Source organism: Saccostrea cucullata, unplaced genomic scaffold (genome assembly GCF_032062105.1).
Source record: "Saccostrea cucullata isolate Sc308-1 unplaced genomic scaffold, CSIRO_AGI_Scuc_v1 ctg429, whole genome shotgun sequence".
NCBI classification, from domain to species: domain Eukaryota; kingdom Metazoa; phylum Mollusca; class Bivalvia; order Ostreida; family Ostreidae; genus Saccostrea; species Saccostrea cuccullata.
In genome coordinates, this window is record NW_026929220.1 from 49,552 (window position 1) to 121,640 (window position 72,089).

At 32.2% G+C, this 72,089-nt stretch overlaps 4 protein-coding genes and 1 pseudogene across 4 annotated transcripts; 3 read left to right on the top strand and 2 right to left on the bottom strand.

The window, feature by feature from the left end:
- The first annotated feature begins 11,575 nt into the window (after nucleotides 1-11,575).
- Nucleotides 11,576-19,377, top strand: LOC134280156 (uncharacterized). Its single transcript, XM_062762585.1, has 14 exons — nucleotides 11,576-11,621; nucleotides 11,721-11,747; nucleotides 12,031-12,187; nucleotides 13,025-13,101; nucleotides 13,520-13,676; nucleotides 14,216-14,292; nucleotides 14,692-14,848; nucleotides 15,011-15,093; nucleotides 15,583-15,736; nucleotides 15,822-15,895; nucleotides 16,144-16,297; nucleotides 16,771-16,862; nucleotides 18,491-18,644; nucleotides 19,267-19,377. The coding sequence occupies exons 1-14, from the start codon at nucleotides 11,576-11,578 to the stop codon at nucleotides 19,313-19,315; spliced, it is 1,458 nt and encodes a 485-aa protein (XP_062618569.1). The 3' UTR covers nucleotides 19,316-19,377.
- A 12,951-nt stretch (nucleotides 19,378-32,328) lies between these two features.
- Nucleotides 32,329-37,068, top strand: LOC134280155 (uncharacterized). Its single transcript, XM_062762583.1, has 10 exons — nucleotides 32,329-32,380; nucleotides 32,467-32,493; nucleotides 32,935-33,091; nucleotides 33,594-33,670; nucleotides 34,327-34,483; nucleotides 35,018-35,088; nucleotides 35,222-35,375; nucleotides 35,798-35,871; nucleotides 36,518-36,674; nucleotides 36,934-37,068. Exons 1-10 carry the CDS (start codon nucleotides 32,332-32,334, stop codon nucleotides 36,989-36,991), a joined length of 981 nt encoding a protein of 326 aa, XP_062618567.1. The 5' UTR covers nucleotides 32,329-32,331; the 3' UTR covers nucleotides 36,992-37,068.
- Nucleotides 37,069-44,420: 7,352 nt separating this feature from the next.
- On the top strand, nucleotides 44,421-50,091 carry LOC134280157 (uncharacterized; annotated as a pseudogene).
- Nucleotides 50,092-59,544: 9,453 nt separating this feature from the next.
- On the bottom strand, nucleotides 59,545-60,717 carry LOC134280147 (uncharacterized). The gene has a single exon (XM_062762575.1). The coding sequence runs from the start codon at nucleotides 60,715-60,717 to the stop codon at nucleotides 59,545-59,547; it is 1,173 nt and encodes a 390-aa protein (XP_062618559.1).
- Nucleotides 60,718-61,058: 341 nt separating this feature from the next.
- Nucleotides 61,059-67,113, bottom strand: LOC134280148 (uncharacterized). Its single transcript, XM_062762576.1, has 3 exons — nucleotides 66,498-67,113; nucleotides 64,566-64,628; nucleotides 61,059-61,573 (listed from the first exon to the last, which is right to left on the bottom strand). Exons 1-3 carry the CDS (start codon nucleotides 67,111-67,113, stop codon nucleotides 61,059-61,061), a joined length of 1,194 nt encoding a protein of 397 aa, XP_062618560.1.
- Nucleotides 67,114-72,089: the final 4,976 nt, after the last annotated feature.

The following is a 72,089-nucleotide window of genomic DNA, read 5'->3' on the forward strand; positions in this document are numbered from 1 at the left end:
TCTCAATTGATTCGATAAGCAAGACATACTCTGCTTACGAATAATTTCTAAAAACAAGACAATCTATTAACATAAATGATAAAAGAATAATATCAATCGCCTCTTTTAAAATAAATATTCTCAATTTCCGTTGTCAAAACAATGACCTTGTCAGCAAAACAGTCCTTCATATACATGTATTAAACTTCATACCGGCTATCCTTTTTTAATAATAATTATTATCTTATAAACGACCTGAATTGTCCACTTATTTTTAAATGTTATTTCCGATCATGACAAAGAGCACAAGGTGGGTGTGACCAGTCACCAGTTCACTCCAGTACACTCGTGGCGTCTTTAGTCTAGTGGTTAAGGTGCCGGACTCCAAACCGAAAAGTTGTGAGTTCGAATCCTGGCCGCGGCAAGTCGACGTTGTGTCCTTGGGAAAGGCACTTTACACGAATTTCCCTACTCCACCCAAGTGTAAAAGGGGTACTTGGCTATAGATAGCTATTCAACCTAAAAATTAAAAGAAAGATTTTAACATTAAATTTTGGTTTCTGGGCAGTAAAGTCTAAAAAATGAAAGGAATAAGCACACTTTTCATTAAATTATACGGAATAAAGTCAATACTAATGCCACAAAATATCCAAACAATGACAATTTCTACCACCTAGGAAAGCTAATCAAGAAAGACAACTACGAGATGAATCTCGAGCGTGATTGAAATAAGGGAAATGTCCAAATGACTGTTTTTCATGTTTTCAATGATATTCAATTTAAAAAATAGGAAATATATGATTATTAGTAAAAAATAAACTAAATTTACTCCCTTTTATGAACTTGTAATGCTTTATTTTACATAAATCACAACATGACAAATATGTCTCCGATCACGATGAAGACTGTTTTTAAGAAAATATCGTGGGAATTTTTGCGACTCTCTAGATAATTAGTTTATTCATTAAAAAATCATTAATTGTTTAAAAATCGTTAGAAAGTACTTAATCTTACTTTTCTCTACACCTTAAATGAATGTATGAAAACTTTCGGAAATGCTATAATATTCATTGAAATTACGTTTCCTTTAAAGTATCTTTATGAAACGATTTTTATTTACATTAATTGAAATAATATATTAAAAAAACTTCCTGTTACTTACTTAATCAGTTACTTCCAATTGACATTGCAAAGATCCAGTGTATTCACTTTCATATCAATGTTTACTTCACATAACAAATTCGAACGAAATGGTCAAAATGGCCACTGCGTGCCTTCCGTTGGTTACTTTTTTTAGATAAAATGGCGTCAACTGGAAAAGCTACTATAGACAGTGAAAGATATTGTCAGAATGTTAGTGTTCTAGCGCCTTAACGGCAGCTTGCAATGAGAAAGATTCTGGATAATTATGGTCTGCTAGGGTAATAATGTATTGTATAGCGCTTTGAGTAGCATTTATGCCAGAAAAGCGCTATATAAAAACAATCATTATTATTATCAAAGACCTATGTATATAATAAACAAATGCTACGTATTTAAGTTTAATGTTTTATTCGAGTTGGCAGGTATTGTCCACAGTGGTCTACACAACAGTGGGGCAGCCGGCAAAATGGCATACCCCCAACATCAACATAAGTTGTGCCCTCCCTGATGGGAAAAGTAGCACGCTGGGTTGACCTCATTCGTGCTACGGACACATTTCAACACAAATTATCTTTTATAATTATATTATTTTGCTTTAGCTTTAAATTGTATAAGATATAATTTTCAAAGTCAACATCACATATATCAACATCAACCATCACATATATCAACATCAACCACAAAAAGTCAACAAAATGAACAGTTCAATGGTTAAATTGAAGGTGACGATTTCGCCAATACGACCACTGTGAAGTATAGTTTACTGTCTTTCCCCGAACTCCTCGAATGGATAATTCGCCCAGTTGACCCTTGTCATGCATGGTATTCGGCCAGAGATCATTCCAAAGGTCCCAGAATACGGAAATAGCAGGCAATTCAGATCAGCATCATTAGTCTCCTTCAACGAAATCTCTAATATCTGAAAAGACAAAAACAAAAACCCACAGCAGAAAAAGATTCTCAATAACATTTGCATAACTCTAATAAATTTGGTATAGCCAAACCATGTAAAACAATGAAAAACGTTATTTAAACAAACAAAAGGAGAAAGGTTATATACTTAACACCTAGCTCAAGGGTTGAGGTGGGAGGGCATTTCATAATACAAAAACATAAATCGGATACTTTCATCACCCACCTTTCACTTTCATTGATGCATAGAAAAGGGGAGATAACCCGTAAACCTAGTGACTAAGTACCGACACTGTATGGATGGATAAATAAATTCCGGCTTATCACATTTATAAGTTTTTTCCACAAAAAGGAGGTGAATGATGACATATAATAAAAGGATAGAGCTTTGATAACGGCGCATATTGTGAGATGAACTCAAATATGCGGTATTATCAAAGACCTATGTATATAATAAACAAATGCTACGTATTTAAGTTTAATGTTTTATTCGAGTTGGCAGGTATTGTCCACAGTGGTCTACACAACAGTGGGGCAGCCGGCAAAATGGCATACCCCCAACATCAACATAAGTTGTGCCCTCCCTGATGGGAAAAGTAGCACGCTGGGTTGACCTCATTCGTGCTACGGACACATTTCAACACAAATTATCTTTTATAATTATATTATTTTGCTTTAGCTTTAAATTGTATAAGATATAATTTTCAAAGTCAACATCACATATATCAACATCAACCATCACATATATCAACATCAACCACAAAAAGTCAACAAAATGAACAGTTCAATGGTTAAATTGAAGGTGACGATTTCGCCACATGGGCACCGTAGGTGCCCACCGCCACCTGGTGGGGGTAGGCAACTTCAATTTAACCACCCACCATGGACTCCTAGCCTTCTCAAAACCCTCAGCAACCCATCCATCGTGAATATCACTCTCTCTCATTGCCAACCCACTGTAGAACTACCCCGCATTAAAATAATTCTGGTCTCCCTTCAAATTAATTGGGCCTAACGCCCCCCCCCTCCTGAATTTATATATTTCCAAGTTACTAGTATATTGCTTTGGGTCTCAGATTCCATTATTAATATCCAGCTGGCAAGAAAGAACTACTACCTGGACTAATGTAAGAAACTTATGTAGAAAATACGTTTTATTTAGATCCCCCCCTTTTTATTTATTTGTTTATAAATTTGAATTTTATTTCTTATTTATTTATTTTTTAGGTGATAAAATACTTTCATGCAGAGATTAGAAACAAGATGAATGAGCACCTTTACTCTTTAACCCCCCCCCCTTTCCCTTTCAGCATGATTATGCTATTCCTGTATTGTTGACAATAATTTTAAAAGTGTTCACATGCCCAATTTGTAATCTGCAGAACATGTTTTGTGATATTTGGTAACGTATCTTGTCAGTTCTGAGGGAATGATGTTATACATGTACCACTTATTTTGAAAGCAAACTCTTCAAAGGGCCATTTAAAATTGATTAAATCTTGTATATAATAAGTACCTTTCAAACCAAGACACACAATGGAGGACTTTGTATTTACTGCTCATTTGTAAATGTAGTTGGACTGCAGCAGACACTGAAGGCACATATGACTAAATCCTTTATTCTAAACCCCTTCCCAGCTGATGCTCTATCAAAAATGCATGATCTTTTCACACCTTAAACCCCCCCCCCCAACCCGGCAAAAATATGTTATGGAATAGGTTATTTAAATAATAGACTTCAAAATCTTTTTAAGGCTGTAGAAAATGGATATATGATTATTGATAGAGAGCATAAAAAATTAATATGCTTAGTCAGTGGAAACCTATCCTATATCTAATACCCTAAAATGCTGGAGAAGTTTATCTTATCTTAATACTATGAATCTTGTAACTCCTACACACATGTGGATTTGGATTTGTATCCCCTAGCTAACCTGAATTTATACCCACTAGCTAATGCATGGATGTAAACTGCATGTACATATATATGCACCGACTAATGCATCTTAATCCCATATGAGATAAATGTGTAAAGTAACATAAAATAATTAAGCTACATGTAACTGCTCAGATGAGGGATAAAAACCTATCATCTTACATGCAAATGGCACCTGGGTTTGAACTGATATTTTCAATGGGAAAATGCCCCCTGAGATATGCATATGTGTCTTAATTTCCAACAGTAAGCACATACTATTAAAAAGAAAATATTGTAGGAATTGGTTTGGATTGTAACCTAGCCTGTGAAACAATGGTTACCCCCCCCCCCCGCTGTTAGGTAGGTAGGTAATCTCGCCTTTAGTGCTTATTAGTGATAACGAAAACTAGTTACCTAAACAATTTACTCTTTGCGAGTTTAAAAACTGAGAATATAGAATTTTAACTAAAGCAACTTTTATCTGTGTGAAATAGCAAATCTTAACAACTTAGAGACACAGCAGAAACCAACACTGACAAAAAGCCCCAATTTGAACCTTATAAGTCTCATTATAACCCTTTCTATTTTATTTATTTATTGATTTATTTATTATTGTTGCATGACCATTCATACAGCATATGCCGTACTTGGAAAATACATAGAAAGTACCAGCACTTTGAGCTGTGTTCAAATGAGCCTGCATATGCATTGACTGTAGCACCTGAAGAACTCTGTAAATTGTCCCTCATTCCCAATGCCAAATTGAATAACGAGTAAAATTGGTAAAAGTTCAGGAAATTTGAGTTGCAATTCCTATTCTAAGGTTCACTTTTCCCAATGAGAAAGATAACTCAAAGGAATAAATGTTAATTATGTTAATTTCTGAATTCTCTTGACAATTTATTTATTTCACAGTGCTTCAATTAGCCTATAAATTATTATTATTTAACTTCTTTTTACAGTCTTTTATTTGTAGAATTGTATTTCAATACCAAAAGTTCTCTTCTTGTATAAATATTAAAAAAGTGACTAGACCCATGTTTTTAGAACATTGTCAGGAAATAAAAGCCCACGCTGAAATTAATCTCTGTGTAAATAATCAGCATTTGTGAAATAATCTATATATAATAAATTAGTAAAATAAGTTTACCTGATTTTTCATGTTAACTTAAGATGGTACAAAACTTTTCATTTACTAAACACAACTTTATAGGATACAAGGCCTTTATAATGTTAAGGGGTGAGAAGACATTAAGGAGGCCAGGGGGTCAACAATTATTAACCACCAGATATAATTTAAATTTTGGGATATGATATCTTAAGCTGTCAACTATCATTTGGCAAAGAAAAATTTCATAAATTTTAGCTTTAAAATTTGATCAGTTATATCTTTATTGAGCTCTTCTTCTAAAGGGGATCCAAATAGCCTAAAAATGGCCACAACCACCCAGCCCCTTTAAATGTATGTGTTTATATTGTGTTATCATCAAACCTTCTCAATTAAGGTAAAGGCGCTGTTAGAGAAATTCATGATTATGCTCATGACGATGTACACTGGAGACGGCTTCCAAGGAACGAACAGCATGGCCTTCTTTTATTTCCTTTATGTATAATTTTAACTACACCATTGACCAAAATGACAACAAAGAATATATGCGAAACATGCCCTTCACCCCATCTTACTTAATCTGAACCCTTTGATATATATTAACCAGCAAAATAGTAGCTAGCCTTGCTAGATATTACATGTAGTTAATTAAAATAAAATTTGGGGAATCCTATTTATATCAACTGTTACTAATGAACCATTGAGGTCCTAAATTACTATGCCCACATTGTTATTGTTCTTGTTGAATCTGAAGTTGTCCTCCCTATCAAGCCCCTTAAGAGAAGTGATATCCGAATAGGTGAGGATGCTGCTGGTCCTAATATATTATTATTATGTGGATTTGACAGACAATGTACAATGCAACTCTGGTGCATGTTACCTAAGCCGGGTATGCCTCCCAGATTTTACAGCCTGAATTGTTGATTGTAATGCTTCCATCCAACTGAATTTTTTGACTCAAAATCTATTTACTTTTTCAGTCATCATTCATATTTACTTACCTTGAGTTTTGTCATATAGCATGTGTACAACTGTAATATGTATAAACAAATACACATCTTACTTGATGTTTCATTCATATCATAAAATGAATTATTGTAATGTTACATTCAAAAGCACCAAAACTTGTTATTTATTTTACTTCAAACTATTTTATTTCACAATTGATTACTGCCTTTGTCGCAATTGCATATCTTTCATGCCTCTCTTTGGACCCTTGTTAAAGTTGAATGGCCTTGATTGAAATTTATATACTTTAATTAGAGTTCTGTCCCTTTGTGAATCTAGCTAAATAACATTTCTAAAGATTTGTCAAACTTTTATTACTTCTCAATCTGTATTTTTTTTTTTATTATTTATTCAGTTTTATGACAAAAGGTAGACTGGTATGGCACAGCTAGGGTAACCCTTGAACATTTATTTAATTTTTTTTTAAATCACTCAATATTTTAAATAAAACTGATAAATGCACCAAACCCAAAGTTACAAAGCATCCTCATACTGTAAGAATTTTAATTATGGATATTCCCATTTTTAAATCCCCTAAAGATTGGCTAAGGGACCTAAGTAACTAAATATAGGCCACCATGTGTACGGATGATTATTGGCAAATGACCTTGAATAACATGGACCGAATAAAGTTGAAGTTCATACCTACTTTTACATTATCTCATTTTGTTTATATATTATTTCACTAAATAAGTTTTTATTCATTCAAAATCTGCTGATGAAGTTGGTTATTATTACCACATTGTAATTTTGTACCATGTACCAGTGTTTAAAGCATGGACGGGTGGCAAATCGATCTGTTTCCAATCCAATAAAATACTTGCCATCGGGCAATATCAATGTTAATAAGATAATCTGTTTTACTTCTTTGACTGAAACTTAACTTTAAAAACTGGAAATTATTATAAAATATTTCATAATACAAAAACATAAATCGGATACTTTCATCACCCACCTTTCACTTTCATTGATGCATAGAAAAGGGGAGATAACCCGTAAACCTAGTGACTAAGTACCGACACTGTATGGATGGATAAATAAATTCCGGCTTATCACATTTATAAGTTTTTTCCACAAAAAGGAGGTGAATGATGACATATAATAAAAGGATAGAGCTTTGATAACGGCGCATATTGTGAGATGAACTCAAATATGCGGTATTATTATTACACTTCAACAAACTTGATCTTACCTCTGATGTTCGAACACCAGGATTCCTTTCATTATTTCTTTTAATAGCACCTGCCTCTAGTCGACATTTTGCAGATCATTTTGACACTGTGTAACAAAATATTGTCTCATTTAATTTCATTCACTGGAATAAAAGAAGAGTTGCTGATAGGAGATAGGTATCGAAAAGCGTAATAGTCGTATGGATAGACACACAGACAGACAGGCGAACTGACGGACGGATCGAGGGACGGGCGGACATCCCGATCTTTATATAGTATTCCACTGTTAAAGCAGGAAGTATAAAATTTCCAGTCTATTACACATGTATCTTTCCACCGTCGATACCTTAAAAAACACCTATAAGACCTCTTTTATTACTTTAAACTTTAAAAAATCAGTTTATTGCATAAGTAAAATTGTTACAGTACATTATTTTTTTCAGATTTAGACATCTTGCGTTGTTTGAAGCCCCGCTTATCTCAATAAAAACAACAACAACAAAAAGGAAACAAAAAGAGAAGCAAATATAAAGGAATGTAGACAAATTAACGTGACTTTCCGGAATGGTTAGGATGCCTTATCGCTTTTCGTGACGTGCGCAGAATGGACAGTCCAGGGAGGGTCACTATACGAGGTATATAAAACCATAAGTGATAGTGACCTCTATCTTCTTCAGATCGGGGTTACACTGAAAGGTACAATTATACTAAATATATATCAAGATTCATTTTATAGAAGTATGTATACAAATGTTATATTACAGTGAAAGGTAAAATTATATTAAATATATATTAACATTCATTTTATAGAATTATATATAAAAATGTTTTTTTACGCTGAAAGGTACAATTATATTAAATGTATATTAACAGTCATTGTTCAATACATACAATACAAGGAGGAATATGGTTGGTGAGCAAAAATACTACTTGCTCCTCTTATTTTACTCGAATAAAAGAACTGTTCTGTAATAAAAAAAATTTTGGAGATTAACTCAGTCAACGAATTCATTTTTTGCTCATAAATTGAAGTCTCTCATCTGCAAATTTTGACACTGTGTAACAAAATATAATTGTCTCATTTAATTTCATTCATTGGAATAAAAGAAGAGTAGCGGATAGGAGATAGGTACCCAAAAGCGTTATAGTCGTATGAACAGACGCACAGACAGACAGGCGGACTGACGGACGGATCGAAGGACGGGCGGACATCCCGATCTTTATATACTCTTTTATTTTCTTTAAGCTTGATAATGAATTATCTTTGTTCAGAAAATATGGCTCCTTTAAATTCTAACATGTTGCTCCAGTTTATCTTATATTATTTGTATTAAATGTAATTGTAAAAGAAATCAAGTTAAAATGTCAAAAACTGTTGGGGCATGGTATTATTTTTTTTTTTATCAAAAACTGAAAATTAAACTTACAGTAAATACGTAAATTCATTTTAAAGGCTTAAAGCCATCGCGCAGTAGATTTAAAAAAAGAGGGAACTAGAATTTATCATCGTAAAGAAAGATATTTTCTGAACAAAGATACAAACATTTTTTGTTTCTCAAACTAAATCACTGCTCACGGCAGCTCAGTCGGTAGAGCAACCGCTCCATGGTTGGGATTTCGTAGGTTCAAAGGTTCAAATCTCGGCCGCGACTGACTTACGTGATGACGTTAGTTTTTCTATCGTCAAATTCTCTTACTTATGCAGCAATATACACTAATCATCTGCATATGGAGTTTATATATATATATATATATATATATATATATATATATATATATATATATATATATATATATATATATATATATATATATATATATATATATATATATATATATCATATATATATATATATATATATATATATATATATATATATATATATATATATATATATATATATATATATATATATAAAGCACTGAAAAACCAACAACACTGTATATCATAAATGTCGGATCTACCAAGTAGATACAAGGTCACGGATGGAAATTTATATAAAGCACTAAAAATGACCAACGACACGAACAATAAAAATTGTCAAATTTTCGGGACGCCCTGTCCCTTCCTCAGGACAAAGAAAAAAGTTAAAAAGTCATAAGAACAAAGAAAAAAGAGAAACAAAAACAACTAGCACTACTACTAAACTACTAAACACTAGATATTTACATACTTAATTACATGTTGAATTGGAAATTTTTAAGAACACTAATAAAGAAAGAAATCCGGACCGCTATGAAATGCGTCCGGTCTATCGGGTATATATATATATATTTAAATTTCTAAAATGAGGTATATTATTGACAAACAAGTTGATAAAAAAGAATTTCAGCAGTCTCGTTTAAAGTCATCATTTCGTAAATTCTATGGTCGATACAATGACCTTGTCAGCAATGTCACAACGCGAAATGTAATAACAACGCAAAATGTAATAAACCTGGATTATTACATTTTGCGTCGAGATCAACGCAACATGTAATAACGCAAAATGTAAAAACACGATTTTTAGAGTATTACATTTTGCGTTATTACATTTTGCGTCGAGATCAACGCAAAATGTAATGACTTCCTTTTTCGTTGTTACATTTTGCGTTATTTTATTTTTGCACTGAAGACAACGCAAAATGGGATAAAAAATATGTAATAAAACAAAAAATAATTAATTTTTTTGACTGCGTTTAACACAAAAGATTATAAAATTGATTCAAATATATACATCATACATGTAACCAACATGGGAAACACGCTGTTAAAATATTTAGAACTAAAACAATGAGACCAACGTTAGGGCTTTTACGGACATAATTACATCTAAATGTATCGTTTTTCTGACTCTGATTTTAGTTATATTGAATACACTGTACTTAAATATACAGAATTAATTTGACTTTGATTGGCATATTTTTGATAGTCTTATTAAATTTCTAACCAATAACACATATTTAATTACCAAAAATTGACCTTTGGATAACAAATTAGAAGTGCATGTGTTTGTCAAGTGAGGAGGGGCAGGAATAGGGTGGGGTGTTTACTTCGTAAAGTTTTCTTCGTTTACTTCGCCACTGCACTACTGAAAATTGTACTCAATCTGGCTTACGAAAAAAAGTGTGATATTACATTTTGCGTTCCTGCCTTTTGCTTAATCTCGACGCAAAATGTAACAACGCAAAATGTAATAATCCAAAAATCGTGTTATTACATTTTGCGTTATTACATTTTGCGTTGATCTCGACGCAAAATGTAATAACGCGAAATGTTGTAACACAGCAATTACAATTTATTTTTAAGTCAAATGCTGACTGACGTTTTTCATACTCTTTGGTAGTCCATTATTTATACAATTAATTGACGACAGATTTTCCCCTTATTTCCCGATCATGTCAAGGAGCACACGTAGGGTGTGACCGGTCGGCAGGAGATGCTCACTCCTCCATGGAACATGGCCCCTCCTCCGATGATTTGGAGGTCCCCGTTTGCTCTGCTCCTATGTTGTATTGTTGAAAGACTTTTTGATCTTGAATATTGTTTGTTATCTCCATGTGTTTCATTTCAGTCATTTGCCGATTCGATTCCAGTGAACTGATATGTACACCACGATTCTAAAGCGCGCCTCTAACACCATAAACAAAAAATATATTCTTCATTATTGTTATTTCTAAAGCTTAATTATGTAAGAGATAAGTGCTCGATTAAAAAGTAGAATAAATATAAACCGATATTTTCAATTTCACAGCTTTCAACTGATGAATTTTTCATTTTCTTCAAAAGGGAGAAGAATACATTTTGAGTTCATAAAGTCCTCAAACCGTATACTTATTCATTTTGTTTTACCAGTCAAAATAGCGGAAGAACATATTGAATTTTCATTTAGACTGGAATCGTAGGTTAGGGGAACTCCTTGATTAATTTGACAAACGTCTGTGTGTTTCCCAGCTTTGGTATTTTGATTCAATTGATAAGAACAATAGTACTAAATCAAACGTCACGCTCGGCACAGATAGAGACACTCCAAGTCTACGTAACAAACTGTGTACTCCATAAACTCTGTATTAATCAGAACCATACAAAGTTCCCGAAATAAACGACATTGCACATGTTTAACCTTGAAATTCACTTGTTAAAAATTTGATATTTCTCTCTATATATTAAAAAATATGACATCGATAATGCTACAAAGTAGTTATTTTTTAATTAATCATTAATTTTGCATGACCCCCCCCCCAAAAAAAAAAAAAAAAATTACGTTAAAATAAAAAAAAAAAAAAAAAAAAAAAGAGAGCTGTATAAAAAAAGGGTCTTTATTAAAGAATTTCCGTTGTTTATTTTAGGTAACAATGAAATTCCTGTGCATCTTGTTGCTTCCAGCAGTCTTTGCAGCTGGTATGTTAGTTATATTAATTACATGTATTACATGTAAGAATATTTCTATTTTGATAAATTGGAGAAGTTTTATTACATTCGACTTATTTTCCATTTCAGTTCCAAATAGAAGAATGCTGTTTGACTGTGAGTAAATTTCAAAGTACATGTTTTAAGTAAATAAGAAAAGGAAACTGTGTTAATTAGTCACTGAAAATTATGTTATATAAAAGTTCAGAAGGGAAGAAAAAAATATTTGTGTAATTCAATCGTGCAAATTTTTTGAACAAGTAGATACAAAAGTAAAAAAAATTCGTTTCTGCCAAATTATACATACATATATATTCTATCTATACGGAATTACATGGAGAGGAAATTCATTGACTGAGCAAAAAATATTTTGACATTAAAAAGTTATTTTGTCTCTCAGCATTCTTAAATGGTCAAGAAGCAACAAATCTTATTGACCAGCTTGTGGCCACATTATCTTCTGATGATAGCGAGGCAAAATGTGAACAGGAATGCCACACTCTTATCGCTGACCAAACCTCTTTATTCCAGCATCTCTGTCCATTTATGTGCCACTCGTAAGTGTGTGTTATTTTATGGAGTTTATTGAACAAATTATGATAAATCTCGATGAAAATCAAATTGGTATCACTTTAAAAATAACAATTATTAAATATATAGCTTATATGACTTTTAATACTTAATGTTAAATAATGTTCTTAGGCAGATTTTTCTTCTGTCCCTTTCGTATTTCTAAATTTCAATCCAACTTTTTAATATGCTCATCAACAACTTTCTACCACAGTTAACAGTGCACCTAAACAAAAAGCAAAAATACATGATAGCACAAATAAAATAAGTATTCCTTTTTAAATACAAAGAAAAATCGTGTTTTTAAATCGTTTCTATAATTGTAGAAATGTTATGGCTCATTAGGGTCAAATGAAATATTGGCAGTTTAGAAAATTTTTTGAAATGCAATATAAGGATAATATTTTTTGCCATATGCAATTTTTTTGAAAATTATGCCTGAAAAGATTATTTTTATTTCAAATTTCATTTAAAATAAACCAATCAAAAGCGAAAGCCATGATATGTCTTTATTAGTGCTCAATTACGACACTCATAATACCATGCTCTCCTTTTTCGGAAAGAAAATGTCTAAAATCACATATTTTTCGAGAGGTCAAATTTTCGTGGTTTGTGGAAAATATATTGGTTTCTGAGGATTCGATTTCGTAGTAGATGAATCGTTCAGTGGTTATATAATTGATAAATTGCATTTCGCTGTAGATATGAATTCTTGGGTCTCTTTGTACCTCTTTAACCTTAAAAAAATAACCGCAGCGAAAATAAGTGACTTCACAATAATGGACGTGTTTGTTTCAATCTTAAAATAATAATTTTTAATACAGTGCCCAGCAAGCCTTGGCTGGAATTCACCACACAGATCCCGCTACTGGTGCTCCAGCAAAGAGAATGCTCTTTGACAGTAAGTGCATTATGTTTCAGAACACTGCTTGTCATTTATTCAAAAGTGAATTTTAGCAAATAGTCTATCCCATAGAAGGTTGAATATTTCATTATGGATACTTAATACTTATAACCACTGGTTTTGAATCCTTCTTTCAAAACGTTTTAAATGTATCAAAACTTCTATCATATGTTTGTATTTGAATATTATTTAATAAAATTTTATCTTTTAGAGAAATAAGAAGTCAAGATATCAACAAATCAAAATTTTGCTCAACGTCTTTTCTTATTTTAAAGTCTTTGATCTTTGTTCATCACTATTTGACGCCTTTTTATAGGTGATAAAAGATAGTAATGATTGATTCAATCTTTAGGAAAACAGTTAAAGTGATATAAATATATTTCTACAAATAATTCATATACTATTTATTATCTAGCATTCCTGAACAGCCAGGAAGCTCATCGCGTGATCGATCAGCTGGTAGAAACCTTAGCAACCGACGATAACGAGGCTAAATGTGAACAGGAATGCCACATCCTGATCGCCAGTCAGACCTCACTTGTCCAACATCTTTGCCCCTTCCTGTGTCATTCGTAAGTTGTGAAGACTTTAAGAAAGTTTTATACAAAATGTACTATGGTTATGAATTCTTAAGAAATACCTTGCATAAGGTACACGAAATATACTAAGATGAAACATGTGGAGATAACGAATAGTATTTAAGATCAAAAGTCCATAAAACAATTCAAAATAGGAGCACAGCGAGCAAGGGCATCCAAAACATCACAGATTTGATCAGGTGCCATGGAAGATTCCCAGTCGACAGGGGGAATAACTCCAGCTAAAAAATTATTTTAAAAAAATTAAACCAGGAGTAGAGCAAACATGGACCTCAAAAACATTAGAGGTGGGATTAATTACCATAGGGGGTGGATATTCCCTTTTGATAGACAGCACCCATCGTGTGCGCCTGTCATGATCGGGAAATGACGGAAAAATCCGTCGACAATTCAAAGTGGAAATAATGGTCTAGAAATAATATGAGAAACGTCAGTCAGCATTTGACTAAATGAAAGATTGTTTTTGCCGGCATGTAATTGAAAAAAAGTTGCATGATTATGTTTTCTTTCAGAGCTGTTAATGCCTTGAATAACCTTCATAGCCCCCAGACCGCTTCAACATCCCCAGCAAAGCGCATGCTCCTTGACAGTAAGAATTTCTTTACTTATTCACCTAAGAAATTTGAGATTTAAAAAAAATGCTGCAAATAAAAAACACTGATTTTTATTTGATGTGTAATCAGATTTAAAACAAAAATGAGTAAAAGTTCTCATAATGTTGATAAACGAAATTGATGAATAAATATCCACTGCAAATGGTGAAGCCGAAACTTTTCTTGGTGCCTCTTTGTATACATAAGTTGAAGAAAATTTTCCTTAGAACGCTTAGGTTAAGAGAATGTTTTGCGCTTGCTTGCATAATGTACTTATAAAAATACATGTACAAGACTTTTGTAAAGAAGAGTTAATTTCAACCCTTACAAACACTTCTGTGAAATTTAGTCTTTTTCATTATTAATTATTAATTATTCTCCTCAAATGTTGTCAGCTTTCCTGAACACAGAAGAGACCTCCAAGATCATTGACCAGCTGGTGACAACTCTTGGATCAGATGACTCCGAAATTGCCTGTGAGAAAGAATGCCACGTGCTCATCACTGACTCTACTTCCGTTTTCCAGCATATGTGTCCTTTCTTATGTCACTCGTAAGTCAACAAAGAACGCAATTTTATTATTTTTTAGTTGTTTTTCCATTGCAATACCACTGCTTTAATTTTTCTTAATGTCATTACTTATATAAGCAAAAAATAAGGAAACAAGGGAAAAAAACACTTGTTTAGTGATTTGATTTCAATTTGTGTTTAAAGAGCTCAGGCCATCATTAACAACTTTCACCATGCACCAGCACCAGCCACTTCTGGCACAGTACAAAAGAGATTTCTAGTTGACAGTAAGTGGTTATATTTGTATATATTGATAAATGTATTTTGTTTAAGATTTCCACACACACATTTATTTTAGTATTGAATTGGAAATTTCATTTTGGTTCACTTCATGCTTTGAGAGGATCCCTGTTGAGTAAAATGGTTCGTATCAGAGATATACGGAATTTAATTCAATATCAAAATTATATACACCAAACATTTTTAACGAATACAAAAATAAACTACTCTTCTCCATATTAATTTAAGAAGAAGTGATTTATTTTTTAATTTTGTCCTTTATACTTTCGAAATGTAAATTAAATAGAATTTATAAAGACACAAACTGAAAACTTTTTAATCTTGCTCTTCGTTGTTCATATTAAGAGAAAATTTAAGTACACGTATATGTCTACATAACAATTGATTTTATTCAGTTGAAATCAATTTCTGCAAAGATCTGTTTATATTCAGTGAATATTAAATTGATAATCTGACTTCATTGCTCTGTTTTAAAGCTTTCTTAGCCAACCCCGAGGTCAACGTCTTGGTAACAAGTTTGGTGGCTGTCCTCGGATCAGACCCAACAGAGCAGGCTTGTGAAAACGAATGTGTCACCATGATTCATGCTGACAACGTCCTGCACCATCTCTGTCCGTTTGTCTGTCATTCGTAAGTTTCTTTATTGACATATATTTGCACAGTTTTGAACATGTATTATTTTTGTGTAAATATTAATATGCGTTTGAATTTACAGATTCCAGCAACTTGTGTCAAAGGTTCACTTGAACCAGCCAGCTGCTAACCCATCCAAGAGGTTCCTTATCGATTGTAAGTAATTAAGACTACTTTCATTAATAAATACTTAATGAAAGATTTGCGAAACAAAGCGAACGATTATCACTGTCGTACTACAAATAATTGGTGATTATTAAACATGAGAGTGTACAAAAAATATGTGCATCTCTTTCATATTAATAAGCTGTACAATTGCTTAAAAAGACTATTAATAATTGTCTTTAAGCTTTAATGTATGGGGTAGCTTGTTTTGCATTAAGAGTTTTTTCTTTACTTTAAAGCCTTTCTGAACAACCCAGAAGTTAATGTTTTGGTCACCAGCCTCGTTGCCACTCTTGGATCTGATCCAACAGAACAAGCCTGTGAACAACAATGCGTAACAATGGTTCATGCCGATAATGTGCTGCACCATTTGTGCCCATTTGTGTGCCATTCGTAAGTGCATTATAAAAAAAGTTCAATACGTTCGTTTCTAAGCACACACAGCCTATACAAAATTAATCATTTTCTTTTGCAATGTATTGAGACTTATGTCCCATCATCTATGGATATGAGAAACTTAATGTAGCTCTCTCTGTAGCAATTAGTTGTATCTTTATCGTATTTGCACTATGTCAAATATCTGGCCATCTTATGAATGAGTGGTTGCAATCTTTAAAATGAACAATTTGACTTAAGAAAATAAATGCTATTCTATCTTGTTGAGATCAAATTGATTTCTAGAATTTTTAGAAAAGGTACACATTCCTTAGTTAGTGATGAACAAAAAAATATTCAATTCAATTACCTAGAATAAAGCTACAAATCCAAAAGATGATTGAATACGAGTTAGAAAACATAATTATGTATTTTTTTTACAAAAAAGATTCATCCTTCGTTGCATTCATAAAATTTCAATTTTACTTCAGATTCCAGCAATTAGTACAGCAGGTCCACCTTTCTCCAGCAGCTTCCAACCCAGTAGCTTCCAGCCCAGTACAGAAACGATTCCTTATTGATTGTGAGTTTCAAAAACTGTGTTGCTTTTTTAACAGTATGTCTGTCGAGATTTAAATCTGAGAACTGCTAAAACAGTATGGTAATTATTTAATATGGCTGACCATTGTCAATGTAAAGGATTTATAATTATTTAATAATGGTTGACTATTGTCATTGTAAACGATTTATGTCTTACATTGAATAAAAAATACGATCACAATATAGTGAAAAATATGGACATAGATACTACTGCTTACAATAGGGCTGTTTCCGTTACTTTTATCAATAAATACTTAATAAAAGATTTGCGAAACAAAGCGAATGATTATCACTATCGTACTACGAATAATTGTATTAATTTTTTTTTTAAACTGGTGCTTTTTTAAAATGAGGCTGTACAAAAAATATGTGCATCTCTTTCATATTAATAAGCCGTACAATTGCTTAAAAAGACTATTAATAATTGTCTTTAAGCTTTAATGTATAGGGTAGCTTGTTTTGCATTAAGAGTTTTTTCTTTACTTCAAAGCCTTTCTGAACAACCCAGAAGTCAATGTTTTGGTCACCAGCCTCGTTGCCACTCTTGGATCAGATCCAACAGAACAAGCCTGTGAACAACAATGCGTAACAATGGTTCATGCCGATAATGTGCTGCACCATTTGTGCCCATTTGTGTGCCATTCGTAAGTGCATTATGAAAAAGCTTATTACGTTCGTTTCTAAGCACACACAGCTTATACAAAATTAATCATTTTCTTTTGCAATGTATTGAGACATACGTCCCATCAACTACGGACATGAGAAACTTAATGTAGCTCTCTCTGTAGCAATTAGTTGTATCTTTATCGTATTTGCAGTATGTCAAAGAATCTGGCCATCTCATTAATGAGTGGTTGCAATCTTTAAAATGAATAACTTGCCTTAATAAATTAAATGCTATTCTATCTTGTTGAGATCAAATTGATTTCTAGACTTTTTAGAAAAGATACACAATCCTTAGTTAGTGGTGAACAAAAAATTATTCAATTCAATTTCCTAGAATAAAGCTACAAATCAAAAAGAGGCTTGAATACGAATTAGAAAACATAATTATGTATTTTTTTTTTTTTTTACAAAAAAGATTCATCCTTCTTTGCATTCATAAAATTTCAATTTTACTTCAGATTCCAGCAATTAGTACAGCAGGTCCACCTTTCTCCAGCAGCTTCCAACCCAGCAGCTTCCAGCCCAGTACAGAAACGATTCCTTATTGATTGTGAGTTTCAAAAACTGTATTTCTTTTATATTATTATGTCTGTCCAGAATTAAATATGAGAACTACTAAAACAGTATAGCAATTATTTAATAATGGCTGAGTATTGTCAATGTAAAGGATTTATAATCATTTAATAATGGTTGACTATTGTCATTGTCAACGATTTATAAGTCTCACATTGAATAAAAAATACGATCACAATATAGTGAAGAATATGGATATAGATAATACTGCTTACAATAGAGCAGTTTCTGTTATTTCCCGATCAAATCAAGGAGCATGATTGGTCGACAGGGGGTGCTCACTCCTACATGGCACCTGCTCTAATTTCGTATTGTTTCATGGAAGTTATGGCTTGAAAACTGTGCCTTATCTCCATATATTTCCTTTGATAGCTCTCCTAAACAACCCAGAAGTCAGTGTGATCGTAAATTCACTCGTCTCGACCCTGGGATCTGATCCCACTGAAGCTGCCTGCGAATCCCAGTGTACCAATATTGTCCACGCAGACAATGTCATGCATTTCTTATGTCCACTTGTCTGTCATTCGTAAGTTTCTTTCTACACTGTATACAGGGACATTTTTGCCCCCATTATTTTCACCCCTTTCACCCAATTCCTTTTGGGCGAATTTAAAAGGGACGTATTCAAAGAAAAAAAAAGGATAATTCCTTAAACAGAATTATCAGTGGGCGGGTTTAAAAAGGGGCAAAACTGTTTTCACGTGCGAAAATAACACATGGCGAAAATGCTCCTCTTTACAGTACTCACTGTGCTAGAAATTTAAAATTGAAAATGAAGCTTTTTAAAAAAAAAGAAAATAAGAGATTAGATAAGTAGCATATTCTCATGATTTGTTTTTATGTTTTAATTCTTAAACATTATATATATTCATCAAGTACAGTATCATTCATCAACAAATTTCACTAAATAAAAGACGAAATTGAATTTCCTATTTTATTTTGTCCTTTTTTCACTTTTATTCTTTATGTTCCTTTTTAAAAAAGAAATGAAAACTGAATATTTTGAATTTTGTGCAAAAAGTGTCGATCATTTGGTAGCATTCTACGTTGATATTGTATTCATGCTTTTGAACATCTTATTATTGTTGATATTTTACTCTTTGTTTTATATACTGTGTTATTGACATTCTGATTTTCTATTTCTTCAGGTTCCAGTCCTTGGTTCAAAAGGTGCATGTTAATGCCCCAGCACAATAAAACACTTGTTATGCAAAGTTATTTGTATATGCTTTATATGTTGTTTATAATAAACATTTTTTATGGGGTAATTTTTTTTTCTTTAAAGATTCTGTTCAGTACAAATGCAATGGAAACAATATTCTTGTCAAATATGCTTGAGTAATTCTGTAAAAATCATAATCACTTTAGCTTATATTATTATTTGGTATGAATGGATGCGTCCTGACCTCATTTTTGGTCGAAAAGTTAAGTTCTGTGTCATACGGGAAATAGTGAACAAAGGATAATTTGCAAACATGTAAAGGAAGAAAATGTCAAAAACTGTGTTTATGCCATAATTTTGAACTGGCCCGGCGAACAAGGATCTTCCTGATTATACGAAGCGAGTACACTAGCACAATGCTACTATGACTCGTTCCATCAAAAGAAACTAATTTTGAAAGAATTCTTTACTTTTCTAAAATTTAATAATTCTGATAACTTGCCTAAACATTGCTTCCAGATTTAAGTTTAACAGACTGAGTCTAGATCTTTTTAGAATCTTCTATCTATTGAGATTTATTGTATGTCTTATCTTTAATGTCATGCAGAATTCTTCATGACATTCCTGAAAGGTGCCCTGAACTATGATCAATTTTCGATAAGAGTTGTCAATGTCTTATACAATTATAGAAAAAGATTGCATTCAAGCCAATAATTCAATTTTAAGAGATATGGCCTGGAAGAATGCACATGATCTCCTTACAAAAACTATTTTGCCTCCTGCATTAATAAGAAACTTCTGCTTTCCAAACAACTTTTTATTCTTGTTAGACTTATTTTTAGAGGGATTCTTGTCATAATCTTGTTAATTTGCTATGTCACCATCGAAACGTTATTTCCAAACAATGACATTCTTTACAAAAACAAAATTAGAATTAAAAGTGAATACACAAGGATACTTGAACACGCTTTTCGCTGACCGACTTTTTAGTATTGATCATCAGGCCGTTATTTACATACTTCGTTGTTGACGGATTTTTCCGTTTTAACTTCCGTTGTAACTTCATGTACAAATATTTTTTGTTTGGGTGAATGAAGAGAACTTTGCCCGGTCAGCAGCGATGCTCACTCCTCCATGGCACCTAATCCCAACTTTGATGTTTTGGAGGTCCATGGTTGCTCCGCTCCTATTTTGTAATGTTTAATGAATTTTCGAGCTCGAATGCTGTTAGTTATCTCCACATATTTCATTAATTTTAACTTTCATATTTCTTTGAACTGAGTGATGGGAAGGAAGCTGAATTATAAAATGATTACCTAGGGTTAACTGTGAATGTTATGATTAGTATACTGGTAAGATAGCCATACCTCTGATACGCATTGAATAGAAATTACTTGTAAATATTAACATTATTATAATGAAGAAGCACATATAGAAAAACAATTAATTTTAAGATAATATTTGACCAAATTCAAAGGATTGCAAAATTACAAGCTGCATTTCGCTTTTCTCTTTGCAGTGCTAAAACTGCAAGATGAAAGACTTTAATGAGTCTAAAAATGAATCACCATAACAGGTAGCTACAGAACATAAGTATAATGGCTTATTGTATATATTAGGTATATTTATTTTGTCGTTAACCGTAACGCTTAAAATACCGTTATGCAAATAACGAAACGTTCAAATCCTGTACTTATCATAATCGTTATTGAAAAAAGTACATTTTAAAAGCACCAACGTGAGTCATGTAATCTGTGAATTGAATTCAAAACATTACTTTTAATGTTTTGTTTGCAAAGACAACACAATAAATTATTGATAGTCTTCTTCAATTTCAAATACTGAGCAACATGGTAGTTTCATTTTCTTAAAATAATACATCTTTATATTTCTCGCATTTTAATAAATCTTAATTTAGTACAAGCGGTTATGAATTTCACTACATCATTATTAAACTTATTTACTTTTATTGGCATGTTCTAAATGTTCCAAATGGTAGATTGTCTCTAGAAATAACATGATAAAATAGTATAAAAATGAATACAGTAATCAATTTAAACTGTGAATATAATTAGAAAAAAACATAAATATATTGATATACTATGACATAATATATGGAGATAACAAACAGTATTGAAGCTCAAAAGTCCAAAAACAATACAAAATAGGAGCAGAGCAAACAAGGACCTCCAAAATTTGGGATCAGTTGCCATGGAGTAGTGAGCATCCCCTGCCAATAATGACAATAATGACTCAATAAAAAAATAAATAACTGTATATTTCACTGTTGTATCATTCTAGTTTATGGAGGGTCAATATTCCAGGGGATGCATTATTTATAATTATTATTTATATTTATATTTATGCATAAATATGTTTGCAAAAAAAGTTATCATTACAAGGGATAAGTGTGACCCAAGAAATCTACGAACATTGATCAGACAATACCATTGATGATGTTTTTAGTACTTGTATACAATTGTAAATCTTCTTAGAAGCAAAGTCTATATTTTCTCCGTTCTAACTTTTTCTTGGAATAGTAGTATGTCTAGCAGTCGTCATTGCTAAGAGATCACTATTTAAAAAGGGGAATAAAAGTCACTTGAACACTTAAGAGGCTGTCCACCGAAAAACCAGGCAGTATTGTATTAATAGGCGGCACATGGAATGTGAGGAATATTTGATATTTTATTAAAAACAATATCAATGTAGTCCAAAAGGACTAATATAATTGAAGATTTGTTTGAAAATTGTTTATTTAGTAAAATATCCTTGTGTTTTGTGTTTTTGAATTCCCCTATATAAACCATTGAATGTAGGTCAGAAACAAAGAACTGTAATTTCTAATATATTTTTAACAGGACTATAATTCACACTTAACTAAATCTAGAAATATTTCATCTTTTTGTTTAAAAAATAAAATAGGTGGGAAAAGCACTTTTGATAGTAGTTTTCTGGCAAAATATATGGACGTTTTTATGAAATTTTGCGATGCAAGAGTTATCTCCCGTGGCATCGGTTAATCTGCTAAACACTTTTTTTTATCGGAATCCTCGTGAAATACATGTATTTAGAATCGATACACTAAAGAAAATTATTAACCAAAAAATAACTGCTTTGTTTTCAAAATAGAACTCATTTTTGCCTTCAAACGTAATATTTATATAAAAATTGGCTCTATTATTCAGGTTGAATGCACGTTTTCATTGATGTATCAGTGACGTCATATACCTGATTAATATTGCGTCACAATGAAAAAGTTACAAGTTTTCCAGAGAAGTTTGTAAATTTTTTGCGTAAAAAATGTAAAGAAAAAGATTTTTTTTTAAAAATGATTTCTTTTTTTCTGTTTAATTACTCTTCAGAGTGCATTATTCTAAATGTTAATTAATATCTTAATATCAAAATGTATTTTATACACGGGCGGCGTCTCAGCTAGATGACGTTTTGATAAGTAATTTTATACATGTCTGAGAACTAATTTTTTTAACTGATTTACTAGGATATGCGTAAAAATAATTAATGAAATGTTTATAATGAACATTTCTTATAAAATTGGGAATCACTGATGAATGTTTTCGATTTACGCAACATTTAATTCAACGAAGTTGAGATGTTTACTTCATGATATTTGTAAAAACTTAAAATAGATATATTAATCTATGCAGTCAAATTAAAATAAACGTTAATGAAACCAATTTTTAAAAATAATTGATGCCATGACCCCCCCCCCCCCTTGCTTTTTGTTTGCGATTTATCGGCTCTTGAATAATGATACTATATATGAAAGAACTTATTTTCTTATTCATTTAAAATCAAATTTTGTAAAAGAGGAAAAGGCTTTACAGTTGACAGGTAAGAAAAAACGTGGATAGAGTCCAGACTGTACACATAAAAATATTTTCTGTATTCAGGCAAGTTTAATTTCGCCACTGATAGAATATACTCTGTAATTCCTGAATAAATAAGAAAAGAAATTTTACTTGGAAATAAGATAAATAATGAAACTAGAAAGCTGTCTTCTCTCAGTTGTTGCATAATGCATGTACAAAATGAACTACTTTAAAAAAAAAAATACCGAGCATCTAAGATATCAATCAGATGTTTTACATGTAATCTTCATTTTAAAAAAAATAGGTAAATTTGACTCCTTTTATTTCTTTCAATATACCTGTTTCAACTGATTTTATTGAGTGACTCAAAAGTTTGTACTTTGTATTCATAATAACATAAGAAAAAAAATCTGTCCTTGTAATGTATTGGGTTTTATAACGTAATGAAAATTGGATATTGCATTCAAAAATTTACTTGCTAAACTCAAATTTGGACCATATAATTTTTTGTCAAGAAGTATAAATTGGATTCTTATTCATTAATAAAATAAAAGATAAGAGTCTACGCTATAAATAATATCCATTGACACATCCAGCTCTTGAGTATCTGTTACAAATAAAACAAAATAAAAACGTAGTATTTTTTTTACCCTCATGTTGACCTTTTTGCACTTAAAATAAAGCATTTACCAGAAATAGGACTAGAGGAGCACTAAAAAAATTTTTGATGTTGTCAAGTGTAAACACTTGCTTTAAACAGTCTACATGCCTGGTTTCTCGTGGACTGCCTCTTAACTACTAAAAATATTACATTGATATTTTATTTTTAGAAACAGTAGAACTAGTAGTTCTCAATATATCGATTACAATTTATTGTATTGATAATAAGCTCTGATAATGCTGTCGTTGCTTATCAGTTTTTTTCGTATTGATAATACGCCGCAATTTGAAAATAAGACGGTTTTGAAAGGCCGCATTTTCTTACCAAAACTTAAAATAAACCGCGGCTTATTTTCGAAGTTCTAGGCTATATAATAAGCGCGTTAAAACAAAGCAAAGAATGGGAACGTCATTGAACGACATGGAGCACCAAGCTGCTTATATTTATGTGTGCAGACAGGAAAATTCCTAAAAATAGACTAAAATGCTTCCAGATGCTACTGGAGATTCCAATGGTAGTAGCTTTAAGAATGGAAGGGTAAACATTTTTAATCATCAACTCCTGCGATATCTCAGTACTCCACTTATCGCATGGATTTTGCATTGTTTCTTTACCTGATCGCTTAACTGCGTAGACATTTATTTTAAGATCTCACTTACATCCGAAACAGCACAAAAGACATTATAGAAGAAAAGTAACATGTTTTCAAATTGATATTTAATATTTAAGTAGAAATAAGAAAAGAAAAGTTTTAATGAATGAAAGATATTTAGAACTAAAACAAATTAAGCATAACAGGTTTGAAATCTGATTGTCTATCGATTAATGTTAAGTGATTGCTCCATGAAATCTATGACCGCATAGTAAAAATCATCGTATTTTTTTTTTTTTTTTTTTTTTTAGGAAATGGACCTGATTTTTTTTTTTGCATACAGATAAACAAAAGATGGGAATTTAATCAGACATAGGTCATACTTCACAGGACACAATATATTTTCCGTATTCAATGTGTCCGCGCAAACTTTTCTAACAACCCTCTAACATTATTTGATTGTTCTTGAATAATACATAATTATTTTGAATATTTTTTTTTTCAAATCTAAATTTCATTTTGTGTGGTTACTGAATATCATACTGTTTAAAGATTAGTATTATGAGCCCATGAACATGTATTAGTATTATGAGCCCATAAACATGTATAAAATGTTGATAATCAACACCTACCACTCAAAATTTTAAAGTCTTAATTTAAAATAAATTGCCCGGTGTATTCTTTGTAAAGTATGTCAAAAGTCAAGGTCAAGTGAATTGTAACACTGTTACTTTTCCCCCATAATTCCTCATGAAATCAGTGCACTTGCTAAATAGCATAAAATTACCCCTTTAATTTACAAAAATACAGTATATTGGCACTTTTAACTTAAGTAAGTCAAATAACAAAGTCAAGGGTCACGATGTCCGTAATTATGGCAATGTATACGTGCCGTTGTGTCAAGCAATAAATGTGAAAAATATCAAGCCCATATCTTTTACAACTCTTGAGATACTTGTGACAGACAGAAAGACAGACGGACAGCTAGACAGACTCAGGGTGAAATGATCCCTTAGTGCTGCTGTACTCCGCAGAGGGCACAAAAGTTACAACAAACTTTGGGATATGACCCCAAAGAAGCAGTCTGTGAGTCAAAATGTACTGACATATGCATTGTGCATGCCGACAATATCATGCACTATCTTTGTCCTCTAATTTCCATTGGTATGCAAATTTTTACCATGTGCCAACTTTTAGGTATTCATAACAAGAGGTCCACGGGCCTTACAGGTCACCTGTGTATCATGTAACAACTTTTCAACAGTTGAATTTCTTCATATTTTAAACGAAAGGTCATGGAATTTACAATTTTGAAAGTTTATGATTGCTTATCATAGCTATACACTTAGCTTGCTTACTTTAGTTACTTAATACTTAATACTTAACAGAGGTAGATCAAATTAACAAAGATAAAATGCATTCCCACTTTCTAATCAGTTGTGACCCCACCCCACAAGAACCAAGAGGCACATATTTCAAAATTCTAAAAAAAATTGTCAAAAATTTTATTTCATCATAAATTAGAGTTTATTTTTAATAATTTTAGAGAAGCTTTTTCGAGTCAAGAAATCAAATTATTTTTATTTCATATTTTAATTTTTTAAATCTATTTTCCTTATAGATTCCAGTCAGATAGCAGATAGCAGATACACATTCATGTCCCGTCTAGTTCAGTTAATTTAAGGAATTTACAATCCGACAAATTTATGCATGTTATTAAACAACACATTTTGAATAAATGGTTAATATTGTATTTTCTTCTTTGTCCTTTTTTCAATTGCCCATCTTATTCCCAACTTATTTTGCCTATTCTTTGACGAATATTCCTAGTTGAAATAGTTGAAATAAATTTTATAAAATGCATACTGTGTTTCATAAAAGGTCCCATGGAAATACAAATGAAATTAGGAGTACTTAAATATTTCACCATTATGCAAAATGTTCCAGAAACATTTTCATACATGCAATAAAATCTTTCTTTATAAGACAAAGGCACTTATACATCTATCTATATTTTAACCCTGCAATAACATTCCATTAGATAGATGCAAGGAAGTTAATATTCACCTGAGTAAAATACAACAATTTGGAGGATCCATACAATATAAAATAAACTGATATATGAAGCTTTGCTCCCTCAAAACAACAGAAATATAATGATTAGGATTAATGAAATAATTATTCTAATATTTAGTAACAACTAAAAGATTAAGTTCTAATCGTTTCATAATATCACTATCACCATGCCGACTATTGACAAATTATTATTGCTTCTGTTCGATTTTTTAACCCCAATTAGTATTCTCTTACATCGGCCTCACTTGGTATTTGAGGAAGATTTTAATACGTTATTTTAAGTAGTTTGTCCAATTTTTATAAACCTAACATTTACAAATCTATCTGACCATTGAAACTATGAAACCATAAAACTATGCAATACGTAAATCTGGAAAAAAAATCAAAATGCTGTTGATTAATTTTTACGTTTCAAAATTTTTCTGCTTTGTTTACATTTTCTTACTGGTAATTTATTTTTAAGAAAAATATTTTTGCGAATGCAATGAACTCGCAAATTTGCTAAAAATTTATCTACAGTAAAAATTTCCAGATTTACGGTAATTATAGTGATTAATTATCAAAAGTGAATTGCACATGGGAATAACTCTTATCATTCAAATACAAATTAATAGAACCCTGGTCAGGATCAGAACACTTGACCAAATAGTTCAGCATTTAAAAAAAAACTGGTAGCAATATACTTGCTCATCAAAATGTTTACTTTGTATGCCTTTGATATGCCAAGGAGCAGAGAAAAACTTTCAAAGAAATAATGCATTTTCACTACACATTCAAAACATCCCCACCCTTACACCAAAACCCATGACACATGGTAATGAATTTTAACAGCCTTGGAAGAGGTACCCCATCATCATCATAGCTCTTCTCATAGTTGATTTTCAAAGAATTAACAGATTTTCACTTGATTATCAACACCCCCATGAGAAACAAATCCCCTCATCCAAGGATCATGAATTTAAAAAAAATTAGAAACACAAGAAACCATGACCTGGGGGCCATGAAATTCACAATTTTAAAAGAGGCACTCTTGTTCATCATAAGCATAATTAAGTTCGTTTGTTTAATACCCAGGTGCAGAGTAGAGGATTATCAAAAAAAAATTGATACACATTCGCAATTTTTAAGATATAGCCCCACCTTAGCACTAGAGCTCTTGATCCTTGGGCAATAAAATTTACAAATTAAGAAGAGGCTCACTTGCTCATCATAACTGTGTACTTAGTTTGTTAAATATCCAGAAGAAGAGATTGTGATTTTCATAGAATAATGCATTTTCACTTTCTGATTAGTATAGTCCCACCCTGGCACTAGAACCCTTGACCCTGGTGCCATGAATTTCACAATTTTAGACGAGACACTCTTGCCTATCATTGATATGTAGTTTGTTTGTCCATTTGATACCGAGGACCAGAAGAGTAGATGTTCAAAGAAATCATGCATTTTTAATGCATAGTGAATAGAGCCCTGTCCTTGAATCCTGACCAAGGTGCCCTGAATTTTACAATTTTGGAAGAGGGTCGCCATATTCATGATAACTATGTAGTTAGTTTGTTTGTTTAATACCCAGGAGCAGAGAATAAGATTTTCAAAGAGTTGTTTTATTTTCAGTATATAATCAATTGAGCCCCCATCCTTTCCACAAGAACCTATGGCCCAGGGGCAATAAAATTCACAACTTCTCATCATAGCTACATAATTAGTTATTTTAGTTGATACCCAGGAGCAGAAGATGAAATTTTCAAGGAATTGATGCACTTTCACAATATTATCGCTAGAGCCCCACCCTAACTTTGGAACCCCTGACCCCGGGTCCATGAATTTTTATAATTTTGACTGAGGCCTCAATGCTTATTACAATCATGCCGGCAGTTTGACTGCGTGATGTCAAATAGTGAAGAAAAAGATTTATAAAGGTTGAATTGATTTTGGTGGTTTTTGCCCCGCCTCTCATGTCCGAGGGGGGCAGAGACCATGAAATTCACAATTTCTATTCCTCTTAACCCATAGATGAACTATGCCAAAGCTGGCTGAAATTGGGTAAGTGGTTCCAGAGAAGATGCAAAATATGTTCAAAAGGTCAGACCGACGAACGACAGACGACGCACGACGAAGGACGAAAACAGATAGCAATATGTCACCTGAATGTCTTAGATGACCTAAAATGAAACCATTACTTTAAGGTACTTCCAAGGTAAACCGATTGTAATTGTTGATTTCTTTACTACTCGACATTTTGCAAATACTAACTTGATTTTAGGACTCCATTCATTGCGTTAGTATCCAAGGGACGAATTATAGATATAGAATTATAGTGTGATATAAATGAGTTTGCAAAATGGCCATCGTCATACCTCTGGCAGTATATAAAATATAATTTTTATCAATGAAATAATTTATACACTTACCTTTTTGTTTAATACTTTGTTATATGACCTGTAGATCAAAGAACACATTGAATTTTCCTGGTAATGCATGTACATAAACTCTAAATATAGTTCAAAGGGAGGCTACTGATTCGCTCCAGATCATTTGCTTTTCTGACCTGATATGTCATCCTTCGAGCACGGATTTTGAGCACTCTCCAGACAATTTCAATTATATTGAAATCAGACTTTTTAGGGGCCTCGTTTCAAACAATTTGAGAAAGCGGAGACATGACAGGGCATTGTCTTCTAGCCAAAGGAAAGTCTAGTTGGTGTATGACGAGCGATCACGGTCCATAAACATTCATGAAGAGTTAATAAATATTCCTCGCTATTCATGTTCCCATCCATATTTTTAAGGGTTCCTACTCCATTATAACATATAAAACCCCAAAACATGAGGGAGGCTCGGCAGTTCGTTTTCAAATCATCACGCAACCCGCCACATTCAGGACGATTTTTTTCCTCTCTCTTCCTCTAGACATGAATTTTACCGTTATTTTCAATAGCCATCTTATTCAATTACTGAATATTACAGATGAACAATGATTGTTTACTGTTCAGTGTAACTTCTATCGACCAAATTGAGTATTCCTCTCTCTTTCCACACGTAAAGTTACAGTAGTTATTTCTTTTAGAATCTAAAAAAGCATTCTTAAAACCTTCCTTTGATAATCGTATGTGAATTGTTCTAAGATATTCATTAGATCCTGGCATTGCATCTGGTTATAAAAGCTTTAAATGTCTGCCGACGGTTTATATTAATGCTAATATTAAGGAATACTGTCATCACTATTTGAAGTTTTCCATGTCATCCCACGATCTCTTTACTTAAAGTACTTTGCCTCCTGGTGTAATCGGAAATTTCTGATTAATTGGCTATGACATAATCAAAACGTTATTTCCAAACCATGACCATCTTTAGTAGAACTAAGTTTAAATTCCAAATTGAATACACAAAGGTACTTGACCGTTTTTATGAAATATTTCTTATCTCTTTGTACTGAGGGATTAGAAGGAACCTCAATTGCAATTAGTTTTACTATTTAGGAAAACTACACTGGTTATATAACCTTGTTATCTTTTTTGTGAATGGAAATTGCGTTTGAAATAATAGCTTAATCAAATCAAGATGCAAAGAAAGACAGTAAATTTTGATACAGCACTTGACCTATTTCAGAGGATGTCATTGCATAAATACAGTTGTATTTCTCTTTTCCCTAGTCAATACTAAAAGGAAAAAGCTTCAAGATAGCGAGGATATCAAGAGATTTTAATATGTTTTACGGTGTGACCGTTGGGGCGAGCGCAGTTGTACCATCAAAAACACTCTAAAAATTGGTCAGCCACTTCAAACATCAAGCCGCACAAGACATCTCGACTAGTTGTGACGTCACACGACATCACGGAGCTCGTCGGAGCTTACGGAGACAGCCGAGCGTCTGTTTGAAACTATAGACCTAGTGCAATTTTGGTTGAAAAACATTGTAGAGTTATTTTTTGTTTCTTTAAAAGATTTGTACAAACTGATAGCCTTTTATGCTTTACGTTATTATTTATTTATTTATTTTTATTTATTTTCGCAAAGGACATTGGGTAGTGCAGGAATTCTGGGAATGTTTCACAGAGAAATTTCGCTGACGTATGTACATATTTCAATCCGAATTTCCTCTGTTCTTACACGTTAGTCCATTGAGCTCGCTGCGCTCGCTAAAATTAAACACTATTTAAGGGTAGCTTCAGAATTTTATCGTTATGTGTTTTTTTTATTTACGTTTATATATTAAGTCTTTGACCATATTGCTACAGATCCCGTAATGAAAAAAAAGGTATAATTTACGAAACAAGTATCGATATCCTCCCCCACCTACCAGAATGCAGAAAATCTAAAATACATTAAACCATAAAGCTACATTTAAAGAGGACAACAACCTTGATCGGAACCTCGAAGCGGTGTACTTGTGTCGCAAAATCACACAGATCCTGATAAAACTAATTTATCTTTCGCATGCACTTGCAAACGCAGCCTCTTACACTCTCTCAAACACTAACGCGTTAACTTTTTAACGAAGAATAAAAAGTAAAAAAAAAAAAAAAACAAAAAACAAAACACATATTAAATGTAGGAAAATTGGTTTGGATGATGTTTTAAGTTGTTTTTATTGTTAACTTGTCAAAAAATAGCTTTAATCAGCGACTTATGTTCACAATATGTGATCACTTTTTAAATTATTTCTCAATACACTTAGGAATAGGTTTTGTTTAATAAGAAATATATGCACTATATTCTTATCGGTCCGTGAAATGTCTCCTGATTTATCATCACGTGTGGCGAAAACATGACCTATCCCCACTACATAAGTGTGCAATCTTGACAGAAAGAACGGTTCATTGTTCAGTCGTTGTTGGAAAGCAAAGAGGTAATACAGGATTTTAATTTTATTCTGTTAAGTTCTCCCAAAGAAAAAATATACAGACAATTCATTTTGAGATATTTCTGAGAATTGTTCAAATCCTGTTATTATTATTATCGTTAATGAAAAAAAAAATATTTCAAAATTCACGAAATTAAATAAAACTGCGATTTGAATTCAAAACAATATTTTCAATCTTATTACCGGGACAGAAAACGCAAAAATTATCATTATTCTTCTTTCAAATTCAAATAATGAAGAATATATCATGATTAAAAATGAATGTGTATATTTGTAATATTAAAAGCATTTTTAAGAAGTATAAAAGGGGTTATGAATTAAAATTACATAACTTTTTAGTATATTTAATATCCTTTGCATATTCCTAATGTTCTGAATGGTATTTTGATTCTAGATAGATCATTGAAATTAATTTTTTAACTAAATAATTGATTGATTTCTTTTTCGATGTTATATACGCAAAAAAAATCTTATCAGTATTTCATTTTTTTATTATATCATATATAAAATTATATTGATACAATCTATTGTCAACTGATAACGAGTGCATAAAAGCCCTGTTTTTTACTGTGGAATCATTTTTATTTTAGAGAGTCAATATTCGTTGGGAAGCATCATTTCAATTGTTCGTAGATTAGGCGTTAATATGGAAGATTTAATACATTAATATGTTTAAAAATAAACGTTATAAGGGATGTATAAGAGTGACCTACAAACAATGAGATCCCAATACATTGGTGATCACAAAGTTCTCAAATTTAAATATGTTTGAAAGTAAACAAGATCTATATTTTCAAGCTTTTAACTAAAGGCAACATTTTGCGTTGAGGTTAATGTAATTGCAGTAATGCTGATGATAAAAACGTTATCTTGCTAAAAATTGCTCTGTTAATTTTTTCCTGCCCCCTTTTTTGATTTTTTTAAATGTTACGCTTTCGTTTTCCTGTATCCATGTCGACAATGTGTCATTCATTTTCTTTTAATTTTTTTTGTAGTAATAACAATGTATTTTTTTCACTCTAGGAACAATGCAGATTTTAATTCTCTTTATTTTGCCGGCTGTCTTTGGGGCATCTGGTAAGTATTTTTATGAAAGAAATGAAAACAAACCATTTTTGAAATTGTGCTGATATGTCGTTTGAATTTAATCATACTTTTTTCAGTTCCCGAAAAAAGATTGCTCTTTGACAGTAAGTATTAATAACTGCACTAATGATATTGTCAAGATTCACATAATTTGCTGACAATGTAAATTGCTTTTTTAAACATCATTTAATTTTATGATAATGTTGTATAATTTTGCTAAAAAAATAAAGAAAAAATAACTATAGTCTGAAAACAACATAGAATATTCACATCTTTTTTCAGCAAAAAGAGTCAAAAGGAATGAACAATATATTAATTCTTCGTTTTGACATTTTTTTAATATTCAAAGTCTAATAACTAGAACACTTTTTTCATATTAAGTCTCAATCATATATTTTTCTCCATTTTGAGTCTAACCCAATATGTTTTTCCCAACTTCTAAAGACCATCTGGATATACACCGTTACTTTATTTTCCTTTTTTGTAGAAATACATGTATTAATCATTCATGAAGAACAATTTCTATAATTTTTTTCCAAATTCAGCCTTTCTTAATGGGGAAGAGGCCAGACATCTAGTTGATCAACTGGTGGAGTTACTTGCTACAGATGACAACGAGGTTAAATGTGAATCACATTGTCACACACTCATTGCAAACCAACAGTCGGTTATGCAGCATTTATGTCCCTTCCTGTGTCACTCGTAAGTAGTAAAAACCATCAAAAGTCTTCATTTCAAATTCGATGGAGAAAAAAAAATTAAATTTTCTGATACGTGCTAGTGAGAAGAATTTTGAAGTTTTTACCACTTTTTTTATATACTGTAGACGTACTTTTTTTTCCAAGGGGTCATAATTCAGCGGAATCTCAATTTCTGTTAAATTTGCAGGAAGAAAATTACGCTGATTTTCTAGATTGTCTCTATATGCCTTAGTTTTAAATTAGGTACGCTTGGACACATTTCCGCGGAAAATTTGTGACCGCGTACATAGCGTAAATTAATACCACGCGGAAAAAAGTACTTCTACAGTAGTCAAATTACATCGACATATCCATGGTACTCAAGTTATCAGTATTCATTCAGATGATAAATTTCCACTTCAAATCATAATGAAAGAGAGTTGTCATTTTCTTCACTTGTTCACGGAAAACAATTACTTATCGTGCAAATAACTCACGTTTTCATAATTTTCTACTTTCCTTAGAGCCCAAAATGCACTGAACCACTTACATAGCCCAAACACAGACCCAACTGTTACAGGAAAACGTCTTGTCCTCGATAGTAAGTTTGCTTATCATGTTTTAATTACCTTTTCTCATGTACTTGAAGCCATAAGAGTGTATGGAATATATACCTAGTGGATCTTCACAAAGGATTACAATTTACTTGAATCTCTTTATTAGTACCCTACCGATGAAAACGGAGGGGATTATTTATTTCCTCTGCTTCTGTCTTTACGTTCGTCCGTCTGTCTGTCCAAGTGTTTGTTTGTCAAGCTGTCCTACTTCTACTTGTTTTTTCCGCTTTTTTTTCTAAACGTTTGCAGACATTCAGCTGTATTGTTGTATGTGAATGTAACTTTATAAGTTACATATCAATATTAAAATGTTGTTTCGCTACATTGATTTTTGATAGAATGATGGGATTTTAATTTTTCGTAATGGTTTTAGATCGGTTCATGCTGCGCCAAATTCCGATGGTCAACATGATAAATATGAAGTGATAAAAGACATTGAAAAATGAGTTGAATTTTCGTCTTGATGTGGTTCATTTCTTATATATGTTATATGCATGCACAATCACAATTTTCACATCAAGCAGATAAACTTGTTCATATCTTTTGCATATTATAAAATGACACTCTAAAGAAAAAAGGGACCCGGTAGGGGATGTTTATTGCTTGTGCAATACTCTCAAAATGCTTGTTCTTCTCGCAGACTTCTTAAACACAGCAGAGACAGCTCATCTTGTAGACCAGCTGGTGGCTAACCTGGGAACAGACGAGAACGAGGCTGCCTGCGAGAAAGAGTGTCACGTGCTTATTCGAGATTCTACATCTGTTTTCCAACATATGTGTCCTTTCTTGTGTCACTCGTATGTGATTTTTTATAGTCATCTTTAAATTGTCTTTTTCTTTTATCATTCTTTAATGTTACACATCTTTAATCTTAAATATTGTATCGTTGTAACAAATACAATGATAATATTGTTTTTAATATTTCTTACATTGGTAAAATTGAACAAAAAGTGATACCTAAAGGTTAAAGGAGCAGTCGCATCATCTCGGGTCATAGGTTGGAAAAGCAACCTCGAATGTATAAAATGTATAAAAATTCATACATTTCCTGTTTATTCAGTATAGGATTGAAGGAGTTTGAAGTCCTTTCTTTAGTATATTTTAGGTAATATAATTACATTGAATACACTTTAACTCAATATTCCATAGATAAAAGGTCTACGTGCATTTATTTCAAAGATCGTGAAAGGTGGATTGTCATGGCATCTACGTAATACATTCAAGGTTGTTTTACCTCTAGTCTTAAAGGCCCTAGATGTTGCCATTGCTTAGGGAGTATTATACCTTCATTTTTGGTTTTGAATAGCCATTTATTTATCGTTTTCAAATAGCGCTCAAGCTGTCATTAACAGCATCCATCACACACCAAGTGGATCTCCCACAAAAAGATTTTTGGTCGACAGTAAGTGACTGATTTTTTATGGATTTTATTCACGTTATAAAAAAAATGTTTTAAGATCGTCTATATATAAGTAAAAAACACTCAAATGTGACGTAAAACAGCATACATCCAATCATCAATCTCTCTGTTTTAGCCCTTTTGGCAAACCCAGAGGTCAATGTCCTAGTAACAGGTTTGGTGGATGTCCTTGGATCGGACCCAACAGAGCAGCAATGTGAGAGAGAATGTGTCGTACTGATGCACGCCGATAATGTTCTTCACCATCTTTGTCCGTTTGTCTGTCATTCGTATGTTTGTTTTTTAATCATTTAATTACATGTTATGCCGTGGTGTCAAAACTAACAAAAAGAATTATCAATAGTGAAAACTTTTATTTTTGTACAACGCAGGAATTGATTGTTTTCTGTAACAGATTATCCTTTCAATATTTCTGCGCTGAATTTTATTCTAAAAAAAATAGTATTCTCCTAAAGATGATATATCCCAGTGGCTTCATTTTTGTGCTGCGCAGATATATAGAATGTAACTCATAATCGAAGTGGATTTATTAAAAGTAATAACACCTAGCGTAATAAATAAAAAAAAATAATTCTTGTGTGATCCTTTTTTTCAACTATCTATGAATCATATATATGAAGTTTTTTGTTAATTCATGTGTCAATTTTTATGCATAGTATTTCATGTTAAGTCTTCTTTTTTTGCTTTTAAGATTCCAGCAGTTGGTATCTAAGATCCATTTGAATGCACCAGCATCCAACCCATCTAAAAGATTTCTTGTTGATAGTAAGTATATAGAGTAAATCAAATATCGTTTTCAAATAGTCAATTCCACAAAAATAAGTCAAAACGCTACTCTGTGAACTGATATGCTCTTGGTGACAGTTTTTACAAGCATATAAATGTTTAAGAAAAACGTGTGGAACAAATATATATACTAGTAAGTAAAATTGGAATAAAAAGGGGTCAAACGTCTCAGTGACATAGACGAAATATGTTAAATTGGCTTCGTATCAAACATGTTTGGTTTTTTTTCCATTTTAAGGACATACGCAAGGTACCTTCCCTACTGATAATGTTTCAAGATATTTTTGATTTAAGATTATTGTGCCATCAGATGTTCATAGATAAAAAAATCAGTATGCGTTGCCAGGGTTTTTTGGAAGATATCAAATTATGAAAATTTTTGCATTATTCAAAGAAAGATATATAAAAAATTACAAAACAAAATTTGTTTTAGAAGAAGTGTACAAATCCATATATAGACATTAAAAGTACTGCACACAGGTCCTTAATTTAGTAGAACTCTTCAACTCCAGGGAAGAACCCAATAAAGTTCAAGCTACGTTGCGTATGACCTTAAGGACGATATGCAGATTGTAATAATCATCAATATTTTTTCTTAAAATTTACATATATATCATTTTTGTAGCCCTCCTTCACAACAACCCTGATGTCGCCGTCCTTGTGAACACATTGGTCCAGACTCTAGGATCAGACCCCACAGAGGCTGCCTGTGAGTCCAAGTGTACCGTCGTCGTACACGCCGACAACTTCATGCACTACCTTTGTCCTCTGGTTTGCCACTCGTACGTATTCTGTTCATCCCTGTGCCAGATTTTAGATTTTGATCAATAAAAAAATAAATAAAAGATGCTTCTCTGAAAGCATATACCCGAAAAATATCTGTATTTTAATGCTTACATATTTTGTTTTAATTTTTTTTTCATTTAAGAATTTATGTTAAAAAATATTGCATGCAATCTAAGAAGATTTAGAGACAAGAAATCCATTTACATGTAACTTCAAAGATTTTTTTTTCATTTTTAAATTCATTTCTATCTATAGATTCCAGTCATTGGTTCAGAAGATACACATAGATGCTCCATCTGGTTCTGTGAAATGAAGGAGATTATCATCCAACAGATTAATTGTGTGTAATTAAACAACATCTTTTTAAATAAATGAAATTTTTCTGGGTAACGCTGTTTATTTTTCTTCATTGTCAAATGTAGAAAAAAAAAACTTGCCCATATAGTCATGTGTGTGTTTTTTACTCGTAAACATATATATTTCTTGCTAAAATACTGTAACATATTACCTAAATTAGTACTAGTATTTCAGAAAAAAAATACATATGAAATCAAGATTCCTTGAATAACTTCATGAACAATGCTAAAAGAATATTGTCATATCTGCAATGAAATCTTTATTTTTTTTTTACTCGACAAGATAATGAAAATATGTCTGAGGAAAATTTATTACGTTAATTCCAGAGGAATGAATTTCATGAATAGTTACATGTAAAACCACCATTTCCCACCAAAAATTCCATACGTCAAATCTAACAATTTTTCTTCATATCACACAATAATTCCCAGGGAAAAATTAGTGGAATAAATATCACAATTTCATATTTAGCCTTTGTGAAAAGAAAAATCAAAGATTTTACATTTGTTTCTTATTCACTGTGTGTATTTTTAAGTAAGTTGTTTATTATTACTGGACTAGGCCAATTTTGGAACGAACTAACAGCGGGATCGGGAAACAAATTAGAAAATAAAATCATTGCTCAAGTGTTGCATGTCCAAATAGTGATACATGTATATACGATATACTATTTAGAAGAATGAGATAAAACATATAGATAGAATTTCTGAAGCATTAAAAGGAGGTTGAAAGGACAAACATTATTTAAATCAATGAAGTTAGCACACCCATTCACACAAGAGAACAATCTAAGGAAATGACACGAAGATAGCTTAGTGACACTTTGTGCGAAAAGAGCGAATCGTGTTTTCGTAGACTATAAATGGAATGATCCAGGGGTACAGAAAAAAAAACACACAGATTTGTTGAAAGGATGAATCTCATGGAATTAAGAAATGAATGTAATATTTTTTTCTTTGATCGATGTATCAAAGAAAAATTTGGACGGAAAACTTCATCAATGCGCGTAGCGCATTGATGAAAAAGTTTTCCGTCCAAATTTTTCTTTGATACATCGATCAAAGAAAAAAATATTACATTCATTTCTTATCATTTAATTATGATTTTAAATTAATAAAATGAAAGTTTCTTTCACTTTTCTATTAAATTTATGCATCAAATACAGTGCGCACGAATACATAACCAATTAACGTTAACGTTGCTGAAAATTCAAAATGGCTCTAACCAGCTTACCAAAAACGTTCTCAAATATTGTTGTGTGATTACCAACAGTCTCCAAAATAATTTACAGTTCTTAAGCACAAAAAAACTTACCTGTTATGTTTTCCCTCTTGGTATATTTTCCCCGGTAAGTTATCTAAGTTCGTAAATGTAACGGGAAGCTACTCAAATATCCTAACAGTTCTAGATCACAGAAATTTTGGATTTCATTTGCGCATCTTTTCATTTGAATTTCAAACCGAATATATAAATACGTATCACAACCTGTCAATGCTGTAAAACCCTGAAAAAGTCTGCTGTCGATAGTTCAAGATTAAAGAATTCCATTCTCAATTCATGCAGTGGCGTTTTTCTCGATCGCTCGTTTCCCTCGATTTATAACAGATTTACGGTTTTCCCCGCTTTGGTAGCATAATAAAACATTTTTTCAGAGTTCTATTGTTTCATACCAGATATCTCAAAGTCAAACATTTTAGAAAAGTATGCCGAATAAACTATTTCTTCCCTTCTTTTCCGTAACTGTTTTGTCGTCATGCAGACGATTTTAATTTGTTTAGCAAAGGGGGATAATTCAAAATGAAACGAAAGTAGAAAGTAAGTCAGGAACCTAACGGACAGGTTCCGAAATTCAGAAAAATATTTATTAAAGCAAAGTTATTTAATTATTCCTTCAAAAAGTAACCTGGAAGCGGGGAATATACATGTACCGACTGTCAAAGTAGTTCCGGCTGCTTAGTGCAACCGAACTCTAGATTTTATTGATGCAGTTATCAAAAGAATTTTTGATCCAATCAGAATCAAGTATTTTATAGAAATTAAATGATTAATGTTTTCCATGCAAATATAATAAAGAAAGAAAACACTACAGTAATTTGCATCAGTAATATCATTCTTTTTGAAAAAATTCTGATTCTTTTAAAGTGCAGGTAAATCATTCCAATATCTCTACATTCCGTGTGTTTTTTTTTCCTAAGCCAACTGTGACATTGATTTGAAAACGTTTTTCGTGTATGCGTGTATGCTCGCGCGTAGAAATATACATGGAGAAACGTGTGTTAATGTGACGTCACAGTAAGGATATATCGAAGGTAGTAAACGTATAACGAGATAGAACAGGGAGGAATTCAAATATTGAGTATATTTTTGGTGCTTTCAAACATGTAAAATATGAAATATAAGGAATGTTTTAAGCTTAGTGTGATTTATTGGTGTGTGAATCACACAGACTTGCAAATAGGCATATCTACACAAGTGTCAAATCTGTATGATTCACACACCAATAGCTTACACAAAACTTAGAAATATTCCTTGAGTAAATCCGTGTTCACAAAATCTAGTTTTATATATATGGTCGTATTGTTTCCGATCATGGAAATATTAATCCTTATTACGCCGTGATGTCAGGCAATAAACAGCTACCTTTGAAATAAAAACTAAACATTAGAACTTTAACGTCATTTGATTGGTCATCAGCAAAATGACCTACTTTGTAAAAAAAATACTGTGAATGTACGCTCAACTACTTTGACGTTAATATTAAGGGATTGCTGGCGTTCCCCATTGACAACATGGATGTAGTCTTCGAAAACCAAGCTTTCCAACATGCTCTTGAAATTTTTATATTTAATAATTGTGCTCCTTTTTCAAGCGACCTGTTTTTATATTCCATTCCTAGATATGATAGAATTTATTCAAAATTCTTTTACACAAGAAGTAGAAAACTCTCACTGTGGTCTTCAATTTGAAATGCAGGTAAATCGACAATGTTTTATCGATTAAAAAATGTTATTTTCATTAAAATGTTGACACCATTTATATATCAGTGAACTTGGAATAAAAGACACCATGGATGCTGCAACATAGTTTTCTTATTTCAATGTTTTAATGATCATACAGGATAAAGGTTAATGAGCAACTAAACCAAACTGCATGACAAACGAGATGATTTTAGTTTTTCTATCGTCCAATTTCCTTATTTTATTAAGTAATACCCCATTTTCACCTGCTTATAATGTTTATACATTTTTCTTTATCTTATTTCTTACTTAAAAGCTTCTTCTGAGTTAGATACATTTTTAAAAAGTAGCAGACTACTCACAAGTAAATTGATGTTTCGGGGATTTTAGCAGCCTTCTTTAAAGTAGCATTTTGGTTAATCTTGAATTCGTTATGTTGATTTTGTTAACATATTTATCTTACTTTTGGGTCTTATTTTGGCGAAATTCTTTCATATCGATCGCAAATGCTATATTGTTGTATACTTAACTACATACGCAGAGTTTGTCTACCCGATCAATATCTAGTGGCCACTTGAATTGCATCAATCTAATTGAAATTAGATGTTAGATCCGCTCGTATACTCGCTTCACTAACATCTAACAACATCCCATTAAGGGTCACGTCAGAGGTCAATTCTATTAACCAATCAAATCGTCGCCTGCAAAATCGTTGTATATTGTTGAAGCGAATAAGTCTAGAGGTGTTCCGAATTTGACATCTGACTTAAAGCCCGAGATAATAAGCACCGCCTTCAGATTTACCTGGTCTGTATCCCCCTGTCAATCAAATGAATTAAGGTCCGTCATTGGGTACTTGAAATTGATTGACAGTTAGCTACTAGTCCCTGTGTATATCTCTTTTACCTTGCTTGACACGCGTGGCCACCATCAAACTAACTTTTGGTCCTCTGATGGTTACCGCTAAATTACCATCGCAATAAGGAAGCCATTTCGATGAAAACAATTTCAGCTTGATTATAATTAATTAATTATCTGTATTGCAAACATGTCATTAAAAAATGATTTTTTTATCTCATTGTATTTCAATAAAATAAATCAAGATTGTGCATATTTTCACTAATGAAAATTGCATAGGAGAATGAAATTTTGTTTTCACTCATAAAATTTAAGAATGATTCTTGGTTTGAGACGTGGCGAAAAATTGGGAGAAAATAAGCTGGTAACACTTTTTGCATTTAACGGATAACTAAGGATAAAAACAAAATATCTGATAAGTAACAACTTCGCCTGGACAAGTATTAAGAGTTTCTTTCTTTTCTTTTCCTTTTTATAACCGAACATTTCTTACTTCGTGGGTTGTTACCTCCGTTCAAGGTCACAGATGTTAAAAATAGTTTTGAAAGAAATACATATGTTGGCATTAATTTCATATTTTGTTTAACGTTGTAATATTATAATCTAAATTTACTTAAAATACACACATACTTGTATGTAATTTTAAGTTTACAAAACCATCGTTATCGCCAATTTTTCACTCAGAATGTACATTTGCTAAAAATAGGACCACGCGACATTTTATACAAACGGCAAGTAACTGGTACTATTTGACCGTGATCGAAGCTCTATAAATACAATAATTATGAATAGTTTTTAAGATTTTGAAAGGGACAGACAAGGACGAGTATTTTACCTTTGAAATTATACCTGAAATTCATATTAAATGATTATTATTATTTTTTTTTTACAAAGAACTCAGGTCGTTGCTGCTGTACATGTGACGTACAACACGCCGTAGTTTTTTTTTAAACAAAAAGTCGGCCTGCGAGATTTCTGTTTGTTTGATATTAGATATGAGTCTGAAATTACGAAATTTTACAATTATCATTAATTACTATTGATATTTTTTCTTATTTACGATGTCGAATTCTACTAATTTTAAGATGAACAGTAGGCCATCAAGCTGTACAGGTAATACCCATGGACTTCTTGTGTATACTGTTTGTGTATAGTGATTAGCGCTTCCCACGGTCTGCACGACCGTCAATGCCTCGGGATGCCACGCATGTAAAACTAAGTCCCTCCCCTTACCTGAGAAAACCGTACGGTTAAAAATCTCGGCCTTTAACCCTCTATGGGATGTTGTTAGTGTAGCAAGTTTGCGAGCGGATCTAACATCTAATTTTAATTAAATTGCACTTGCATGAACCGTTAACAGGGGATGTCTACTCCTCCTTGACACTTGATACATCTACGAAATTTCCAGGAGTCCGTGTTTTCTGTTCTTTTCACATATTTGTATTTTTTTGAACGATCAATGTTTTTTTTTCGTTATTTTCCGATAACCGACAAACTGTAGGTCAGCATGCATTTCTTATTCAACAGGTTTAAACATGTCAAACGGCATTTAAATGAAGATTGCACTAGTTTTCTTATACCTTTGTTAAATCTTATCTTAATCAACAGTTAAAATTTTGATGGAATAATTCAGTATAAAATGGGTTGCTCATAATATATGACACATCTTCATCTTACATCATAAGAAAACTTTTTATTGGTGAAAACAGGGAGGAAATGAATACTTATACGCCCTGAAGTGGCTGGATTTTTTAATATTATTATGATTTTACAGTCGTGCCGTCTACGAGTTTGATGGAAATTCAATACATGTGAAATGTAGTATTACAGGCGACATTTTTGATATTTCACATTTACTGATATTTTGATACTATACTTATATATAAGGAATTAGATGATTTAATAGATATGTGATAGGGATTTTGATAAATTATATTTGCAAAGATACCAGGCCATCATCAACGCTCTTCTTTTTGTTGACTTTTGTGGTAAATGAAATATGATATTTGATATTGTCATGAAAAAGAAAAAAAAAACATCTTTATTTCCTAATTTTTAAGCCTTCCTTATCCAAATATCATGGTATCAGTATCTAATTCTTTATATTTCTTTCTTTGTATTTAGCCTTTTTTGCTTTCTCTTGTGTTCAGTGCCTTGGAAACTAATTTTTAGGCGGTCCTTGGATCACACACAGGATCAAAGATACTGAAAGGTCTCGACAGAGTGAGATGGTTACATTGATGTATAGCGGTATCGCGTTGCACCATCTTTGCCCCCATTATCTGGCATCCATATATATTTTCTTTTAAATCTGTTCAATTTTCATTCCTTGCATGCAGTCCATATTAATGTACTTTTTGAAAAAAAATAACAGTCTGTGATAGTGCTTTGAAAATGTGATTATTAACTCATATATTTAAGGTAGTTCAGTCACGGAGCACTCGCTCTGTGATGGATCAGATCCTTTCAGCGACATACCAGAGTTAATGAAAAGCAAAGCAACTGTTCATTCGTAAAGCACTCGGCATATTGAAATGGAATAGGCTTTGGTTCAATATGATTCATTTAGTGTTACAAGTAAATGACCTTGTTTACGAAGTATACAGGTCTAAATTTGAAGCTGTTATCCGACATACTATACCATCTAAAATGAGTGGGAAAATCTTGCAATGAACGTTAAACAGCAATACATTAATCGTAAAAGTACAACTTTTTACTATTATTTATTATCATTTACCTTGATTTGATAGTTTATAAAAACTTACTTGCATTTTTATTTATTTACATGTAGTAGAAAAGCAAGGTTTTATTGAATGTTTTTAATATATCATAACATCTGCCCAAAGCCTAATTGACATTTTTTTTAATTTTCTCCGATGTATACATTTTACATATTTCTACAAATGTTGATGGAGGAAGGGTCGAACCCAATTCAAGTATGTTCCTCTTTTTTCTGTTTATCTTGTCTAGTTTTGATATGCCTTATTCTGCAAAATTCCCATGGAACATTCAACCAAAAACCAAAGTGCTGCAGTATATCTAATAAAGTGCATTTTCAAATTTTGAAAAAAAGTCAGTCATATCAACTTCTGAGTGCCTAATTTGATATAACATGGAGAATATTAAATGGATTAAAATGATACCTGTCGACAAGCCATATTATGTTAGTCAATTTTCGTTTTTTTTTTCCAAAAGAAAAAAAAACTTTCTAGATATGCTCTGGCTTAAAAGCAAAACTTTATATTGATGCAAGTGATTCTGCTGAGCAGAAACGCCAAAAAATGATAGATAATAATTTGCGAACAAATCACTTTTACAATTGAGTCTTTATTCGACATATCAAATTTACAATTATTTTGATCACATTCCATAGCTTATGAAGTAATTTTAAAAACGTTATTTACTTAACTCTCCTTCATATTGCAGGTATGTAGAACAATTCCAAAATGAATGAAAATTTCCTTAAAAACATATTCTTATCACTGTATAACCTTGCGTGGAGTTAGTCAGCTGATATAGCCTTGCACGAAGAAAGTACATGACCTACCAATGATTTCACTGTATGCATAAAAGACCTAACGAAAGGCTTGTCTTTCACTTACTCTTGGAGAACTCAGAGGTAAATGATGTTTAATATTTCTTAACATTATTCAAATAAAAATCAACCGAGGACGTTAATATAAGTAAATTATGTTTGAATGTATAAAAAATGTTTTGAGTATCCAGAAATTAGAAAATATAATTCAAAAAAAACAAAAAAAAAAAAAACAATTATACTAACAAACATCACACATGAATCAATGTTTTGTAATATTTTCATTTTGATATAGATTTTTTTTTCTTTTTAGGAACAATGAAGTTTTTAATTTTATTCTGTCTTCCTGCAGTTTTTGGGGCAGCTGGTGGGTGATTTGTCGCCTAAAAAATGAATTCATTCGAATAAAAATAACGTGATTTGATTTGGACATATCATTTTACTTATACTACTTATTTTACCTCTTTTTCAGTTCCACAAAAGAGAGTTCTCTTTGACAGTGAGTAGGATTTTCCATTTTTTTTTTATAACACACTTTGGGAAAAGTTAAAACACTCTCCTTTTTAGTAGTTTTTAATAGATATCTAGTACTGAATCAAGAAAGATTTAGAGGAAAAATAATGTAAAAGTTTCAGAGTTTCAGAAAAATAAGATGTGACCCATGGAAAGCACCATAGAATTATCGTATGTGGCAGGTATTTCTGTCACAAAACTTGAAGAGTTTAGATGAATTTCGATAAAAGAAAATATGACACTACTGTAAAAGTGAAATGTCAGTAAGACGCACATTTAGCGAATTCTACTTCAAAATTGATATTTATATTGATATGTAGCTTCAGCATTTTGAAAATGCTTCGAAAGAAGCTATTTATTTTATTCATAAAAAAAATTATTTACAAAGTGAATGGAATTGAGCATCAGGCAAATCCTATTTAGCTCTCTCCCCCCAAGGTCAAGATGAACACATACAATATATAGGTATGAAAGTAAATAGACAAAAACGCTATAAATAATTGCAAATAACAAAAAAGGGATTTTTAGCGATATTCAATTTTAGCAATCTCTCAGCACCCTCGCTAATAATGCCAAAATTAAATTCTCGCTTTAAAATGCACTTAAACGTTTTTTTGTTGCTGTTGTTTTTTAAAGGACCCTTTTTAAAGTAGTTCATGTGCACTTTTTGTATGTTTTACCTTATTTACCTTTATTTGAATTTTCGACAATTGAATTCTTCTCCTCCAAAATTAGATTTGGTAGGCTATCAAATTTTTTGCTCAAAACTTACTTGCAGCTAAAAATTCAAGAAATGTTTTTACGTTAATTGTGAATTATATTGTGTAAATCACACAAACTTTTGCGTAAGCATACTTATCATGGATATATCATTCTGCTCTGATTAAGAGTAGTACCTACGTTATCCATGAAAGGGTCTATTGTAAAGTGAATTATAAACTCATTGGTTAATATACAGAATGTATGATTTCTTTCAACAGCATTTTTGAATGGTCCTGAGGCACAGCATGTAGTCAATCAATTAGTCACATTTCTTACCACTGAGGACAACGAGGCCAAATGTGAACAAGAGTGCCACGTCCTCATCGCTAACCAGCAGTCTTTAGTGCAGCATTTGTGCCCATTTATGTGCCGAGCGTAAGTAAAATGCTATATGAACACATTTACATTTTTTATGATTGAATACAACTCTTTCGGGTATTTTCTTAATCTACAACTTTACATTGCTCCAGGACTGTGTCATCTGAAAAAAAAGTATTTTCTAAATTATGCTTCAATACTTGGTTAAAAAAAAACCTGTTTTCACCGCCCAAGAGTTTATCTTTATAGCAGTTACGAGGAAGATATTTTATACGTACAAATACAATATAACGATTGAAAAATGAAAGGATATTCTTATTTTCTATAGATAATGATTTAAAAAAGAACAATAATCCCTTATGATATATCATTTTTTTCAGCTTTTCTCAATGGGGAGGAGGCTAGACGTCTGGTTGATCAGCTGGTGGAGGTACTAGCTACAGATGATAACGAGGTTAAATGTGAATCACATTGTCACACCCTTATTGCAAACCAACAGTCGGTTATGCAGCATTTATGTCCCTTCCTGTGTCACTCGTAAGTCAAACCCAAGACCTTAAATTTTATCTAAACTTTTTTTGTTTTCTGGAATAAAATTACTAGGTGCTTTTGGTGCCAAATTCGGCCTCGTGTTCAAATGAAATGAATATTTCCTCAAAATTCTTTCAGAGTGCCTATATTTTCAATTAATAACTCTACCAAGATTAATAAATATTTATTATCATTGAAAAAAGTACCATAGTTTATGTGAGGAAAGCGGTACTTTGGCGTTGCCTTATTCGTTGATAAATCCACCATACATGTATAATTCAAGAGGTTTATCAAATCTCATTTCCGGAAATGCACATTGAGACGTCCAGGTGATAGCATAAAATGACCATGCTAGTTCAATCGATTTTTCTTAAATAAAGAAACATCTTTTAATTATCTGGAATTATTTTTGGATTTGATTTTTAAAAATCTGAAAAAGGAGATGGGCGTATTTGGCATGTGATCTGCAGGAATCATTTGTACGAAACATTTATGATTTGAATGTCCATGATTTGGTTGGCTGACGATACATATAGCTGGTCAAATTTTAAAAACTGCCATAGGGTTTTTTAAAGTTAAGTTTGAAATACCTTGATAGATTGTAACATTTATGACCTTTTATATTAGGAGGTACAATAACACAGTAATGCTTCATCGAAAAAAAAAAATGAACACCAATTAGATAAACTAGGCATATATGATAAATGTACATCAGTGCTCATGTACATCAAAGTTTAAGTAGAATAGAAGATTGGATTTGATTTCGCTCTCGGTGCAACAGAACCAAAATTTATCTAATTCAAAATTTTGATAAATCAGTATATAAAACGAACCTGACTAAAGAATTGACTTTTGTATTTAATAAAAATAAATAATGCCCCATCGAGACTCGAACCAAAAAAAATATTCACCTATAGTGCAATGCGCAGGTAGCCCATGTTACTGAGCTATTGCCGTTACACGATTAGTGCATTTTAAAAAGAAAAAGAAGCACCACATTTCCACAGCTGTAATTTTTGGGAAAAATGATTTTTTTTATGGTCCCTGGGTCTTCTCTCCATTTTTTTTTTTTATAAATGTATGTTCGTTTCTTTGAATTAAAATGCACACAAAAAACGTTTCAAAATCATAGAGAGTGAGAATGAAATTAGAAAAGCGTGTTTTAAAATGTACAATTTTGTACGAAATGTCTGATCTAGCCAATTTTCAAGTTAGTTCGTAGCAAATCAAAACTCACTTACTGGAAAATATTTTTCTTTCCCATTTCACAGGAACCCGATTAATAAAAAAATGTTAAAATTTCATGTGACACGACGATAAAATTTTCACTTTTATGTATTTTGCTGAATGCCAATATTTAGTTAAACATGCAAAATGTTTATAGCCCTTTTTTCGACTTCGTTTGTAAACTTTTGTATCGAAATGTAACATATTAAAAGAAATGTTACTTTTTTCTTGCAGTTTTGTATAGCATCTGTTAATTATGATCATTGAATTTGTGTGTATACATGTACGTGAACATATATCATTATATACATGTATGGTCTTCCGATTTTAGGCTTTCACATATTTTTAGATTTCATTTTCAAAACCCACAGTTTACTTCTTCTCCGTTGGTACTTACCATTACTTTTCCTTGACTTGATTAACAAATAAGAACACCTCTATTAACCTATTAAAACATTTAATTTCCGTTTCGATTTTTAACGATTTTTCCGGATATACGCATTTCGTATTTTGACACTATAAATAGAATACGTGTAACAGTCACATTCTAAAAGTTATGGTTCATATTTTATTTTTAAGCAAGGAGATTTCCGACATTTATATTCTATGTAAGGATCTAATTCAGCGTAAATATCATTATTTGAAAATTCCCTGGGCCAATTATTTTACCAAAGCACCTTATATCAGATCTAATTTATCCTTCATAGTCATTCCTTATATTTTCCTTAGTGCTCAGACTGCTTTGGCTAACCTACACAGCCCTAACACAGACCCCACTGCCACCGGAAAGCGTCTGGTCCTCGACAGTAAGCACTTTGGACTTTCAAATATTTTTCTCTCTCGTTCTGTTCTGACACGTATTAATAATTATACAGCAAAAATAAACTCAGTTATTTGGGGGAAAATGAACATTTTTTTATTACTAGATTGGTCTTTTTGTAGCTTTCTTGAACACCCAGGAAACTGCCCATCTAGTTGACCAGTTGGTTGCTACTCTTGGCTCTGATGAAAGCGAGGCTGCATGTGAGAAAGAATGTCACGTGTTAATCAGAGACTCAACTTCCGTTTTCCAACACATGTGCCCATTCTTGTGTCACTCGTAAGTGAAAAAAATACCCATAGGAAAATTTCTATACACCAAGATTATGTAATAAATACAACATAAAGTTAAAAAGTTTTGCTTTTGTCCCCAACTGTAAAGTCAGACAAGTGAACTCTTAAATGTTTGATGCATAACAAAGCTCAATTTAATTACGTTGATTTCATGATAGATGTTCTGTTTCAGAGCTCAAGCTATTATTAACAGGGGACACACCACTACCCCTCCACCTGCCAAACGCTTAGTTTTGGACAGTAAGTTTTAAAATTACTTTTTGTATGATCAATATGTATCTAAACTACAGTATTGTAATATACATAGGCTAGAAAAAAAATTTCGCTGGTGAAGAGTTCATGTTTATAATATTTTAAAAACTGACTTTCCAGTAAATAATTTTCAAATAAAAGAAAGACAAACATGGTTGTCCATTTTAAATATTAATGACTAAAACCAATTTTTTATCCAATCAAATGACGCGTTACAACCAAAATTTTTTTAACAGCTTTCCTGAACACCCAGGAGACAGCTCACCTAGTTGATCAGTTGGTCGCTACCCTTGGTGCTGATGAAACCGAGGCTGCATGTGAAAAAGAATGTCACGTGTTGATCAGAGACTCAACTTCCGTCTTTCAGCACATGTGTCCATTCTTGTGTCACTCGTAAGTAATTAAAATTAAAGAAAGGTCAATCTGTTTGCTCATCCAGAGACATTCAAAACAAATAACATAAGGCGATCTTTAACAATTGTTTGGTTGCCTTCTGACAAGTTACTGACTAAAATTTAAAAAAAAAACTTCCTTTTTTATTTAAAGTCATTCATCTATTTAAAGTCTTTTCATTATATTCGTCTTATCCCGTCGACAAAGATGTAAAACTTTTCTAGAAAAAAAAATTCCTTAGCCTACCTTTTGCCCTAATAATTTTACCCAGAGTAAGGAGAGGGCAAAAAATCATTATTTTAAAGATGACGTTAGCCTCAAGTTTTAAAATAGTCAATTTTTATTGTTTCACATCAATGCTGTATAAAAATTGCTTACCGTTATTGACTAAGAAAAAGTAATACATGTTTCAGTGTTTCCAGATACTTTTCCAGTCACTGTAAATTTTATATATTCTTGAGTGAACTCTTACTGATGATTCTGCTGGAATGAGTTCTGTTTATTTCCTTTTTGTTATAGAGCTCAAGCTATTTTTAACAAAGGACAAACCACTACCGCTGCTGCAGTAAAGCGTTCGAATCTTTAAAGTAAGTTTTTTTTTTTTGGAATTTAACTTATTTCACGAGTGCAAGTTTTCAGGATATTGTTAAGATTTTTCTTTTTCTTTTTTCTTATTTGTTTTTCAATAAATGGTTGAATAAAATGTAAATGTCTATTTGTGAAAACTCCTGTTTTTCCTACAGATTCAATGATCAACAATATTTTCTGATGAAAAGAATTCAATTTATTGAAGGAGCGATTTATGTTATGAAGTTGTGTGTTTTGTACTCAAATTGAAAAAAATAAATATATTTCCTTATAACACAGAGTTTTTTGTCAGCAAAAATAAAGGCTACGTGTATACATTCGAAAAGCTAAGGGTACGAATTTGTATTTCTAAGGGCTTGTAAAAATGTATTCTCTGTCATGTACGGGCCAATTAAGGCCCACAGTTTTGAATGGGTATGCATACATTGTCCACATGTAAATGATACAGAAATAATCCATAGCATGAATTTGATTTTTTTTTTAAAAAATCAAATTGATCTCTAAATAAAATATCAAAATGCATTACAGGTGAAATAAAATCTTAAACGTCTGCATCTGGATTCTCTGAAAGCACAATAGATTTATGAATTTGGAGGTTTGATTCGATTCAATTTTTTAGTTGCACGTACAATACACTGAGCATATTTTTAATAACTTAAAAGCGCTCACCCTACGTTTAATTTCTTTTATCCTCTATCCGCATGTAAGTTTTGTTGTAATTTGTGGTACTTGATGTTCTGCTGGGGTTGATCTAACACTAATATCATAATGGCTAAATCTTTTTTACCTCACCCTAGCCCAAGGATCAAGTGAGCTTTTCTGTTCACTACATGTCCGTCTGTCTGTCCGTCCGTTTGTAAACTTTTCGCATTTTCGACTTCTTCTCAAGAACCACAATATATATATTGGATTCCGAAACTTCATAAGAATCCATACAAACAAAGATACATTGCAGCTTCCAGTTAATGTTCAATCAAGCCTCTTTCTTTACTTCTAGCTAAGATATTGACAGTAGTGAAGGGAAAACTTCAAGAGTACTGTGCAACAGTATATTCAAGAAGTAGTGTGAATCAGATGTGGATACTCAAAAGAACTTTTGTACAATTTGAAATCACAAGATTTTACCAAAATCAACAGCGACTTTTAAACTTTATACACAACTATTTCCCACGATAAATTAAAGTCCAGGCTATTTGATATTATTAACAACTGCTTTTTCAAAAATTAATTGGACTCTTGAATTTAGTTACTTGGTCATTGGTCATTTTCAAAATTATTTTGTTAAAACACATTCTGATTGCAAACACAAGTACTCTGCAGTTGACATCAAAAAGATGTTTGAGTTTCTGATTGACAATATCCATGTGGTTGTGGAGACCAGGTCCTCCAACAATCCATTGGAATTCCCATGGATACGAATTGTCCTCTATTATTAGCAGACATGTATTGTATTCATATGAAGCATAATTTGTGCAAATCTTGTGCGTGAAAAGAAGAAATCACTTGCTGAACAATTCTATATTTAGATTTATTTTATAGCTAATAAATAGTCTCTAATAAAATACTGCCTAAACTCTAGAGAATTTTAGCGTTCAATATTTTTACGTTTTATTGATCGTTGAATTTGTATTACGTATACGAGTATGTCCAAAACATTCTGAATACGAGCGTTCAATATTGAACCGTTGTAAACAAAAAAAGTCGTCTGGTCAAATTTTCAGAGCCAAATTAAAGAAAAGAAGTGGCATCTGAGTAAGATGTTTTATTTTTTACAAATTAAATATGTATTAGACTCATTAAAACCTAAATAAGCAAATCATAACGCTCGGTATGGTCATCGGAATGATACGATATTGAACACTTACAGCACAGGCGTTAATTTCAATACTAAAAAATCATTAATATGAGTGATTTTTTTAGTTGGAATAATTATCATTTGTTTTAACTATATAATAAAGGAGTTATTGAGCTTATATTGGTGAATATTGGCAAGCTCGTGCATTTGTACAGCCAACTTGTGCCAATATTCACCAATACAAGTTTAAGATCCCTATAATATCAACGACGTATTGTCAATAAACGATGTTAATTTCCTTTCCTATGTCGATACGATATATCCTTGTGAGCTTGAGATGAAAGATATCAAAGATCTAGAGTCTGACGCATCTGCTTCATACTTGGATATTTTACTTAAAAGACGTTAATGGTAATCTAACAACCAAGCTCCATGATAAACGTGGTGACTTTAACATTTCTATTGTCAACTTTCCTCATTTATGCAGCAATATATCTCAATCACCTGCATACGACCTTTACCTATATCAGTTGATTCGATACGCAAGAGCATGCTCTACATATGAACAATTTCTAAAACGAGGTAAATTATTGACAAACAAGTTGAAGAAACAAGAATATCAGCAGTCTCGTTTAAAGTCATCATTTCGTAAAGTCTTTGATCGATACAATGACCTTGTCAGCAAATACAGCTTATCATTGAGTCAATTGCTGACTGACGTTTTTCATACTAATTGTTCGTCCATTATTTATACATTGAATTGACGACGGATTTTTCCGTTATTTGTCGATCATGAAAAGGAGCAAGCGGCGAGTGTGACCGGTCAGCAGGGGATGCTCACTCCTCCATGGCACCTGATCCAACCTCTGATGCTTTAGACGTCAGTGTTTGCTCTGAACTTATTTCATATTGTTTTATGGTCTTTGATATTGAATACTGTTCGCTATCCCCATATCCTTCATTACCGTCTGAATGGTAGATTTTTAGGTCATGTGACCTATTGCTACCTGCTTTCGTCCGTCGTCGTGCGGTGTGCGTCGTGCTTCGTGCGTCGTGTGTTAACATTTGAACATTTTTAGCTTCTTCTCTGCAACCACTCAACCGATTTCCACCAAATTCAGCATAAAGAATCTATAGGTCAAGGGAAACAAAAATTATGAATTTCATGGTCCCTGCCCCCCTGGGGCCTGAGGGGTGGGGCAAAAACCACTAAAATTAATGCAATCTTTAAAAATCTTCTTCTTTACTCCTGGACATCAAGCAGTCAAACTGTTAGCATGAATGTAATGACCATTGAGTCTTCTACCAAAATTGTGAAATTCATGGCCCCGGGTCCAGAGGTTCTAGTGCTAGGGCAGGGCTCTATTGATGATATAGTGAAAATGCATTATTTCTTTCAAAATCTTCTTCTCTGCTCCTGGGTTTTAAATAATCTTACTAAGTACATAATTATGATGAGAAAGTATGCCTCTTTCCAAAATTGTGAATTTTATGGCCCTGGGGTCAGGGGTTCTGGTGTTAGGGCGGGGCTCTATTATGATTATAGAGAGAAAATGCAGAAATTCTTTGAAAATCTTCTTCTCTGTTCCTGGGTATTAAACAAACTAACTAAGTATATAGTTATGATAAGCAAGAATGTCTCTTCCAAAATTGTGAATTTTATTGCCCCAGGGTCAGGGGTTCTGGTGTTAGGGCGGGGCTCTATTGATTATATAGTGAAAATGCATTATTTCTTTAAAAATCTTCTTCTCTGCTCCTGGGTTTTAAACAAACTAACTAAGTATATAGTTATGATGAGGAAGAATGCCTCTTCCAAAATTGTGAATTTTATGGCCCCAGGGTCAGGGGTTCAGGTGTTAGGACGGGGCTCTATAATGATTATATAGTGAAAATGCAGAAATTCTTTGAGAATCTTCTTCTCTGCTCATGGGTATTAAAGAAACTAGCTAAGTATATAGTTATGATGAGGAAGAATGCCTCTTCCAAAATTGTTAATTTTATGGCCCCAGGGTCAGGGGTTCTGGTGTTAGTGGGTGCTCTATTGATTATATGGTGAAAATGCATTATTTCTTTCAAAATCTTCTTCTCTGCTCCTGGGTATTAAACAAACTAACTAAGTACATAGTTATGATGAGGAAGAATGCCTCTTCCAAAATTGTGAATTTTATGGCCCCAGGGTCAGGGGTTCTGGTGTTAGGGCGGGGCTCTATTGATTATACTGTGAAAATACATTACATCTTTGAAAATCTTCTTCTCTGCTCCTGGATATTAAATAAACTAACTAAGTACATAATTATGATTAGGAAGAATGCCTCTTCGGAGATTGTGAATTTTATGACCCCAGGACAAGGGGTTCCGGTGTTAGGGTGGGTCTCTATTGATTATATAGAGAAAATGCAGAAATTCTTTGAAAATCTTCTTCTCTGCTCCTTGGTATTAAGCAGATGAAGTACCAACATACCTATGATGAGCAACAGTCATTCTTCGTGAATTGTGAATTTCAAGGCCCCTGGGTCAAGGGTACCATGGGGGCGGTCTACTTATATACTGAAAATGAATTAATTGATTGAAATCCCTCCTTGATATTGATTAAACATTTTTGATAAGTAAGGGTGCCTTTTCCAAACTCGTGAAGAGTCAGGGGTTTATGTGTGGTTGTGGCACTACTGAAAATGGATTTTTTTGTTCCCCTAGTCTGTCTATGGGTATTAAGTAACCAAAGTAAGCATGCTAAGTGTATAGTTATGATAAGCAATGGTGCCTCTTTCAAAATTGTGAATGCCATGACATCTAATTTAAAACATAAACCAAATTCAATCGTTGGAAAGTTGTTGCATGATGCTCAGGTGTCCTATAAGGCCCATGGGCCTCTTGTTAAAAGCATTATCTCTATTTTTGCTTCAATTAATGTTTGTTTTTTTTTTTTTCGCATGGATTAGAATGGAATTGGAACACATGCTTATCTAGGTTTATAGAGGCCTCATCATTCATTTCCTTTTTATATTATTTAATTTCTATAAATTATTTGATTCTGATTGGATACAAAAATGTTTTGTAACGTTCATAAATAGAATCTGGAGTACACTCGCACTAAACAGCAGGAACTACTTTTACTGTCTTTATATATATATATTTCCCAGTTCCAGATTACTTTTTGAAGGAATGATAAATAGTTTAACTTTAATAGATATCATCGTAAATTAAGAAACTTGTCCATTAAGTTCCTGACTTATTTTCTACTTTCGTTTCTTTTATAATTATCCCCCTTTGCTAAAGAAATCAAATCGTCAGCAGGGCAGCAATGCAGTTATTGGAAAGGTTAGAAGGAAGGAAATCAGCATACTCATGTTAATGTTGTGTCTTTGAGATAACTGGTATGAACAAAAGAACTGTGAAGTAATGTTTTATGCTATTAAGGGAAATGTCGTTAATCTGTTAAATTTTAGGAAACTAATGATCGAGAAAAACAACACCGCATGAATGTGAACAGAATTATTTCAATCTTAAACAGTTGGTAACAGAATTTTTCAGATTTTACAGCATTGACAGGTTGTTTTAAATTACGTATTTGTATTTTCGGTTTGAAATTCAAAAGAAAAGATAAGCCATTTTGAATTCAGCAACATCAACTTTGTTGTGATATTTTCATACGCACTGTTTTTGATGCGTAAATTTCATAGTAAAGTGAAAGAAAGTTTCATTTTATTAATTTAAAGTCATAATTAAATGATAAGAAATGAATGTAATATTTTTTTGAATTTTGATCGATGTATCAAAGAAAAAAATTGAACGGAAAAAAGTTTTCATCACTGCGTTACACGCATTGAGAGAACAGTTCACATTGTAGCATCGTCCACTGGAAAAAATTTACATTTTTGTGGTTTTAGGACCCTTGTTTTTCTTAATATGCTAGTTCAACTCTGTTTCAGTATATATATTGTATATTTATACTTTGCAAACTTTGTCTATAAAAAAAAGACCATTATTCCATTATATGTATATGCACCACAAAAAAAAATTTTTAATCGAAAAAAAGAAATTTGAAATTCTTTTTAATACATTGGCATAAATATGTAAACAATTGATGTATTCAACAAATATAGACAATTATGTTTCTTTGTTATTTTTGAAATACCTATTGTTAATTGTTGTTATTTATAAAAAATCAAGTGATATTAATTGTTACGTCCCTAACAAAAAAAAACCTATTTAATATTAAATCATTAAAAAGTTTTCACTATAGGAAATCAAAGTTCCAACGTTTTTACTACAATAAATCAAAGTTTTTTTTTATCATGCACATCTAATGTATACGAGGGGTTATCAAAAAGTTCGTGGACTGAGGCTATAAAATTAGAACTATATAGTTTGTTCTTTCGAAATTTATAAGGAGCATAAAACAACAAAAATTAAAGAAATGTTGAAAATTTTAGCTAGATACGTTCATAATTAGCTAAATTATTACAAAATAAAAATGACATTATATGATCATCTGGCGCTGTCGCCGTTTAGTTTCATGACGTCCGACAACGTCATTGTTTTTCATTGTCGTCTTCTTCTACGTCCTTCACTTATTTTGATGAGATTCACTAGAGCTGAGTAAGGACTTGAACCCGTCTTGTTTATATGAATTTACAATGTCATGCACAGCGGGTTTCAATGCATATATTATCGCAAATGGATTTTTACACTGGAAGAGATCCTGGCTTGATTATGCAAGCATATTTGATTTTTGGAGCTCAACAGCTGCAACACATGATCAACGTCATTTTTGACGTCATTGATTTTTCACATTTGACTTCAAATTGACATTAACTTTGCATCACTTTTCTCTTCGAATTTATTTTGGCATTAAAAATCAAATACTCTGGATGCATATTATTTCTTCATAGCAAGTTAAAACATTTCCTAGGTCTATACTGGTTTTTTCAGGGGCAAAGCTTCAAAGAATGTTGGAAAAAGAAACCCCTCCCCTTTTTGAGGTCATTTTCAAGCCTTATTTGCTCGGAGATCATGTTGAATTTATGATAAAATTCATAGAACTTCCAGAATGAGGCAAAAATTCCACATTTTATGGAACAATAGTGTCCAAACGCATACCTGAATCAAAGGGCTTTTTGGAAACCAAGTGTACATATCGAGTTTTTCTCAGTTACACATAAGTCGTTTTCGAGGTTGCGCCGCCTGGACATACCATTGCTTTCGAAAACATTACTAATTTATTAAAGAATAAAAATTATGACTTAGGATTTTTTCTGTAGATAGAAAAGATGATGTTAAATAGAATCTTTTAAAAATCATTGATATACCTAAAGTCGTTTTAATTTAATGGTGCTAGTTCACGGACTTTTTGATACCCCCTCGTATTTATTGATCTTTTTATTTTTATTTTTTTTTGGTTATTTAAATGTTTAAGGGGGTCAATATGGGGTTGTTTGGGGCTGGTTTCTGTTGTGCATTTTATTTAATAATAAAAAGTAGTTAATTCAATGCAATATTTACATTAAAAGATAAAAGGAAAATTAATATATATTATATGTGTTTTGATAATTTATTCATGACTTTTTCCTAAATACATTAGTTAAAGAATTCAATTCTGTTTTCATTACCAAGTACTACTAGATAAAAAAAATACTGCAAATGAAGACTAATTTTTTTTTAATAAATAGTTGAAAATTTGAAGAAATAAAAATGTATTCAAGTATTCAATTCTGTTTTCATTACCAAAAACTACTACATAAAAAAAATCTTGCAAATGAAGACTCAAAATGTTTTTGAAATAAATAGTTGAAAATTTGAAGAAAAGAAAATGAAAAGAAATGCAGCTGGAAAATTCAGTCTAAGTCTGTTTCATAAACCTGGGGCCTGATCTTCAAATAGATTGCTGTAAATTGGATGGGAACTTATTGTGCTTCCAAGCTGACCCGATATTATTTACAGGAAGCAGACTTTATTCAAAAACTTTTACATCATCAGAAGAAGATAGCATTTGATTTGACCTTCATCTCGAAATTTAGATATGTCGGTATTATATAATCAATTCACAATAGCTACTTTTATTCAAATATTGAACATGTTGAACTTAAAGTGAAAGTCTTGAAACCACAAACTATTATAAAAAAGAAAAAAAATCCTTTTATCAAATGCTTCACACATAGCTTTGACATATTTTAAATATATCATTTGTGAGTATACACAATTTGACATTATCACTTTTTACATATACTGAGTACACGATCTAAATTCACATGATAACAATTTCATAATAATACATGTAACAAGCATCTACTTTAAAAGGAGTAAATAGGATTGACATAACTATTTTATAACATTTCCTTTAGTACATAAAATAAATTATTATTTTTATTTTAATACAATACGTATCTTGCGACAGTTGTTTCTTCTACATTATTGTAAATTGCTCAGTCTAAGTAGATAAAAAAAATCATGATTAAGTGGATAATGCAAAATAGAACGTAATTCATAACTAATCACATTCACAAAAGTAACACATATAATCAAAAATTAATTTGTTTCAACCTTATTCACATAACGACAAAATGCATTTGTTTAATCAGTCAGATAAATAAAAACCCAAACTCATGTAATCTGTATTTTAAACATAGTATTTATAAAGAATAATCTTGCATTATTTAAATATGTAACGTGTGGTCTGAAGTATGTGTTCCAATATCATCGAGACCAAAATTTTCACCCCTATTGTTCACCTACTGTGTTAAAATGAAAGAGAAGAAATTAATGATAAATATTTCCGTATGCTAGTAAAGCATGATTACATTTTCCTTGTCACAGCTTTTCAATGCCCATTATATGACATCTATTGTACATTTCAACAGAAACTACTGTTTTATTGTAATGTTCGTACAAAGCATAACACATTAGAGGCATTTTAGCTCAATATTAATTTTTGTGTGATCAAGCAGCCATTGGTTGATGAAGCTTGATTAGAACTACGAACCGTGGTTTGGGACTATGGTAAATCAGGCAATTTTATTTAGAATAATTTCTAGTATGTTTTCTGATATGTTACTTTATTTCCGACATTACTTCCTTGTATTCCAGAATCTTAGATCTTCTAAATAAACTGTCACTACTTCTACATGCATTCAAAATTCTTTTTGTTCTCTCTAGAACAGAAACGCCCATCTTATCTAAATCAGCATGGTTTTCTTCACTCCTCCACTTCCCAAACCAAGGGTAACTTCCCAGCTCAGACCTAGCAATCGCATCAGCCCCCAACTCTAGCAGAAGCCTCACTTTCTCGACTCTGTCATTAGTAAAAACATCATCAATCACTGTATGGTGCAGTGGTCTTATATCAGATTCACTAAAAGCCCATTCCCCCTTGTACACATGTATCAGCTGATCTTTATCTAAACCAACACAGAGAAGATGATTCAAAACACAAGAGTTCTCACGTACAATTGCTTTCCACCAACTTCCACCCATTTCCATATGCCTGACCCGTCTTTTTCTCACTACCACATTATCCTGACTGTCTGCCATTACATCAGTATTTCGTATGTCAACAAGGATGTTAAATAGGTGTAAATTAACATCTTTTAGTTATGTGTGATTCAATTAACGGATTTATTACGTTTACTCTGTTCATTACTATTTCTCAATAAAGTGTGGATACATTGATATCAACTTTTTTGTTCAAAGCATGCACCATTTTCAGTTAGGATTTTTAAAACAGAGGGATTATGTAATGATGCAATCATAATTGGCGTCTCGCTTTTCATATTTGGCAAATCAACAACAGACCCGGATTTTATTAGCATTTTTACTACAAGTGTATGTCCACCCCTACAAGCTGCTGTAAGCGGTGTGTCATATTTACCCTGTTGATTGACATCTGCCCCAACTTTAATTAGTTCCTCAACAATGCGTAAAAGTCCTTCTTTACTAGCCATAACTAATGGTGCAGACCAACTTTCTGCTGCACCTCCCTGATTGAGTAAGGCACCAATTTTACTTACATACTGCAACATTATTTGTAAAGTTTCCACATCACCACTCAAACAACTAAGAAGAAATAACCGTTTCTTTTCTCTCTGGTACTCTTTTGATTTCCTCATCAAACGCACCAAAGCTTGGAAACGATTTTCAAGAAAGATCACCGACTGTATCTCTCTGTGACTTTTGGTTTGGTCTATAATGTACTGCAGAATTTGATGATGTCCATAGTAAATGACCCAGCTGATCACCCTAAAAGTGCTCGTAAAATTTTTGCGTTTTAGTGATCTAGTATAGTTGATACCCATCAAGAGATTTACATGTTTAAATCTACATGATGTTTTCCAACTACTCAACGAATTTCCAATTTCTTCCTGCTCTGACCTCATGAAATCTTTGTTCGACTTTCCTTGGACAAATGTCTTAACCTCATCAAAGAATTTTTCAGCATGAACACCATGAATTTGATCCAAAAACAAAGACTTTAATTCTCTATAATCTTTTCTCTTTAACACTTCAATAAAAGCCTGACACACCCCCTGATGTTTCAGAGCATCATTCATGAACACGTTATACAAGTCCATTCTTTCTACATCTCTGTATAACCTCTCAGCTAACATTGAGTTCTGACTCTCATTATGTAATCTTATGCACAAATCAAAAGGATTTTCAGCCTTCTGAAACATGTCTTTTGTTTCCTTATTCCAGGGTTTCACACAGTTAGCAATATAAGTACTGTTCATATATTTTAACATTTGCTCGGGAAACTGCTTACCATAGTGATAAGCACATATTTCAAAGATAGAATCATGAATAAATGTGTACTCTGTCCCCTTTAGTTTTGTGTATGTCCCCGTCATTGCTAACGACGCACTGCCGAATTTGAAAGTATCAAAGTTGTTTTCTAATTTACAACTTTTTAAAACATCATTTTTAATGCTTGTTAAAGTTTAATTTTCTTGATCTCTTAAACATCCTTCTGAGATATGACCTCCATTCATCATACACAAAACAAGTGATCCATAATCAATTTCTTTCTCTCTTTGCATTTTGTCAAATTTACGACGGATACATGGAAGTGGTGAGATAAAAGAATTTAAACCAAAAGATGAAAATTCTGCTTGTCTTGAATAGAATTTGCAAAGAAGAGGAAACATACGAGAAACGGACGCGAGCAATGAAGGAGACAGTAGCTCGGTATCTAACCATACTTTTTGAACAACAACTTTTTATCATTTTCATCTAATGCATTTTCAGTATCATGAAGCTTAATGACATTTTCCTCCTTTGTGAAAAAGGATTCATAAGGATTCATAAGGGCCTCGTTAAATACATTCTCTCTGCAAGTCATTAAAGTAATGGATTTATCCATACATGGATTTTCAATGAATTGTTGACATTCTGTCAAAAAATATAATTTTGCTTTCTCAAGGCCAAGAAGACCGACTACATCATCAATGACAAAGACCTGAGGATTTTTTGAGTCAGAGTATTCCTCTATCTGTTTGATATGTTTTATTGGTACGACTTGGTATCCTTCTTCTGCGAGTTTGAGAGCGATGTAATGAGCTGTTGCTGATTTTCCGGATCCGGAGACACCAACAAATGTCACAAAGTGTTTAGTTTTTACCTTTTCCATCATTGAGGGGAAACTGTGGGTTTCTTGATACATGGAACATTCAACTTTCCATTCTTTTAACTTATCCTTATGTTGGACTGAAAGAAACATAAAGTATTCAGAATTCATAATATTTTTTACTACAAATCATCAAAAGATAATTTATTATTGTCACTATGATCAAGGATATGTCCTCTTAAGGACCCTCTCTACACATGTGCAAATTTTTTTTTTGGACTTTGAGAAAACGTCATTGTATAAAGGAGTTAATATTGAGCTTATTTATTTAGTTTTCAATGTATGATGCGTGGCATTTACCTCCGGGAAAAATGTTCAAAGACAACACTGTATCAGTGAATAGAAATCGCTGTTAATTACTTCAATAGAGAAAATACATGTCATTAACACGTTCAGTTGATTTATCTTGGCCTTTAAAAATGTTGAGATTACTTGAATTTATTACAAATTTAAATTGAGTGATATTGTGTAAATTTTTATTTTTTAGAATTTAGATCTAAGGGCAGATCACTCTAACTGCAGAAAAATACCTTAGAATCAGCACTCTTTAGTGCGCAGTGTAGAGAGGGTTCTTAAATCAAATAAGGAAATTATACTAAACCTATAGAAAGCATGCCAAGGCCATTACATATATCAATTCTATGCCATTCAACGCACATGGTGCTTCGAAATAATAAAACAAGAAAAACTTTCACTTCGGCTAAAATTACGTATATCTAAATGAATACAGTAATACAGACATTTGAGTTAGGTGAGCTAAAAGATAAAGCAAGATTCATTCTTTTTCGTAGTACGTTTGTAAGTCTAAAGTGAATATTATGTAAATTCACAATTCATACCTTTGACACTTGTTGGAATGCGAGAATGCCTGAATGAAACTATGTCATCTATAAAAGAATATTTTAGAGTTACCTATTTCTGGATAATCAGTTCTATAAACTATAAAATTGAATTTAGAAATAAAGATGAATTGTCTGAAGCATAAATTGTTGAATTAAGGGCGTTTTTGTGATTTAAACCATGCTTTCATCTGAAATGAGATGAGTACATGTATTATTTAATTTTTTTAACACAATGTCATGTCTGACAAAGGCGAAATTTTTACTTTAATGACTCTCTTCTTCTATTATTTTTGTTTGCTGTTTAACGTCACTCTCAACTTTTTATTCATACAGAGACGCCACCACTTGCCGGTGGAGAACTACAAATTTTGACATTTACTCCTCACTCAGGTCCATTGAGCAGTGGAGTTTGTTTTTCGTGCCAGCACTTACTGCGATATGGGACTTCAATTTTTACAGTCTCATCCAAATGATCGGTCTCTACGTTCCATTCACAGATATGTAGGGCAGACGCTCTTACCACTGCGTCATGCAGGCGACTTAACTATCTTTAAATAGCAATTAAATGACCCAAGATGAAGGGGAACAATGTTGTAGTTTTATTTTTAAACTGGAATATATAAGGTTCGAGTTTGTGCTGGAATGATTGTATATTATTTCACGTCCCATTCAAAAATTGTCACTCATATTGAGACGTCACAATATACCGGTGAAATGCTTCGAATGCTTTACCTTTACGCGGCACTCATGGCCATTGGGCAATGAGGGGTCTTTTTCGTGCCGCTGCCTGTCGTGACACGGGCAACTTTCAATTTGAAGAAACAGTTTTTTATCGACTTACGTCATTCTCGGCTGAGATTATTTACCGATCATGACAAGGAGCACAGGGCGGATGTGACTGGTCAGCAGGGGATGCTCACTCCTCCAAGGCACTTGTTCCCACCTCTGATGATTCAGAGGTCCGTGTTTGCTCTGTTCCTATTTTATATTGTTTTATGGACTTTGAGATTGAATACTGTTCGTTAACTCCATCTCGTTATTCAAACTCATGATCTCCCGATCACGGAGCGATCGCTCTACAGACTAAAATATCGTGAATGAAACAATTGTGCTTGAAAGAAAACGACAAAATCTAAATTATCTGGTATGTTTCTGCACGACTTTAACAATTTTTACCCAGTCTGATATTTAAGGAATCACTGTCTAGTTAGGAGAGTATGCCAGGGCATCAACAACAGTGGGAAACATGGGATAATTAGCATAACGGGCGAATGCTAAAATTATCCCATGTTTCCCACTATTGTTGATGCCCTGTCATACTCTCCTTACTAGACAGTGATTCCTTATATTTCCATTTTTACTTTAAATAACTTAAAATAATTCGAAATACCGCCTAATTCAGTAGATTTGAAATGCATGAGGCCCCATGATGTCAAATTTTACCATAAAAATAGTCCCATAAAAACACGAAACAAATTTATTGATTATTTAGTTACTGTAGTCAAATATCAACATTTACAAAATAAACAACAAAAGAATTTTAAATTATGATCAAAGTAATCTTGTTAACATTAATTATATATGTGACCTAGATTTAAATTGTCGGAAGAACAAACATATATAGGCCCTAGGTCACTTCTCCGCCACCATACTGAATGCATGTTGCAGTTGATGAAACGGGAGTTGGTCAGCATGGTCAGGAAACAGATTTGTGTGGATGTTAATATAGCAGAGGAAGTTGAGTTGCTTAAGAAGTCGGATGGTAATGACTGATGAGGGACGATGTCTGTATTAGATGATGGAGAGCAGATCTAAGTGGCAATGCCGATTTCTCCACGTGGTTCAGATGGGATGTTTACCATGTGTTTACGGAAGTGAAGTTTTAGGTCTCGCGAGGCCTCGGTGAAAGTGGACAGCGTTGCGCTAGTGACTTGCTTTTGATCCGAAGAGGATTCATTATTTATTTTTTTTGTTAAAAGATATATCATATCTAATTACTTAGTAAACAATTAAACAAAACATTTTTTTTTCTTCAGTGTATTTATACACCACACATATACATGCAGGTTGACATTTGACCTTTCAGTAGTATTTCAATAGAGAAATTTACATGCCACAGGAATCACGGAGAAATTAACAAGCTTCACTTACGTAGTGTTTATCATAGGGAAAACAATTGGAAATGGAAATATTAAAGTGTAATTTAAAGTGAAATGTTAAGATACAATACCACTTATTTCCTGTACTTTATCCTCTGTTTTCGAAATTCGCATAGTATTATCTTCCACTGTTCCTACAAAATTTTCAAAAAATGTATATTTTACTCTTTCAGGATTTGGAATTTGGGTATACAACAACAAACAATACTTACACGGTAATGATTATGAAAACTGCATCATTCAAAACTTGAAGTCTTGCGGATATATTTTGTGTATATAAAAAGATGAAGGTAAGAATTAATAACGATACTAAAGATTGGATGAACATAACATGTATCAGTGAAATTTTACAAAAAAAATGAATTAAAAATTATGACAGATTTTAAGTCCTCAAAAGCAATTCTCATCTTTGTTTTATTTCAGTAACTGGTGTTGATGATGGATCTTGAAGTATTTTATATGTACAGGTTAATACGGTAAATCAATTTTTATTTGCAAGAACTTTAGTTTTGCGTAATTACTGTCTGCTCCCAAAAATTTCATTCTCGAGTATATAAGTATTCTCAATAATTTATGGGACAATAACAGCAATTCGTAACTTGTCACGCTTATTAAGACTTGAGAACTCCCTCGCCAAGAAAATGTGTCGCAAAAATATAGTGATCTACAGTCTTTATTACTAATTGTTAGTCCTCTGTTTTCGAAACTGTTGACGACAGATTTTTCCATTATTTCACGATTGTGACAAGGAGCACACGGCGGGTGTGACCGGTCAGCAGGGGATGCTCACTCCTCCATGGCACCTGATCCTCTGATGTTTCGGAGGTCCGTGTTTGCTCTGCTCCTATTTTGTATTGTTTTATGGACTTTGAGATTGAATACTGTTCGTTATCTCCATATTTTTATCTTAACAGTTATTGTTTATTTAAAACTAAAGCCCTCACATAGGGCATGCTCCTTTCTCTGGAATTTTGTACGCCCCGTTTGAGAAACATGGGTAAATAGTGATGGGGATGTCCGTCTGTTAGACCCGTAGTTAACGGGGCACCCATCTCTAAACCACAACTCCTCTTATACATGTACCACCGAATGAAATAACAAGATACAGTTTCAGTACAAATTAAGCCATTCCTTTTTTTTTAAAAAAATATGAACTGATATAAGAAGATACAATAAATTCTTTCTGAATCATAGGAATTCCATCCAGTAAGAACACACAAATCGTTTTTTGATCTCCTAAATGCTAATTGTAACGTCAAAGTTGCAGAGGATATCAATTTTCAGTGGAATTTTCTTTCAGAAAACATACTCTGCCACCGTCGCCCACTAAGATTTTGAGGTATTTGTTTTTATATAGCAGTTTACATAATATATCAAAAAATGAAGTGGGTGACGATGACAGACAATATTTTTTAAAAGAAAATAAACATAGAAATGAGTCATTCTGAGGCTTTTTTGCATTAAACTTCCTTTAGCATTAATCCAGAATGCCCCCCCCCCCTTCATGCCATATTCTTTAATGATGTATCATATTCATCTACTCAACCATTTTTAAAGCCAATTTCATTATTTTTTAAGAACATTAATTTTTAGGGCACAATTAAAGCCCATACCGTACTTTCTTCTTTATTGAGACTTTCAGAGAATCCTTTTTACACAGTACTCTAACGTTTTGATTGGACACATTTTTCTGCTTTCCAATAGCCAAACGTAGACACTGCAATTTTCTCTATAATATTTAAGGGTATTATCTCTTATCTACCTCTTTACCACAAAATGAAATCTTTATCTGTAAAGATTCTTTCTCATAAAGTATTATAGTACACTTCCTATTTCACTTATTTCTGACACTTTTTTCAAGTCTCCAAGACCAAAACAAGGACTTTGTCATTGAAATAATATGGTAGGCAGGAGGAGTGAGCTCGGTGCTTACAGCGCCTCCATTTTGGATAGATATCAAGAACTTTTATTGAAAATTGCTAAATAAAATTATGATAACTTACTTTCAAGCTCGACAAGCATTTCCCTTGTCTTTCTATCATTTTCAAATTGTTTTCTCAGTTCCTCTTGATAATGTAGGTCCCATATAGGATCCATTGTTTCATAAAGGAGAAAATCGACATCTTTTGCATAATCAGTAATGAATGCGTTGTCTAGATTTTTAATTGCCAGTCTTAGTGTCTTCCAGATAGACGAAAACTCTGAATTGGAGAGAAGCGAACTTGAAGAATGCCCGCATTGATTCCTGGCTAAATGGATCCTTTCTATATTAGCAGAGACAAACCTGTCAGAAGGATCTGGATTTTTACCCCATCCTCTAGAGGGAGGTGGCAGGCTACAGATATTTCGCAATATTGTGTACAAAAGCGAAATGTCCATATCATCATAATTTCCAGTATATTGTCCACAATTTGGTAAAACAAGGTCTCTCTGATTTGGTAATAAACGAGGAGAATTTCCTGTTCTAATACTTTGTTGCAGGGTGTGAGTTAATGTCGAAGGAGGAACTTTATTGCGTAGAACATCACGGAATTCATCTGTACACGGACCTAGGAGAAGTCGGCATACTCTGCTGGCATTTGTCGTCTCCTCTGTCGATAAGTATGCGCAGGTGGCCATTGTTTGTAGATCTCCTGCAGGTAAAAAAATATTTTATGCCTATAACAAGCATTTTCTTCAACGTTTTGAAACTTTTGTCTTCATGAATACATGTACATGGTTTTCCAATATTTTGACTTCATGAATACATAATTTTTAAAATTGCTATTGTTAATATTAATTCACCATTTTGTAAACAGAAATTCAAGTTGTAAAAGTAATAAAGAAATCAGCAAAAAACAAAAGAGCAAAATAGACACCCACTGGAAATGATTTTTTTTACTATCAATCGAATGTATTATTAATTGTAAAAACATAGGATGAACTTTCTTTCTCATGATTTCAGCTTGCATTGGGCAGATGATCTGAATGACACTTGATAAATTCGTGAAACATGAAGATAAAAATAAGTTACTGAGCCCAAAACGTCCATTGTAACAATACTAATATCCAGAAGAGCAAACATGAACATCTGAAAACCTCAGGTTGAATTAGGTGTCATGGACAAGTAAGCTTTCTCTTAAGACCTGTCAAACTCTTCGTGTGTTTATTGGCTATCTCATACGCAGTTCTACGGTACATTGTCACAGAGAGAGGCGATTTCTGTATTTGAACAGGCTTGTTATATGGATTGAAATAAGGTAAGTTGACAATTTGATATATAACACGATGTGGAGAAACCGGACAATAGATTTTTCTCTTGATTTTGAGTTGATCGAAGGGATAGTTTGCTGTTACCGGGGTAAGTAAGAATATCAAAATAAACACATGCCAATATTCACGTGTTTTTTCACAATAGATATTCATACTTGTTGCTAGCATTCGTAAAGCAGCTTTAAAAGATCACGCATCTTTCATGCTACACTTTTATTTCGGTAAACATACATTTCCTCCGACTATACGTCAAGATGATTCAATATGCATCACCTAATAATCACTGAAAAATAATTAAAAATTTCACCTTACTCACAACATAAATTCAATAATGCAAAAAAAAGGCCGAGACCTCCTGATAGCAATATACATATGCATTTACCAGTATTGCTAAAGTGTATTGATAAATACTGGTATCAAACAACATTCATTGACTATGTGAATAAAGCATGTAAAATTAATCGCATAAAGATTAAGATCCGGTAATTGTTTTATAAGTATGCTTTAATTATTGTTTGGTATTTCATAAACAATAGAATTCAAAATGTTCAATACCCTACAGATCCAAGTTAGAAAAAAATAAGAGGTTGTCAAATCCAAAAAAGGAAAAAATGAAACCGTGAAGAAAGGGATCGATGTGAAATTTCCGGAAGAAAACTTACTAAATACATGTATTATACTCAAAAAAAAATCGGGAGCCGGGACCCTTGTTAACCTACCCCCCCCCCCCCCCACTCCCACCCCTGGTTTTCCATTTATGTGTAAGGTTGGAAAAAAAATAAATAAAAAACACTTACTCAGACAAACATTAAAAAGATCTATGCATAAATACAAATGTTAGAAGTAGATTAATGTAGGTCATAAATAAAATGACTTGTTCCCGAAAAAGAATATGCAAATGAGAGTCAAAAAAGCAGACCACATCTCTGCAAGAGGAATGGAGGAAGACGTGAGTATTTTAAGAAAAATACATGTATTTGTAACAAAATGTAAATTCAAATTGAAATCAAAGGAAACATTACCCACCTTTCTTTTACTGAGTTGATATCGGCTATGTCTCAATTCAAGGGCATTGCCTACTGAGCTGAAGCAAGCTTCCTTATAATTAATATTAACCAAAGAATGTAGAAATAAAGGGTAGCTGTTCAATATTTTAACAAAGAAGTATCGTCTAAAGTAATATAAAAGCATTTTCATTGATAAATTTCCCTATCTGTGTTTAGTCAGGTAATTTTTCTACTGTAGGTATAGTATATAATTTCCTTTTACCTTCCAATAGGGAATCAAAGTAAATAAAATGTCTCTAGAAACTGAAATTGTTTATTGTGTTTCTTTTTTTCGTCCTTCAAGTTAACACAATAGGGGCGTTGAATACAAAGTTATAGTCTAAATTTAAAACCTATCATATGATGTGAACGTCTGGTATGACATTTGAAAAAAAAATATTGCAAACGTACAAACGAGATATTTCATCAAACAATAAATCTAATACTTTTCATACGGTAAATTTTCTACATTTTTACATGTAGCACTTTTGAAATGCATGAAAATCAATAAAAAAAAATAATAAATTTACATGGCATTTATAGCTATTTAATTTTTTATGCATTTTACAGTCAACTTTTCAAACAGAAATATCATTAAATTCCGCTAGAATTATTACAATCCCAAGTTTTTAAAAAGTCGTTACAATTGCCTTGCTTATATTACAAACTCTTCCTTAGCTCTTTGTATTGACTGAGCACTTCAAGACAATTAAATACCTTTGTTCGTGTAATGAATTTGACTACGTCATGTTCCGCTTTCCTAACCATACGTCTGAAAGCGGATGTGACCGCGGCTAATGGGGGATACTTATTCCCCCTAGGTAACTGATCTTCCGTCCGATTTCCTAGTATTCCGCGATATAAGCCATTCTCCAGAGCTTGTATGGTTGTTGTGTTCTTTTATAGATTAAAATGAATGAATATTAAAATATTTTTTTTTTACAATTTTCTTGTGTTCTTGTTATAGACTACAATACGAAAAAATTAAAATGACTCCAGTCTGTTTACGTTGTACCCTAATGAATATTAAAATATTTTTTTTTCTCTCTTATAATGTATAGTGGGGTAAAATTTTCTACACATGATGAATAAGTGTAATCATTATAATTTGCTGTGGTTTTCCTAATAGAGGTAATACATACTCGTAAAATTCAAGTTTAGTAGACAATATATATATATATATATATATATATATATATATATATATATATATATATATATAATTAATATATTGCTTTGTTTATAAAACCTTGGTACGTCACGTCTTTTAGGATTCTATTTGTTACGATGAAATGGATAAATTTCAAATATTACATTCGGGATATTAAATGTGCAATCTCTAGTATGAACTAGACCAATAAAACAATCAAGGAGGATTTTTTGTGAGCGACATTTTTATCATGCTGCATTAATTACATTTTTATAGATTTGAATTAGAATTTATTCAATTTATTTAAAATATGTTTTATATAAAGAAATAATAACAGAAAATTGAAGTGTAATTGAAGCTAATGTATAACTGTTATCTATAAAATGATTGTGTAGAAATGTATTGCATTCAATGAGCTCTTCATAATGATAAGCTATTCATTATTTTTTGATAACCCTAACAAGTAAAAACTATAGTTATCAATATAGTTAACTATAGTTAACTATAGTAAAAGAAAATTCAAATGTTTTAACTTTTAAAGAAATCAAAGTTTTAAAGTTTTTACTGAGTTAAATAAAAGTTCCAACGTTTTTTCGCTATAATAGATCAAAGTTCATGAAAATCATGATATTCTTTTTTAAAACCTTCGATATTTTAAATTTCACGCAATAACTTATGGTTTTTATCTGTTCTTTTACTCTAGAATAAGGGAGTGAAAGGTTCTTGATTGACCAATGCTAGAAAGTGAAGAAATTCTCCCCAAAACTACGCAAATATTGCGCCTTAAATTGCACCTTTTTGCATTTCGGGATCTGTAGTGTTATTGTAAAAGACAAATATATAAATTCATAACACTACAGATCTGCAACTGGGAAAAATCTTAATTCAAACATGACATCTTACTGTAAATACTTGGAAAAAGGGAAAAAAAAATAATCAAACTCATTTCAAAAAAAGTCACAAAATATAGTTCATTGCTTATATGTTGCTTTTTTTAAATTTTAATCGTAGTTATATGATAGAGTGTAGTCTAATTCGCATTTAAGAATCCAACTTTATTGCAAAAGAAAATAAATGTAAAATTCTAGAAACAGAGTCCAGACAAAATTCTGCTCAAAAACTAAGGATCGAAACTTCTTAACTTGTTGAGCCACGTTTAAAGATATATCTTGATGACTTTGTGTACTTAAAGCAATGTTTTCCTTCTTTCCTTGCTTTTCATTTAAAAAGACCTTTTTGTCATTGTATACATATCCTTAAGAGATATTGTGACACTAGTTATCAGAAAAACAAAAACAAAAAACATTTGCCTCCGATGATGTTTACTGCTCATTTTCTTGGTTATGCATCGGTTATAAAACGATGATCAACATCTGGAAGTCATTCCTCAAACATAGCCATAGGTACCGACTATTGCTTTATATTATTTCAGAGAACCCGCTGTTAAACAGTTAGCTTGGGGAACCGATTTAACATTCATTTACAGTTTTGATAGGTAATTCGTTCTTGATTTATATTGTCTTGGCATATTTTTTTCATTTTGCATGGTTTGTATATTATTTATTTATTTATTTTTTTTTGAGAATTTAAGTTTGTTAAATATAGAGTTTAACATGGAACTAAAGAACAAAAACAATCTATCGAATTATTGTAGAAATATGGTACAGAGTTTTTTTTTTTTCTTTGGCGGGTGTAGAATTTGGTGTTTGGCCTCCTCAAAGGTACATGTTTGCCTATAATTTCCGCCTAATTTTTGTTAGAGGACAAAAGGTATCAGGCCTTTGCGGATGAAATTTAAAAATAGCACTGACTATTTGAGCAGTTCAAATCTTAACGCACTTCCATCAAATTAATTGCTAAGATAAGCCAAAATTAGCTACCCTCTAAAATACACCGCTATACTGTACATGGTTATAAGACTTCGTGAACCAGGTTGCAGACTCTAAATCTATCTGAAAGCTTTGATTACGTCAGTCCCTTTTATTTTCCCACTACTCGGTCTAGATTTAAATTTTTAATTAAACCTTTCCCCCGCCATAACTATTTTTGAATGACTTCAACATCAAACAGTAAAAATTTAAGTAAAATTTAGCCTTAACTCAGAATTAATGTTACAAAGGTTAAAATGTGTGTTTCACTAAAAAATT

Bases quoted from the DNA above. Each gene is read 5' to 3' on its own strand.
- LOC134280156 (XM_062762585.1), top strand. From the start codon at position 11,576: ATGAAATTCCTGTGCATCTTGTTGCTTCCAGCAGTCTTTGCAGCTG. The intron at 15,737-15,821 runs GTAAGTTTCTTT...TTGAATTTACAG, and splicing joins TGTCCGTTTGTCTGTCATTC to ATTCCAGCAACTTGTGTCAA. The intron at 16,298-16,770 runs GTAAGTGCATTA...ATTTTACTTCAG, and splicing joins TGCCCATTTGTGTGCCATTC to ATTCCAGCAATTAGTACAGC.
- LOC134280155 (XM_062762583.1), top strand. From the start codon at position 32,332: ATGCAGATTTTAATTCTCTTTATTTTGCCGGCTGTCTTTGGGGCATCT. The intron at 33,092-33,593 runs GTAAGTAGTAAA...TACTTTCCTTAG, and splicing joins TGTCCCTTCCTGTGTCACTC to AGCCCAAAATGCACTGAACC. The intron at 35,089-35,221 runs GTAAGTGACTGA...TCTCTGTTTTAG, and splicing joins AAAAAGATTTTTGGTCGACA to CCCTTTTGGCAAACCCAGAG.
- LOC134280147 (XM_062762575.1), bottom strand. From the start codon at position 60,717: ATGACGGGGACATACACAAAACTAAAGGGGACAGAGTACACATTTATT.
- LOC134280148 (XM_062762576.1), bottom strand. From the start codon at position 67,113: ATGGCCACCTGCGCATACTTATCGACAGAGGAGACGACAAATGCCAGC. The intron at 64,629-66,497 runs GTAAGTTATCAT...AAAATTTTGTAG, and splicing joins AATGCTTGTCGAGCTTGAAA to GAACAGTGGAAGATAATACT. The intron at 61,574-64,565 runs GTATTGTATCTT...TGTTTCTTTCAG, and splicing joins TAAAGTACAGGAAATAAGTG to TCCAACATAAGGATAAGTTA.